Source organism: Amphibalanus amphitrite, unplaced genomic scaffold, assembly GCF_019059575.1.
Source record: "Amphibalanus amphitrite isolate SeventyFive unplaced genomic scaffold, NRLGWU_Aamphi_draft 001204F_arrow, whole genome shotgun sequence".
In the NCBI taxonomy this organism is placed as follows: Eukaryota; Metazoa; Arthropoda; class Thecostraca; order Balanomorpha; family Balanidae; genus Amphibalanus; species Amphibalanus amphitrite.
Genome location: NW_024882698.1, coordinates 126273 through 197093, shown reverse-complemented (window position 1 = coordinate 197093; position 70821 = coordinate 126273). Strand labels below are relative to the sequence as shown.

Genomic DNA, 70821 nt, shown 5'->3' with positions numbered 1-70821 from the left:
AGTGGATTTCGCCACCGCGGCCACTAGCTCCTGGATGACAAGAGCACCATCCTGCTGTCACTCCTGCCGTGATGGTGCCATTCGGGCGGAGGCGTCGGCGGGGCTGAAACGTGACCAGTGACCACCATCTGAGGCCCTTAGTTCGGAGTACCGCCTCATCCTCCAGGAACTGTCGGACACTCGACCAGTTGTAGTTGCCACCTGATAGCTGATATTGTCATTCGTGAAGAACGTATCGGTCTGGCCCTTCATAACATGCTTCTGGTGTGAGTGGCGTGCCGATGCTATGGCTAGTTTCGCTGGCCGCTCGTGCACAGGGGGCATCGCGTAATCCACGCTGGTCAATACTGACAGGACTGCGCCGCTCTTGAGCCGACGGCGCGGTCTCTGCATGCCGGTGCGAAATGACCGATCATCTTCGAAATCTTCCTTTCTGAAATGCAGCTCACACAGCGGAATAGTCCTGATCCCACTCAGCCCGGTCACGGTGACCCATGGCGCCAACCCACTGAGCCCGTAGAGGTGTTTCGGTGAGAAAAGCGAATAAGTGGCATGTGAGACATCTCCTGTTTTAATCTTTTGTTCCTCTTGGTTCGTTGGGTTGTAGCCAAACGGCAGTTTTTTACCGCTCATTCCCCTCCTCCATTGTTGATGTACTTATACGTTAAGGCTTTGCACCACAATTTTTTTTTTTCAAAAGAAAACACCACGCATTGTGCCCTCTAAATTATCAAATTAAAAGTGAAATACTTTAATTCTTTAAGCAAATGAAAGTAACATTGGTAGCTTCGATTTTAAATGCAAACGACAAAACACAAAAAATGACGATTTTTGCAATACACAACACACAAATTATCCACCCAGCAGCACGCGAGAATCCCATTTTGGCGCCGTCGCATAAAAACATTCGGCCTCTTACTGCAACTGCCAATATTCTGTTTCCAATCCAGTACTACTGTTATCTGTGATATAATATATTTTTAAGGCGAGCGTTAGTTCTTTGTGAGGAGCATTAAAAGGCATGAAAATTATTCGTTCAATAGCGGCGAAACACCTTCAATTAGGGGGGGGGGGGCACTGCCGACTTTTGTCCCATTCTTTCCATGCAACGCCCTTAGGGATAATGTTAAAATGCCAAAATCAAAGAAGCGCACGGTTCTCCGGTGCCCTCCCCCGTTCCGCCGCCGAGAGTGGAGACAGTAAATTTGTTACCCAATGCCCTTGGATGATTTTGACAGATTAGATCCTCCTTTCCGTGGCAGGTTTCAAGTGCCAATCGGCAGTCGGCAAATGCTGCTATTTTTACATGTTACCTACTATCTATTTTCAGTATAGATTGACTTCGTCTAACGATGTTACACCTTCCTGTCACAGCCAGGAGCGAGAGCCTGTGTCGTTATCCTAATTCGGTCGCCATGTTTTCTTGCTGTTGCCATGTCCGGTCGGGTACTCCGGCAGTTGCCGACTGGGCCGTGCTTACACCGGTGGCACCGGAACACTGTGCTACGGGCAGAAGGACGGAGGGGAGGGGCGAGGGTATACAGTCGGCTGACAGTACGTCGCCCTGCTGGTACAGAGTGTACCGTCGACGGCTCTGCGATCCCTGAAAAAATGTTTATAATGCTGAACTGTAGCTGGACATTTGATCACTAAGGTCTGTGTAGAATGTAGATACGATGTTTTATTGTGATTCAAGGAAAAGTACAGTGATTCAAATTTCCTGATCATGTCGATATCCATTCTCAGATCTCAATTCCCTGCTAAAACAGCATTTTATTGCATCGTTCATAAATATGCAAGGCTGAATGTCATGCATGACCTGTCTGAAGCAAATTCGAGGCGAATATCTAAAACAAAAACAAAGCTAAACAATGCAATACTTCGTGGCGTGCTTCTGTCGTAATATCGTCAGCTCCGCGGTTAGCTCCTTTCGAAACCTGAGCCGAAGACGGAACACCGGTAGTTTACTATCCATGTTCCAGTCCAAGTATGCCCCTTAATCCTAATCCTATGACACTCTCACGACTACTGCACATGATTTACCCTGACATGGACAGATGCCTAATCATGAGTGGTGTGGAACAGAATCCTGGTCCTCAGCATCATAACACTCTAACAATATCACATGTTAACATTAACAGCATCACCTGCCCAGGGAGATTAGACGAACTTGCACTTTTCACAGAAGAGAACAATGTTGACATTTTACTGCTCACAGAGACAAAGTTAGATGACCAAGTCCACGACAACCTCTACAAACTTCCTAATTATCAGGAGCCAATGACTAGACATAGGACGAGACATGGGGGAGGAGTAGCCGCTTACTTCAAGCCATCACTGAGTGCCAGACGTTTACCTGAATTAGAAATAGGTGAAGTTGAGTGGATCTGGTCGCTCGTCAGGCTACAGAAAGATACTGTAATTATCTGTTGCATATACCTCCCACCTATTCTAGCTAGTAATGTACTCTCTGATTTCCTTGGCATGCTTTCAGAGAGTGTTTCATCAGCCCAGATGTACAATCCATCATCAATATTCATATTAGGTGACTTCAATGCTGGGAATAATTACCTAAGTCATGAGTTCTCTACAAAACACAGTGATATATCTCAATTTGAAATAAGCCTGAAGGAGAACATTGAGTCCCTCAACCTGACACAGTTGATTTCACAACCAACACGTATTTCACAAAACACAGCAAACTTAAGAGATTTGATTATCACCTCAAACAGTGAGATGGTGAGAGATAGCGGGGTGCTCCCCCCATTTTCTGAAATTGATCATATTCCCATTTTCGTTTCTGTGAAATGTATGGTGGAAACAGTGAAAACTAAAGTAAGATATAAAGAGATATGGGACTATAAAAATATGAACACCGACAGGTTGTCACAAATTCTTACTCATACTGACTGGGAAGCAGTAGTCAGTAATGACATTGATGTAGCAGCAGTAAATTTTACAGAAACATTGTTAAGAGCTGCTGCAGAGACTATACCTACCAAAATTATTAAAGTGCGAGTGATTGACAAGCCTTGGGTCAACGCCTCTCTCAGGAGGGAGATCAGCATGGGCGGCGCCACCGGGGGGGACGGGGGGGACAGGTCCCCCGCTATCGAAAGTTAGGGGGGTACAGTACCCCCCTATCGGCGAGGCCCGTTCAATAGTTGATAATAATGCATTATAGAGCTATCCGTGGCATTTAATGCATCGTTGGTTAATCAAGGCAGGTTCTGAATAAAGATTGCTGTTGGAATGCATCGCAGGGGTCCTGGCCATCTGCAAAAGGTGTGGAGCTGTGATGTCTGTAGTTATAAGGTGATCGGCAGGGCCTCGGGGATCGTGCCCCCTTTTTGGGGCGCCAGGCAGGGTTATTACTTATTACCTCCCCACCCCACTGCCAGGCCCCATTGCCGATAAAACCAAGCTGAAATTCCATTGATTTCCGTTACTATATGAAAATTTTCCATTCCTAATGAGTCAAATTCAAGCATGGCAGTTCTACCACAGGAACCATTTGAAATCTATGCCATTTAACCCCAGCACTTGTGGGGAGAAGTGTTCGGATAGATCACAGGCAGGACCAAAAAAGCACGCAGTAGCCCAAGACCTTATAATTGGATATAGCATCGGCTCCCTCTCGTCAAGGGGTTCGATAGCACTCGTTTTTTTTCTGCAAAACTAAGTTCGGTCGGCGGCCGAACGGCTGGGGGTCTAATCGAGCCCCCCATCCCTCCCCTTCTTACGTCAGCGGCTGTGAAAATGCCATTACCAGCTGTTGAAACATGGCAGTTGCTTTTGCATGAGTGCACGAAAGGGTTTTAGGTCCGTGATACGTGAAAGGTTCTACATGAAAATTGAGATACACCAGCTTATCAAATTGTGCTCACTGTGGTGCGCTCGGTTTTACCTTGACTAGTCTTTGAATTCTGGGGTGAAACAGACCAGTCAAGAAACCTGTTCCATAAGGAGAGCCACTAATGCTTAAGAGATGTGGGATGAGGTTTCCAGAGACCTTCATTACCTCCCAAAGGGGGTGCCCCGCCATTTGCCAATCCCTGCTGTAGTTGTTACGATTGGAGGGTGAATATGAGAACGATGCAGGTCGTGCCAGCTCGATCATGACGAACACAATGGTGCCGACATCACAGCTCTACTGCCATTTTTGACGAAGTTAACCCGCGCCGTGCTGGTGGCCTGAACTTTCCGCCGAGTGCTGGGGGGGGGGCGTTTTCACGCCCCCCCGTCTAACTCGGCTCCTGGGCCACGTAGCGACACGCGGTAAGCGGCAATCGAAAGAGCGTCAAAAATAAAGACGAAAACACTTCGGTCATTTTTTGGGTCAGGTCAAAGGTCAGGTCACCAGAGGTCACCAAAGGTAAAATGTTGACTATTTCAACATTTTGGAAACTGCCAACGGCTATCTCGGGAACCGATAGAGCTACAGCGCCGCGGAAAAGCGCATTCGATAGCCCTTTTACAGACCTTTCTGAGTAATGTTCTCAGATTTGACCTCAGGTCAACGGTTTAGCCTCCAGAGGGCAAAAACTCCAAAAATAGCCGTTTTTACGAAAAACGTTTTTTCGTCAATAACTTTTGACTCATAAGCGCCATGACATTACTTTTGCCAGCATCGTGTTCCTCTCGTCGAGACGCGTCGAATGAACTATTCGTTGACCTTGAAAGGTCATTTTGAAAATTTGACCTCAGGTCAAGGTCATGACCTGACCGAAAAGGGTCATGTTGCATATCAGTCGATCCGTATCGTCGAGCTGAACACATCTGACGTGTTTTCACCGCTCTAGCACGTCTCTATCAAAAGTTATAGCCAAAAAACTGCTGGCGACCGTTCATGACCTGAGATGACCTCAGGGGCACACAGAGAGGTCACAGGTGCATTTTTCCTATTCAGTGTGTCATGTTTACCTATGAACCGATGTTTGAGAGCGTTTTGAACGATATTCGTCCAAAAGAGGCGCATTTCAATTTTCTCCCATTGACTTATAATGGAGAGGTCGCAAAATTGACCTGACCTTAGGTCACAGATATCAAAAATCCGAGATATACATTTTATACATACTGTTACTCATATCAATCGCTGAAAGTTTCAAAGTGATCGTTCAGTCGGTGTAGCTATAGCGAGCCTTTGAACTTTTTCTGAGGTAAGGTCACTTGACGTGACCTGGTGACCTGACCTTGAACGGCCTAGGTCTGAAATTTTCACAACATGTGCGGAAATGATGTAGGAACACGTGTACCAAAAACGGCGGCGCTGCGCGCCGCCGTTTTTGAGATATTCGCGAAAAACCTGAGGGGGGGGCGTAAAAACGCCCCCCCCCCCCAGCACGGCGCGGGTTAATCAACAAGGACCGGAATCCTACCCTGGGGCATTTCACCTGCAGAGGTCGCCGGACCTGAGACCCTTTCACTCAATTTTTTCAACGGTGCATGCGCTCGTTTTTCCCGCGAAGCTCTTGGCAAGTAAAATCCATCAGAAAGTGTGATCTAATAACGGTTGGTGACCTTCCATGACCTAGCATGGCCTTTTGAGTGACCACCGATGACATGACCACTGACGGCTAGCCATTAGCTGCACCCTGCCCGTTGCATATGGATCAGGTGGTGATGTCATGATTCTGAAATTATATTGCAGTTTTGGCGCACTTGTCAGAGCAGAAGACATTCCCACTTTTCCTCCATGACTATGTATATGATTGTGAAGCCCTGAAGCTGACCAGACGTAAGATCGAAAATTTGAAAGTACGAAATGTAAGAATAGCTGGCACTGCTACTTATGCCTAAGCAATTCGCAGCTTGTAGGAAACCAGCTTTGAGTTGGCAAGACTGCAAATTTTGATTTAGAGGGAAGGATGCTTGAAAAGGTGATCGATCTTTTTTTGCATACACGATCAGTATCTACTTTTGGGATTTTCGATTTTCGGTCCCCGTCCCCCCCTATCGAAAACCCGTGGCGCCGCCCCTGGAGATCAGGAAAAGAGATAGATTATTTAAACTAGCTCAAAAACACCAAACTGAACATCACTGGAACAGCTGGAAAAAGCAAAGAAATCTAACTACCAGTCTGAACAAAAGTCTCAAAGTGAGACATCTCCAACAACAATGTAATGAGCTATTAGAATCTCAAAAGAATCCCCACGAGTATCATCGCATTTTAAAGCACATGCTGGGAAATGCCAAAATAGACACCTTACCACCCTTAGTTGACAAAAATGGAGCCATATTAGAACATGACTCAGACAAAGCTGACCTATTAGGAGAGTTCTTTGCTAAACAGTCATTGCTGGAAGTCGATGAAATGACACCAGTGTCTGCCCCAGTTATTGAGCCTCCCATACTGGATAAATTTGTCATCACAGAGGACGAGGTACTTTCTGCCCTCAATGCCATTGACCCTAACAAATCAACAGGTAGTGACAATGTGCCAGCTAAACTTCTGAAGATGTGTGCTATAATCATCAAAACTCCACTGACCAAACTGTTTAACATGTCACTCACCCAAGGCGTCTTCCCATCATCATGGAAGATTGCGGACGTCTTACCAATTTACAAGAGGAAAGGATCCAAGTCAGACCCAGTAAATTATAGGCCTATTAGTTTATTACCATGTATTTCCAAGGTTTTTGAAAGAATAATTTTCAAGCATATTTATGATCATCTCACTGAAAATGCTCTGCTTACAGACAATCAAAGTGGCTATCGGCCACACCACAGTACGGTGCTTCAACTAATCCACTTTACCAATAGTCTGTACACTGCCTTAGACAAAGGTGACGATTTTACCGTGGTCTATCTGGATATCAGCAAATATTTCGACAAGATATGGCACGAAGGTCTTTTATTTAAGTGTAAAAACTATTGTGGTATTACAGGGGATCTCTTTAAGTGGCTCAAATCATACTTAGAAAATAGAGTTCAAAAAATCAAAGTTGGAGAAAGTTTTAGTCGTCCAAGAACCATCAACGCTGGATGCCCACAGGGCTCCGTGTTGGGGCCCCTTCTAGCACTCATCTATATAAACGACTTAGCAGATCGAACTCATAACAGCATGTTGTTCTTTGCTGATGACACCACATTATTCACACCACACACACACAATGCAACCAATGCTCAACATTCACTCTTACAAGATCTCACCACCATAGGGAAGTTCGGCAGCGACTGGAAAATCACCTTCAATGGTGCCAAAACTATACAGCAGACATTCACTTACCTACAAGACCACACACGATCCTCCCAAACTGACATTTGACGGTCAAGCGATCCCATGTGTGACTGCACATAAACACCTGGGATTAACCATATCAACAGACATGCATTTCCACCAACACGTTAACGACATCATATCCAAAGTGAATAGGGCTCTAGGACCTCTATACCCACTGTCACGAATCCTTCCTAGACACATTCTCAAAAACATTTATACTGTTTACATTCTCCCCATATTTGACTACTGTGACGTGATCTACGATGGACACTTGACTACTCATGACTCTCTACGACTTGAACGACTCCATAACAGAGCCGCTCGACTCATCACAGGAGCTCTTCTCAGAACACATACCAAAACTCTACTACAAGACTTGGGTTGGACCACACTCCAAGCACGAAGGGAGATCCACAAACTCACCACGCTCCATGCACTTATGAAGGACAGGCACACACTACCACCAAACACGATTGCACTTCTACCCGACACACGAGCACAAGACACAGGACGACCACTTCGCAATGCGGCATCACTCACGCTCCCTCCAAATCGAACTACATCCTATCAAAAATCCTTCATCCCATCCACCATAAGGATCTGGAATCGTCTGCCATCACACATCAGGTGTTTACATTCATCACGTTCCTTTAAGCGAGAGATACGAGAGCGCTTGGGCGAAGCCCCACAACCTTTGTATTACAATTTGGGATCGAGAACGGGAAGCATTTTGCTAACTAGATTGAGACTCGGAATGTCGCATCTTAACGCACATATGTTCGGAATTCAAAATCAGCTTGTAGATGGTCCGAATTGCTCCTGTGGCTATCATTGCGAGGACCAAAAACATTTTATTTTGCACTGTCCCCTTTATGCTAATGCTAGGATTAGAATGATTTTTGAAATGTCACAATTAATTCCTACTTTCTCACAATTACTTGACAAAGTACAACTTGACATACTTTTGAAGGGAACTCACATAGCAAGTAATCAAGCGAAGCAAGTGGCGCATATCATTCAGGGATTCATTTTTGAAACAAACGATTTGCTTAAAAAAAAAAGATGCCACGGGCAGTGGACAGCAGATGTGGTCTACTGTAGGACCAGGCGGGCTCCGCCGGCCTGTGGCGGAACCCTGAGTTGCCGAGCATAGGGCCCCCGCCCCTATGACCCATCCGGGCCAACCTGGGTACCGGTCCCAGGGACCGGTCGGCCGCCCGGGCGGGCGGGGCGCCGGCCTGTCGGGTCGGGTCGGCGCTCCGTGGTTAGGGGGCACCCCCGGGAAAGATGATTTTCCGGGGGTGCGGGCGGGAGCTCGCGGCCCGTCTGGAGCGCCGGGGAGGTATCCACCAGATCTCCCCGGCCCGGGGAGGTATCCCACAGCTCTCCCCGGGGCCGGGACGGCATATGCCATGGAACGGCACCGTCCCGGTCTGGCCAGACGGGCCGCCGTGCAAAGTTAGGGGGAGGCCGCAGGCTGGCGGAGCGCGTGTGGTCCAGCTATAGTGGTCGGGAGGTCCGTTGGGGCGGCGGGGTTGCGCGTGGGACCTGGTGTGTGTGTGTGTTTATTTCGGTGATGCTCTGTTTCGTTTTGTTTTGTTGAAGAGGTGCCTCGTAATAAGCTTATGCTTTTGCACCAATTCAACTTTATTTCTGTCCATTGTCCATGCCCATAATCATGAATAAACGACAAACAAACAAACAAACAAACCGGTCACCGCCCACCAACCATACGGCGGAAGGCACGGACCGAAATCACCCATCGTCCCAACGGTATCTCTCACCCTTGTTCCGGTTGGGACAGGCCGGATCGGGCCGGTACTACAGCAGCGGTCACCGCCCGCCGGGGCTGGTCCCGCGCCCCTGGCCAAACTCCTGTCCGGAAATGGCAGCACACTTACGGGGTGCGATCTGTGCAGTAGCTGACCCCTCCCCCCCCCTAGTCCCCACGGCGAGTCACGTCAGAAGTCATGGCATACGTCACTGGAGTCGGTCTGGCGAGACGGGCTGCAAATTCCAGACGGTCCACTCGTCTGGGCTCCTGCCAGACGTGCCCGGGGACGGAGGCGGTGCAATGGCGCCCACCCACCGCGACCAGCACCCCCGCCCCGCCTCTCATACCCCGCCCACCAGTCGTCCTTCTCCCCAGTCGCCCACGCCTCGCTAGAAACAGCATGAGTGATCGGTTTTAGCTTGATTTAGTGCAAATGAGGTCTACAGGTATGCGGAGCAGATAATAATGGTCATCAAGCATCCGGCCATCCAAGGCGCTGAGAGACAGGTGAACAGAAGAGGAAACTATAGGTGAGCGTCCCCATGGGGAAGACAACTGTGATTGACAGTCTCCAGGCGACAGACTTCTCAGGCGACAATCCCCTACAGACACACGGACGATGGTGCTGAGCGATAGATGTTGCGGCCCGGGCCAAATCGCCCGGACAGATGCATTCCTGTTACATAAGGAAGCGTGACAAGAGAGTAACGTCTGTTGAAGATGATGCAACAGTAAAAACAGAAGAGAAATACAAGCAAATTCTTATGTCGCCAATGTTGGTAGGTATCATTATTTATTCATGACATTCATGTGTATTTTGTTTCCCGTTCTGTCCATCTCCATAGCTATGACGAGGTGATCTGTAAGAGCGAGTCAGTCATTCTACACTGAATCGCTAAGTGGGATAAGGACACTTACGCGAACCTCAACGAGCAGGGATCAGATGTTAACACACGGATGTGCCACCAGAGAACGCTTCACTGAACGTCCTGCAATGGAATGCACCTTACGCTGAACATCGCGGAATGGAGCGCCCGATCCTTCGGACGTCCTGGAATACCCGGTGCTCATTGAGGACACGGCCTTCGCGCATTGCATCATCGTGCACGTCCGCCCAGTGGCAGTGCCGGCATAGGCGACAACCAGGCGCCTACCGCGGCGGCTGGTGTCAACTTCGGGCGACCGCCAACAGTCACCGGTATGGCTCACCAGCTGGCAGCTACCGTGCTGCAGGGTTTACATTTGTATGCGGCTGCCGAAGGCTCCAAGCGTGACCAGAACTGACTGCTATATCGTTTTCTGTCCAAACATGGCATGCATCGTGCTTCTGACAAACCTGTGGAGCACGCCCGACGCGAGTGACGTGAAACATGAGGCCGGCCTGCAGCTGTTTGGAGCTGTCGTCACGCGCGACCGGGCAAACTGCATGCAGTCATGTATCGCCAAAGTGGGGGCGGATAATTGACCGGAAATTCACATTATACCATAGCATTTTCTTTTGTTACTGTAATATGACGAAGATGCCCATATTTTGTGTGTATTTGATTCACATATGGTTAGAGATTGCTTTTCTAAAGAAAAAGGGTACCATTATAGCCTATAGGCGTTTTTAACAAAAAGCGTTGTGATGAAAAAAGACGAAAAATTAGGTCGTTTTTTATAAAAGATCCTGGCTGCATAAATCTACCTACTCCTTGAATATATATGTAGGTACGCCATGTTGCCTTCTGTATTTTTTATCTCATATCTTGTCTTCCCATCCACCCCCTCTCTCCCTCTCTTTCTTTCTCTCTCTCTCTCTCTCTCTCTCTCTCTCTCTCTCTCTCTCTCTCTCTCTCTCTCTCTCTCTCTCTCTCTCTCTCTCTCTCTCTCTCTCGGCTCTTGGTTAAAAGCTTTGAATGTGAAATGGAATTTATTACGATGTCTATCTGCAAATGATTTTGAAATACCAGCAACCATTTAGAAGAAAAAGGCTATTAAAAATACTCTGCATCTATGTAATCTGCTCAATGTTGATCACACCGTTTGTTTCGTCCATTCGTCTTTTGTTCTATGCCTAAGTGATAACCATTTTTCCTAGTTTTGGCTTTGAGGTATTCTGCTCCAAGTCGTCATAATTCCGAGGCCCGAGGGGCAGTGTATCTACTCGTAAGTACCGTTCGCGTAGCCGGTCAGTGAGGAGGGTCACTCGGTACGTTTGCAGCCCGCCCTGACCCCAATGTGACGTCAGCAGTTATGCAGCCTATCACAGAATAATTGCCGAGAGAGGGCGGCGATTGCCAGTCACTGACAAGGCTGTCAGTGACGTCACACAATGAAGCCAGTGACGTCACGACGGGCTGTTGGCCTCATGGAGAGAACCGGAACTGTATCTCTACCACTCCCTCTTTCTATCGAGTTTATTGAAAGGGAGGCAAAGTGAAGGTGAAAGTTGATGGATATCTCCTCGTGACGAGTCATCATTCGACAGCAAATGACTGAGGCAACGGTTCTGGCATCACATTCACCGGGAATCAAAGATGTTCTGTTGGGACTTTACAGTCAGCAAAATATGCCTTCCTTTTTCACAGTGTACAGTCAAATTTCTTTGAAGTTATATGCAGATTCTTTCAATATGCATTGTCCGGTAGTTGATAGTTGGCGGATCACAGTGCAAGGAAGCATATGCGCGAGCCACAGGTTTTCAGACCAATCGATGAACTGTGAACAGGTTACCTAAAGCCTTCCGATTTTTTTGTGGACAGGTCAAATAGGTACATTCTTTATCCAAACTTCCTAACATCACCATGGTCCATGGCAAATGCTTGTTGGTCTCATATGAATAGTTTAGTTATAACGGTTTCGTGCCTTGGAATGTGTTTGTTATGCTCTACCAGGGGGGTGACACCGTAATGCTGTGCCATAGGCCGATGTTGTAGCCAGCTGATGAGCAGGAATGACGTCATCGGCCCATGATAGCCCTGACCAATGTGATCCAACCCATTGCGACTTAAGGTGACCTCTGTGACTTGGCCTGACCCATCGTGACCCTGGGTGACCTCTGTGACCTGACCTGACCCAGGGTGACCTGACCTGACCCAGGGTGACCTGAGGTGACCTAAAGTGACCTTTGTGACCTGAAATGACCCAGCGTGACCTAATTTGACCTTTTTATCTGGAATTCACCCATATGGACCCCTTGACAGCTTCCGTCCCTTGACAGCTTGACAGTATTTTTGGTTCTAACTTCTATGCTGTCTAGCCACGAATGTGCATTGTGCATAGCTTGGCATTTATATCAACCTATGGCATGCTAATGATCGTGTACAAAACAGCTGGTTTTGTGTTTTGGTCACCTAGTTTCTGTCTACCCGTTTGCTACGGGCGGGCCCACGGCTTAGGTACAGCAGTCGGTACCGTCGGCACCGACTGCAAAATAGAGAAAGTTGGCTGCAATTTTTTGCTGTTGAAAGGTTGCAAGGATATTGAGTCAAACGGTTAAGAGGCCGCTGAACGTTTGTTGCATTCCAGTTGGATAAAATCGATCACGAGACAATTGACGCAAACCCCATTCAGTTTCGCTGCCGTGGGTGGGCGGAGTCGGCGGAGTATGGGCCGATGACGTCATCCTCCCGCCGGCCGTGATTCGCCCCGATTGGCCGATGTCCATACCTGGTTAGAGGGCCTTGTGCTCTACAAGTCAACTAATACAATGCACTAATAAATGTTGGAGTTGCGTACCCTAGGCTATGTTTTTTTTTTTTGAAACACAGGTAACATCTTCGTCTGAATCATTAAACGCATAACCTCACTTCATAATAACTGCAAATAATGCCAATAGGCAAGCCAAGAAACACTGCAACTTCAATTCAACTAAGTGTCTTATACACCAATGCCAGCATCGAGTAGCTTATTATCCCAACTGAAAATTGAATACACTGAACAACAAAATTTGACTTTTGTCATAGTACAGAAAGCAGAATACCCATTTATGTGGTAATTTGTGACGCTGAACACGAATCTGGCATCAGAAATGGCGTATCAGGCTAGGTTTTTGAGATCCAGTATGTCTGTGTATCTGCTCTGAATGGCTATTTTCAACATTTCACTCTTCCTTTATATGACATTGCCGGTGACTCCGAAGGAAAAAGCTCTGTGTCTGGGGCAATTTAGGGTGCAAAATACGAATCTGGCACTAGAAATGAGGTATCGTGTTAGGTTTTGGCATTACAGTATGTTTGCGTCCTTTTCTTAGGTGCATGTACTCAGCTTGTTATTCTGTCTTTATATTACATGGCTAGTTATCCAATTTACTTTCGACAATCAAAATATTGGTGATATTTTGGTTGAGAGGTTCCATCAGGACATCGCCGTGATGGAGAGCAGATATCAGGGCAAGTCTGGTCCCAATATGATGGGTGATTACTGCTGGACACTGCAGAGAGAGGAACGTCAGCAGGGGAGGAGACAAAGCAAGAATCAGAAGCGATTCTAACAAGAAGAGTTGCTGAGCGAGAGGAAGATGCCAAAGTGTTCGAAATGACCAAAAATCTTGCCTGTGTAGTGTGTGGTCGAGAGGTAGCACAGATGGATGACCATACCGTTGGTTGATTGCACTTTGCCGTGATTGTACAATATGTGATTACCTACATTGCGCTGTGATGTGTGATATACATTTCTGTTCCAACAAATTCAATAGTTTTGTGCTCATCTGTGTTGCCTGGCTGTGGTAAATATGGATTAAAAAGATATATAATCTAGATCTAAGGATATCTACAATAGGCCCACAACAATGCATAAAAAGTGAGAATTTAAGGCATCAGTATGTACCAGACAAAAAACTGAGCCCGATGGGGCTAAACGGTGACCGGATTTGGAATCAGCGGCCTCAAATTAGGTAGAAACGAATGCTCACCTCTCTGTACATTTTTGGTTGTTGATCAGTGATATCAGCGCGTTACGTTGGCGCCGCCCGGCCGAAATCCCTGGCGGAAATTCCGGATCCCAGGGCTTCCATGCTCCTTCTAAAGATAGGCTACCATAACGTCAGCGGTCATTGTTATTTGATCAGCCGAGATTATCAACTTAAAGCCGTCTCACGCGTCATCAGCGTTCGGTCCATTTAGCCCTCAAGCCGTGTGAATATATGTATTCGAGCCTGAAATGGTTCAAGGTTATATAGTTATTTTATTTTGAGCTCCACGAACTTTGCAGACCTTTAGTTCAAGTTAGGAAATTGAACAGGGAAGTTTCTGCGTTCATATTTCATGCAAAAGTCAAAACGTAACATATTTACATCTATGACTGCCACCAAAACGTCTTTGTTTCGATATCCGCAAAGGTCAAGGATTATATGGGACAATTGAATAAAACACACACCATTTTACTCGACTTGCACCCATGGAACTTCCCCATCCCGCGGCTATTTTTACATCATGGCTACTCACGCATTCGGAGAAAGCAGCTAAGAATAGAGTCGAACAGTTATGACTCGCAGTTGAGTCAGTGACGGTGACGGTATCCCATTGGCAGGTCGGTAACGTGAAGGAGGCGGGCACATTCCCGCAGCCACCAGCGGCGGTATACGGTTATTGGCTCATCAGTGCGCTGTCACGATATATACCGTGCACTTTAATGTGATCACGCGAGGATCTGCATGGCTAGGATGGTGAATGGTTTTCCGAAGCGTCCTACTTGCTACTTATCTACAATAAACACCCTAAATAAGAATTGTTAGCTAGGTGTTCCTAGTTCTGGCGACCCGTATTTCGAAGAGCATCGTTTTCAGATGACTACGGAGTACGGATCTCTTCTGATAAGAGAATTTTCCATGAGCGTATACCAGCAGTTCCCGAGGCTGTTAAAAACATGTGGATTGTAAAATTGCAACGAGAAACACAAAGCCACCTAAGGATTCTTAAACAGCAGTTAGCACTCACCAGCCTACCTTACTGTCGCTAACCGGGGCTGACCAGACATGGGGAACGTTGTTTAACCTAACCACCGGTACCTGCGTATCATCACTTCCCAGTGACTTTCCAGTGACACTTGTTGTGGTCAGTGACGCCGCCAAAGGACAACCGCCGCATCAGCGCCCCTGGTAACCGCACACATACGCAGACCAGCGCGCGCAGACTGCGCCACGGAGGCAGACCTTCAGCGCGGCGTGGTTCCGCTCACGCGTGACGCCAGGTCAGAGGTCAGCGCGTCCGACCTCGCTGGATCCACCACCTCGGCGCTGCCTGACGACCGGCGCGGCGTCCCCATGTGACTCATTCGCTGAGCACGCGCCGGGCCGCTCTTCAGTGACGAGAGGTGGCGTAACCGGCAGCACACACAGCCGAAAATGTGCCCAGTCACGTGGGGGACACGGCGGCGAGTCCCGCGATGACGGCCGGCCGGGTCGGGTCGACTGGTCGACTCGCGTCATCGCCGGCCAGTGCAGCGGCCGCGCCGCGTGTTACGTCAGGGGCGAATAGTAGTGACGTCAGATGACCTAGCACCGTGACGTCACATGACCTGGTATGGTGACGTCAGAGATGACCCAACGCTGGCTTCCGCTCCGTCTGAAGGCGATGTAGACTGCAGCCTGTCGACCTCGACCAACTGGGGATCGGGAGATCGCAGAATGAAAGAAAGGGGTTGAGAATGTCGTAAAGCTTCCTTTGCCTCGATATTGAAGGTATTGACAGCAGCATGACTGCGCTAGGCGCTTGCAGCTTTCAGGTTAACTATGATTTTATTGTTTACAAATGCAGTTTTTCTCGTCGACCATAAAAGGCACTTATAGCGGAGAACAGGTGCCTTGTTTATCCATCATAACATCCGATTAAGACATAGCCAAACAGCTTGTTTGGTCCGAATCGGTTCGATGTGTTAATTCGAAACTATAAACCAACCTGTATGCGGCTTGCGCATGTGCGTTCACCCAAGAGTCTCAATTTTTTTTTTTAAAGTCATCTTGAACCTTTGAAAAGCTAGATGCTGCTTATAAAAAGGACTTTCAATGATTTTTACGGAGAGGGCTTTTGGCGATTTTGCGTTAACCCTATTAGTGGCAGGGGGGGGGGTTGTTTTTATCCACCCCTCAGGTTTTTTCGGGAATATCTCCGAAACCGCTGAAGCTACGATGCTGAAATTTTCTGCCTTTTCCTAAAACTAAATTGGGCACATTCCCTGAAAATTTCAAGTTCATAACTTTACCAGGGGCGGCTCCAGAGCACTGCGAATTGGGGGGTCCTATTCGTGAAGCGAGTCATTTGGGCGAAGATCACGATGCTGCACCAGTTTTACGAACAAGGAATGAAAGGTATCATGTGATAACATATACAAAGTTATTGTGCATCCTCTTTTGACACGTTTTTGCTGTAATAGGCGGATCCAGGCGTCCAAAAAGGGTTTTTTACCTCCCAACATAGGTGCCCTGACACCGCCTATGCATGACCAATACAATTTTAGTCGTTCTCTCATAAGAAAATTGTAACATAACAAGACCATTGCCAAGCTTTTTAGAAACAGTACCAACTACCAACAAAAACCTTATTTACTATACTTTTTGTGTACCCCCAACCTCAATGATCTGTATCCGCCTATGATTTTTGAAAATGCATATTTTTAGGATCCATGTGAATTCCTGGTTCATTCTCTATCGATCGGCAAAAGTTGCGTTAAGATTGGTTCAGAAACCTGGCCGTGATAAACAGTCTTAAATGTATCTGCAATTTGCCCGTTTTTATCCCCCTCTACCCCCCTATTGACATTTTTTAATTTTATTTTTTAGAAATGTAGATCTCGTTGAGCGAAATCGAATGCCGTTTGAATTTTGAAAATCGGCCCGTTAGATCTCGAGATATCAAGGGGGGGGGGTCGTAAACAGCCCCCCCTGCCACTAATAGGGGTAGCCAGGAGCCTGCCACTAATAGGATTAAAACCAATGCCTATCATCTTTCCTAAGCACCTGAACGCGCTAACCGAGCATTGAAGTGCATGGAAATCCTCTCAGCATATAAAATACCATGGCTCTTACACAGGGCAGTGCAAAGATAATATGTAAAGTCAATGTAGGTATCTCTAATTGAAGTTTGAACACACAATAAACATATTTAAGCAAAGCATTGAAGGAAGTCTGCATCATATATCAGTTTGATCTCTACGATTTATTTATAGCCAAATGAAATGGATTACCCGATGCGAAATTGCAATTTTATTCATCTAGCACCAAGTCGCTCTATTATATCTCTTTCCACGGACAAGCGGTGCACCGCTGTGGTCATGTGCTCAATACAACATATTATGGGTCCGGAGTCCGGATTAGTATCCCGCGTGCCAAGAGTGGCCAGGCGGCAGGCGCTGGCACCACGTGCTCGGGAAGGGCAGGTGTGTTTGATCTCAGTCTCAATGGGCCAAATCTATTGAGAAGGACGGTTCCAGAAGCGTGCCGAGACACGCAAACTGTTGGTCATGGTGATCCGGCGCGGCGGGACCGGCCCTCTTTTCATTCATCCGGCCAATGGGTATCGAAACGCTGAGGTCAAATGGTCACTTCCTTGAGGTGAAAGCGAGGTTCGGCGAATCAGAGTGCTGCAATTACGTCATCAAGACGACGCCTCTTGACGAGCAGTGGGAGGATGCCAGAGGAGGATGGTTAGCCATTTCGGTTGATCTATGGACCAGCTCCAGACACGCTGGTCCTGATGGTGTAATGGCTGGGGGCGCACCGTCATCCAGCTCTGTGGTACAGCATGTGGACCCGGCGATTCTGCTGAATCACAGTGACGGTTTGGTCAGCCGGGCCCTGCCCTGGTTTCGGACGTCATCTTGTTTGTGTGCCAATGACCTACGCCCTACAGAAGCAGTCCAGCCGAGAAAAAGACGATGGATGAGGTTATGAGGAAGAAGATGTCTGGGATGCAACGTTCTTATAAAACACCCTTAGGGTACGTTGTGTGCATTTAGAACAGAAACACTGATAATGGTTTATTTTTGAGCGCCGATTGTTCATCAAAAATTCGTAGAAGACAACGTTATCCCAGATCTGCCCAGAACAAAAATGTTTTCAGATTTTTTTGTTACGCTGGTTTTGGGGTACTTTTGAATCACATTGCTTACCAGCATGTTTTATTTTATTTATACATACAACAACATCCACAAGCATCGTGGCTTTTCAGTTGAGGTGATTATGAGGTGATGCGTAAAATACTATGGCAAGGATACGGATAGGATACGGGACGTTGTGATAGGATTGTGCAGGACTGCGAGTGCAGCTGCTGCCCAGTTGGCGCTGCGCACATCTGCAGCCTGGCAAGAAGGATAAGTATGAGGATATCACCGGGGCCCTAAGAAATGAAAACTTGACGAAAGAAAAGCTGATGAGTACATGACTTCATGGATCGTGGTCGTGGTCGAGTTTCGTAGAAGTTCACTGATTTGTAAATCTTGCTTCCGTTCAAAAGTTCTCTCATTTCTCGATAGCGTCTTGGACACTGGTCTTGATCACATGTCGCTATTTATTTATCATAGCAGGATAAATCACCAAACGTGTCTTGATACTGCATTATGCATCATCATATCTGTTGGCACACAGATACGCTTTTTGCCCGTTTAAATGCACTTTCTAAGCTGGTTCGGTTCATGTGTTCGGTTCATTTGGTTCGGTTCATGTGTCATTTGTTGTTGGCTGTACTCGTTTTGTCGGAAATTGCCGTATCATATATGATACGCTGGGCATTTTCGCACTTTTATGGCACCTTAACGAGCCTTTGCATTTGCCTATAATTTTACTTGTGAAAACGTCTCAGAATTGCCAGCTTTGAGTTTATTTGTAATAATGACACCAAGGAAACAGTAAATCGTTATTGACCAGACCCATAGATACCTATAGGTGAGTAGGTCAACTAGTGCTTTCTGACATAATGCTTACTTTTGGGGCTGGAAGGTATCAAATACAAATTCCGTGGCCAGTTCTTCACTAATAGACAGTAACTTACCAATTAACGTCTGTCTTCAAGTCACTGGGACTTATCTTGGCAGAGAATCTAGACATTCCAGTGGTGGATGACCATGTTGATGGAGATGATGTCTTCGTAAAAACCACCGGAGGCGTCCTAAGACACGTACGAATACTCTGGTGATAATGAGGATGTCACAAGAAAACGTGATATCAACTGTCATCCTGCTCGGCAGCTGAATGCTCGGGCCGAGGTGCGAGGAAGAGAAACTTTCCGGGGCACTATTCCGACGGAAAACGTCTCGAAGACCTTCAGAGATGCGAGGTAAAGCGGAAACGTTGCTGGCCCAGCGTCAGAGCTCAGGAAGGTCTCGAAGCAAAGAGACGAAAGGCCTGAAATGGAAGCAAGGGCACTGCCCTGTGATCGTCTTCACCAGTATGCATCTTTCAGGCTTCGAGTCACACAATACCGCGATTCCTCTCTAAATGAGACATCCCTTCCTTTATACATGACGAAGTCCTCAAGCTCGTCCGGAAGGTCATGGTGTTTCACGCTTTTGACATCGTCGAAGTCTGACCTCGAGTTCTCTGACACTATAAACAAAAAGGACAAGATATCCTCCTTCGTGACACTGCACTCGACCTCAGACTTCAGGCACGTGCTCCATTTAGACTTATGGATGTGTTCCCTTTTGCCCACTTTTCATGTCGCTTCAAGGACCTTCTCGACTTCTGTTGCTGGGATGCGACAACGACGCTGCTTAACCTTGCATCTCTGAAGGTCTCCGAGACGTCTTCTTTCTCGGAATCGCGTTTCGGAAAGTTTATCCTTCCTTGTACATTGGCCCTAACACACAGCTGCCGAGCAGGATGCCGGTTGAGGTCACGTTCTTCCGTGACATCCTCATCATCACCAGAGTACTCGTCCGTGTCGTAGGACGCCTCCGATGGTTTTACCAAGACGTCACCTCCATCAACATCGTCATCCACCACTAGAATGTCTAGAATTTGCGCCGAGGTGACCGGAAAACACGCGGATTAGGGACAAGTAATTGTGTAGGCTAATGTGAGAAACTGCCCACCGTATCATATATGATACGAATATGTTGTTATCATTCCTGACACGCCAGCTTTGGCGCAAGAATGTATTCAACCACCTGGTGTGTGAGCTTGAACATTTGGTATTATGCTGCCACAAAATGGAGCAGTTTGGCAGAAAGCGCTAGTTAGCGTACTAACGTCGGCATTATTGGGTCTGGTAAATTACGACTTCTGTGGGCAGCTGTTTTTGTTTAATCATGCTACACGGAAAATATATGAAATATAGAAAAGGTTACCCACTCTAGAAATAGTACACACGACTGACAACACAACATCACAAAATAAAGTTTCGGCGTCTTTCGGATGGAAGTCGGTTGCCTAGCAACGGTCGAGCGACTCATCGTATCATAAATGATACGGTGGGCAGATCTGGGTTATGAATCAGATGAATCCACTGAATTTGAACTATACGAAAATATAGAAAAATATAGACAGGGAAAAAGGAAAGTGAACGTTTACTGTGCGCAAATTAAGTACAAATATTTGTTTGATAGTTGAACCGCTGTGGATACCTGGTCTTAACCATCTGACTTAGCACGTGTTTCCTCATTTTCTTTGTGAGGAGGCGCTTGGGAGGGAAGGACTGATAACTGCAGGGGGCATTGTCGGCGATACTTGATTATTACGGAGCGAGCGAAGCGAGCGTAGTCTTTCCTTAGATTAACGGAAATTTCTGAGTATGAGCGGCCGGCCGGCCGGCCGGCCGGCCGGCCGTGGTCACGCTTTTGCGAGGCTTATATCTCAGCAACCACTTGACCGATTTACATGCGGTAATTTTTGTAGGGTAGCTTCATTCCTTCTACCAAGTATTGGATTATTCCCGATGCATGTGGGTGACCCCTTATGCACGTGCCACGTGCAAAACGAAGAGGTGTCACTTTTGTAATAGTTGCAATATCTCGGTAACTACTGGGCCGATTGCGCTGAAAGTTGGCATGTAGGTAGGCACCCACTAGGCAATGCATATCAATGTGCCAGAGTTGGGGTGCTGCTGCACGTGCGCACGTGCAGGGGTCGATTCCAGATCTCGAGAACGGCTGGACCGATTGCGCTCAAATTTGGTACACGCTTACGGAGCAGTTAGTAGGGTGCCGTGCACAAGTCAGTTGGGACCCATTTTGCACGTGCGCACGTGCAGAGTGCCGCTTCCAGATCTCGAGAACGGCTGGGCCGATTGTGCTCAAATTTGGCATATCGCTAGAGACCGGTTAGTAGGGTGCCGTGCACAAGTCAGTTGGAGGTACCCCCTCGCAATTTCGCACGTGCAAGGCCCACCCTCTCGCTCGCTCCGTTAGTCGCCCCAAAAGGCGTTATACTGGTTATAAAATGTTTTCTTATGCCTAATCGAGGTTATCGATAAGAATACCCCGAGACGGGATCGCTTCTGAGTGCCGTATGGCATATCCATTACAACTACGCACAAGTCGTTGAATGACTTTTATAATTCCTGGATGACCCGCCCCTTGGTTCCAAGGTTCCCGATGATCACACTTTGTGGACGTGATGCCATGCGGGATAGTAAAACGCGTGTTATGGTTCGCATAACATCTTTATTTATTATTGTTTAGAAGTGAAGATGCCAGTCATGGAATATCCACTCACGCTGCACCACCCTCTGAGCTCATAAGCTTCCTGACAGTTAACCAGACATACATAGTTGGAACTTGACCCGGCACAGGGAACTGGTGTGTCAGGTGCTATGAACAGTGACTTGCTCTTTCGAGACATACTACAGTGGTATTATTTGGTTCTGCGCAATTTCCTGAGCTTGGATAGTTATATTGAAATGGGCCAAGAAAAATAAGACTGGTTGGATGCACATAAACATGATGCTGCTTTAACGGGTGCTACAGATCGGAAAGCATAGGTTTGTAGTGCATAAAATACCTGCATATTGCCTATCATTTTCTATTGGCGCTGGCTCTCTGCTAGAGCCAAAGTTTCTAGAGCCCTTCTCTGACTACGACATGCATGACCGTGGTCACAATAGCGAGGAATACAGTAAACGGGCATTATTAATTAACAAAAGTTGAAACCCGTTTTTGTGTTGTATTGCTATTGTTTTGCGTTATTTGACATTAACCCTATTAGTGGCAGGCTCCTGGCTACCCCTATTAGTGGCAGGGGGGGGGGGGCTGTTTACGACCCCCCCTTGATATCTCGAGATCTAACGGGCTCTAACGATTTTCAAAATTCAAACGGCATTCGATTTCGCTCAACGAGATCTACATTTCTAAAAATGTCAATAGGGGGGGTAGAGGGGGGTAAAAACGGGCAAATTGCAGATACATTTTAGACTGTTTATCACGGCCAGGTTTCTGAACCAATCTTAATGCAACTTTTGCCGATCGATAGAGAATGAACCAGGAATTCACATGGATCCTAAAAATATGCATTTTCAAAAATCATAGGCGGATACAGATCATTGAGATTGGGGGTACACAAAAAGTATAGTAGGATAAGGTTTTTGTTGGTACTGTTTCTAAAAAGGGTGGCAATGGTCTTGTTATGTTACAATTTTCTTACGAGAGAACGACTAAAATTGTATTGGTCATGCATAGGCGGTGTCAGGGCACCTATGTTGGGAGGTAAAAAATAACCCCCCTTTTTGGACGCCTGGATCCGCCTATTATAGCAAAAACGTGTCAAAAGAGGATGCACAATAACTTTGTATATGTTATCACATGATATAACCTTTCATTCACTGTTCGTAAAACTGGTGCAGCATCGTGATCTTCGCCCAAATGACTCGCTTCACGAATAGGACCCCCCAATTCCCAGTGCTCTGGAGCCGCCCCTGGTAAGGTTATGAACTTGAAATTTTCAGGGAATGTGCCCAATTTAGTTTTAGGAAAAGTCAGAAAATTTCAGCATCGTAGCTTCAGCGGTTTCGGAGATATTCCCGAAAAAACCTGAGGGGTGGATAAAAACAACCCCCCCTGCCACTAATAGGGTTGAATTATTCTAGTTCCCACAGTGTGGTAAAATATAAACTCTTAAGCTTAGGTACGGGTCAAATCTATGACTTCCTCGAAATCAAGTGCTAAATGGAGTATGAAGCTAAACTGCAGTAAACCTCACAGATTCACAACTCATCAATCTATGAAGGTCACATGTAATTATCAAGCTTCACTGATCACTGATCGACAACACAATATTTACGTCAAGATAGCTTTTCATAACAACATTTACGTCCGACCCAGAGCAGTGGATCAGTGAGTCGCTGTCGCCACTGGGCACTTCACAGCCAATCGACTCGTGTATACTAGCCAACGCCTGAAGATGCGAGCTGACGGTAGTGGTGGGTGTGTGCACACAACTGCAAAAGCCTCCAGTCATCGTCTACGTCTGGAAGATGACCTCACAGCGTCAGCATTAGCCGCTGTGTCGAGATATTTTTAGTTGGCGAAGTCTTTCAGGCTGCTGCGGCGCAGGCACGTTTTAGGACAGCAGTTGAGCGGTTTTACAAGTATACCTACTAGTCACCATTCATCAGTCATCTATCAAGGAATACATGACGCAGCCCCTTCTGAGTGAAAATGTGATGGAAATTGGAATTGATTCATCTGCAAGTGATCAGTGATCACGCAGAGGGAGTTCAAAGATATTTGAAAATATTTACCAGCATCGATTTTACCACTCATTTATTCCAGCTGCGACAAACGAACTAAAGTCTTATTTCTAGAGATCAACTTGGAAATTTGACCCACCCTTGGTTAAGATTAGGGCTTGACCAAAAAAGGTTATGCCGCACATCAGTAGATCCTTGCATATGCAATGACATTTATTAGAGACATCCCTTATCTTTGAAGTGGTGTCCCGGTTTAAGGAAACCTGAGGTTAACATTTTAACATAGGATGTAACATTTATATGTTATAAATTTATAACTCTGTCAAGTTTCATGCAAACATCTAGGCAAACCAGGTTAGGGTGATTGCATTTGGTTTGCATCATTGATTCGCCCTAAAAAGGCATGCAAATGTCGATAAAAGCATATAACATCTATTTACTGGCTTTACTGCATTTCAACCTTAATGTAAAAGCACCGTAAGTTCGACGTTTTCTTATATGCAACTTACCGTGGTCCACTCCAGTGCGTTAACACTGCACATTTCAGAGCCCATCCCGATCTTCTTGCGTCAGCTCCTTCACCATCTTATCGACAGCGCTTACCCAGTGTCTGTGGATGGCGTGAGCGCTCTAAGGAGACGTTTGTTTAATGTGTTCTTGTGGAGTTGAAACATCTTGAAAACTACTTTTCGTGGGCATCTCTCTGCTTTGCAACCAGTTTTTGGTGCTCAGCCCGTCCGCGGACTTCTACGCATTCATCCGCCGCGTGTACTGTACCCCCGATCATTGGGAGCATATATGCATCAACTGATTTGATTTTGACATATGACCTGTAAGCCTTCATTACTGCATTTTGTGCCTGCTTTCAGTCGTATCATCGATTAATAAATTCTTAAGCATGCGATTTGCTTTTTTGCGTCAAGTTTACATTTAGCATGTTTGCATTCAAATATAGGCATACCCTTCGACTTTCCGGCAATTTTTTTGCCAACTCCTATAAGCCCGTCATTATATCATATTCCGTAAACTTATAAGTGCCTAAGGTACAGTTTATATTCGATAAATATTCAGTTTTGAAAGTGTGAGCATTCTTTCGCACATCGGGCGATTCGAATACTCTAGTGAAATTCTTGTTACGCTTCCCGGGATTGTGTTCACATAAATACCCCACGGCGTCGCACCAACAGTAAATGTGACGAGCCGTTAGGCAAAAGATATGTTTGGTATCAAATTTATTGTTGGATTGTCAATCATTCATGCACTTTTCACACTGACAGTATACCAACCAATAAATAATAAAAAGCCTCGTACAAAAGACAAATGACACACTCGACTTATAAACACAAAAAAGTCATCACAATTGGAGTAGCATGGTGAAATAAATAACTAAGATGAGCACATACTACATAGATAAGCTGCAAATGCAAATGAGCTATATGAGTACCAGCATGTGTAACACGAACAAAGTTTGGGTCTGATAGTTTGTCAGAAGAGGGATGCTGGCTAACGATCTATACAAGCGAACTATACTAAACTACTACTAAATAGTTCGTCTCTAAATTACAAAGTTGGCAGCGTTTCAAGCTATAATAACTGAGAACCGAAGATACTTGAATACGATTATGACTAACGTTTTATGACTAACATTTCCATCGACATAGGAACATGCAAGTATTACACATACCCACATCCCACAACCGCGCACATGCGGGAACGGTAAGTAGGTATACAGTGATCCTGAGCACTAGTGATGGCCATAACTGCAGGCTGAGATCAGGACAGTAGGTAGGTATCACAGTTCACTGGGTCTTGCGTAAGGGTCCTCTGGTGAAGGCAGGACCCACCAGCCTCGCCAGCTGCACGGAGCAGCAGGCTGCCTCGGTCCCCACGGACGACCCTCTCAGACCCCGCCGCGCTGCCATCGGCACCAGCAGCACTCGATATGTGACGTGAGTGCCACCTCCTCTTCACGACAGCGCCGCTCTCCTCAGCGGAACAGCACTTCTGCGGTAACTATCCAGTACTGCAGCTGCTCAGGAAGACCCACTCCGTGGCGTCCCTCAGACTTGGTCCGTGCAAATCGACACTGAATTCCCAGCCGAACTGACGGGAAAATAAATAAACTCCCTGAACTGAGTGACTTCGAGGAACTGCCAATTTCTTCTTTGGTTCAACCAGAAGCTATGCGCACTCCCGATTCTAAGTCGCGTAGGCCGGTTTCAGCATCCCGTTTTGGGTTCTGCAGCTGATGACCTTCTCGACTTCCCTCTGCGAAAGAAAGAAAAGCGGACATCAGTTCATCTGTAAATACGTGGCGTGGCTGAAACAGTTTGCTCAGACGTGCTGATTTTGATTTTTTTTTTACTTCATCTTATTTACTGAAATAGACGGTTACCTTTTATCGTCTCTAAAATTCCGTTTTATGACATAAATGGCCATTTATATGAGCGTGTTATGTTTTTTTCATTTTACTCACCATAATGAGGTCGTAGATGAGTCCGAGCGCCTCGGCGTCGGGCTTGCACTGCTGGCCGGCGGCCTGCTGCGCCGCCGCCTTGCTGAGCACGTCCAGCAGGCTGAGCGGCGGCCGCGGCGCGCCGTCGGCGGCGGCGGCGGCCGCTGCCAGCAGCTGCTGCTGCTGTGCCGACACGTCGCGCTTGCCGTGAGTCCAGTCCTCGGAGAACTGGATCTGTGCCGACACGGCGGCCGGAGCCAGCAGACACGCGGCCACCACCAGCAGACAGAGATGGCTACTGCTCGACATCTGTAAGAGGGTGGGAGAAACGTCAGGTACGGCGCAAAAGTGGATTAGATTTTGAGCAATGGTACTCCTTTTGACAGCATTTCTGTTCTTATTGCATACATTCGTAGTTAGTTTTAATTGGTAGGTACTGAAGATTGATAGATTGAAATTGTAATCCATTTGCTACTTACATTGGTTTGAATTATTATCTTCTGATTGGATTTCTGAGCTTGTATCTGCACCCTGCGCTCGTTTTCGCACACAGTTCGTATTCACCGACACTAGCTGCTTGCTCTCAGGCTGTGATCTGCCGTCGGTCGGCTCGGTCGGCCGTATTTGTACGGCGGTCAGCCGGGGAGGCGGAGTCAGAGCTGGTGTGACGTCATATGGGCGGTCGCTGGGCGGTACTGGGAAAGATCCGGTGAGAGGTTGCCGAGCTTCAGGGTGGTCAGGGAAAGAATATGGATACAATAAATGCCGCTGTTCTTTCATTCAATTGCATAGGCACTTTTACTTTTCAACAGCATGAAAATGTTGAGAAAAGCAAAAGAAACTGTGCGGCATTAGCCTTTTTCACGACGGCCATCTGGTACACATTTGGTGCACATCTCGTGCAGATTAGGTGCAGATTTGGTCAAATTAGGTTCAATGTGTCTCTTAGTAGCTATCAGCTAGGGTTGCAGCATTTGCTTAGGTATGCCTGCTTTGTCACATTAGCCGTTTTCACGACGTGCTATCCGGCGAATGCACCTGATTTGACAAAATCTGCACGTGATTTCTTTTACAGCAAATATCTTCATTTTTTTGAATTTATTTCAGTGTTTTAATCAATGATGCTCTCTGATAATATGACAAAGCAGGCATATAGGCAATTAGTGCAACCCTGGCTGATAGATGCTAAGAGACACACTGAACCTGATTTGACCAAATCTGCACCTAATCTGTACCAGATGTGCACCAAATGTGTACCAGATGGCTGTCGTGAAAACGGCTATTATCAGAGAGTATCATCGATTAAAACACTGAAATAAATTCACAAAATAAAGATATTTGCTGTAAAAGAGATTAGGTGCGGATTTGGTCAAATTAGGTGCACTCGCCGGATAGCCTGTCGTGAAAACGGCTATTACAAGCACATCGTTGCTGAATTATGCGCCGTTTTATCAAAAAGTGTTAAAATAGGAAACTCAGCTCTAATTTTACCTAAAAACTTAGCAAGGTATTTTTATCATAATTTTAGGCGCATTTTTAGAAACAACTTAGCGCGTATCGCTACTTGTCCTAAAAGCCGAGTTTCGTTTACAGGAGACGTTCAAATATGTACTCCCCCTGGTCAGGCGATGGTGGCGTCGAGCATCTGCCCGGCACGAGTTAAAGTCGGTGTGTTGGATAGATTGGCTTGGTATTTCGCTATGCATTTGGCTTTTTAATTCAACCAATAGAGCATGTAATTTCGTGATCGGGTAGTGCAGCCTATATTCTTCATCCTGGGCTGCATTGGCTTTGCTCTCATCGATCCATTCAATTGCATATATGTGAGCTATTCTAGAAGCTTTTTAAGTAAATGTTTTAAATGTTGTTTATTAAGAAAGTTTGTCTCATTTGGTGGAGGTGATAATTGTTCAATATTTCGTACTATCAATAGTTAAACCCGCGCACCGACGTGGGAGGGTGGTTACCCCTCCCCCCCCGAGGTTTTTTTTCCAAATTTCGCGGAGCTAGCGCCGCGAAATTTGACACGAATCCTCCCTCATCAATTTTACACATGGTGTGCAGGTTTGAACCTCCTACCGTTCAAGGTCAGGTCACCAGTTCACGTTAAAACCCGCGAGTTGCTGGGGGGGGGGGGGCGTTAAACGCCCCCACTTTTTTCGCCGGGCCATAGCATGAAAACGGCGCGCTGCAGGCGCGCCAAATTTTGGGTACCTGTAGGGAATTGATTGAAGATTATTGTGACAAAGTTTCAAAAATATCAGTCGGAAAATTTTTGAGATATCGAGGTTTTAGTGACGTCATGATTTCTCAGTTTTCGACCAAAAACGGCATATGTTCAAAAAATCATATAAAATCACAGAATAGACATACAGACATGCCGTAAACGCCATTAGACTGCCAATACCATGATCAATCAAATGGCTATCTTCGATTATTGATTATCGTTCCGCATTTTCCATAATCTTGAACTGAATCTTGGCAATTTTTCGTGACTACTTCACGACCATGATACATGCATTTCTTAAATTGAACTTTTTGAGCCAAACACGTACACATATGATAAAATGAATGTCACCATCGTGTTCTACGCCCCAAATTACCTATAAAACATGTGTCACAGGCTGCGAATATCAGTTTTGATTTTCGGGGATATGTGCCTACCCGGTTGACCTGACCTTGACCCTGACCTATGCTTGACTGACCCCTACATGGAGCTGACACTCTTGTAGGACTTATATGATGGATTGTGCACCGTTTGGACAGAGTTTATGACGAGAGGCGCCCATTGCGAAGTCCTGAAGTCCATGCTACTGAAAGCCCGATTTCAGGTGTTTGACCTGACCTTGACCCGACCTGTGACCTCAAAATTCAACTTTAAAGTACTCATCTGAAGCGTCTCGTCGCGCTCTTTCGTTTGCCGCCTCGTGCGTTTCGCTGCGCCTATTGGTTCTCGAGTTATCGGCTGGGGGCGTTTAACGCCCCCCCCCCCCCAGCAAACGGTGGGTGGCGAAATACCCCAGCAACTGCCGGGTTAAATGACACACCCTAAAATCACTTCTTTGCAACTTTGTCACCGTGTCAGAGCTACAGTCGATGACAGAGGCCTTTAAAAGTCGTAGGATGTAATGAGGTCATTGCTAGCTACAATTTGTATGTCTCGGAGCTTTGATATCGATGACCTAAGGCCAGGTCAATTTCTTGACCTCCCAATATGAGTCAATGGGAGAAAATGAACCTTTTTTTACTAAAACGCGTTGGAATGGTTCAATGCCTTCATACACGAATATGATCAACCTTGACTGCCTTTTTTGCTCTTGGGCAACAGTAAGGTCATGTGACGTCATCAATGGTCACCAAAGTTTTTTTTTTTTTTTTGCTGACAACTCCTTACAGAAACGAGATACAGCCAGGCGGATGGTCTCATTGCGTTCAGCTCGTCAAGGCATATCGAATGAAATACATGATTAGTGATGACCTTGAGGTCACGTGACCTGAGGTCAGCCTTTGTTTCTGACCTTTCGAAGTCAACTTATATGTATATAATTCGATGCAGACTGACGAGAGGATTACGATTGCGCCATCACTTTGTTCCTAGCTTGGCCATTTCGAACGTTATTCGAGAAAAAAAGCTCTCTTCATTTCTAGCGCCGCCATTTTGACTTTTTTGGCCCCTGTGACGTCATATTTGACCTGACCTGAAAACTACCTCAGAAAAATTGTAGACCTTGTCCGTGCGTACCCCATGCCGTTTATCGCTTGTCGGTATCTTGCTTCGTTCTCGATATCTCAGGGGGGGGGGGGTCGGTCAACCGCCCCCCGTCGGTTCTAAGTTAGCGCACACCCCCGTCGGTGCGCGGGTTAACATGGGTATCCCAAACAAGACCCTTGCCTCTAACATTCGTTCCAAAGTTTTCAAAATAAGTTTAGAAACACGAATTTATTTATTAATTGTTAGAACACATACATTGAAACGGTTATTATCATGAGTATTTGGCTCGCCAACATGGCATACGACATGAAAACAGCAGTGCTTCTAATGGCAACGCTATTCATTGGAACACCGTAGTCCATACTAAACAATATATAACCGATCGCTAGCTGTCGATGGCCGACAATCACATTCACACATGGTAAAAAATGGGTAATAAATACCAATAAATACACAAATAAATACAAATAGCTTAAAACGCATGAGATGTTAATCTGATGGAAATAATAACAGTGCACGATGTCTGTACAACGTGTTGGAAGGCCTCTAATGTATAAGTGAGACGAGCTACGCTATAATGGTTGACATTAGCGCCTAGATATGAAGCATGAAAAGCTAAAAATGAGTGAATGTCCTGGTCACAAGCGTCATCAATAGCAACAATTGCACACAGCTGCCAGAAAAAAAAAACATGATTCCATTCAGGAGACATCGTCGGCAGCTTGATGTTGCTGAAGCACGGGAGGATGTAAACGAGAGGCGAGATAAAGACAATGGGTAGGTATCACAGTTCACTCGGTCCCGTAACAGTCCTATATGGACGACAGCAACCGCCAGCCTCTCCATGTGCACGGAGCAGCGGCCCCTTCTGGCTCCACGGACGAGCCACTCAGACCCGGCGAGGGTGGCACTCTGCTGTCGGCGCCAGCAGCTCTTGGTGCGTGACTTAAGTCGCCTCCGCTTCCAGACAGCATTGCCTTCCTCCACAGCGCTGCTGGCGACTGTTCAGGCTCCAGTGCTGCTGCTGCTCAGGATAATGCACGCTGCGACTTCCCTCAGACTTGGTCCGTGCAAAACGGCACTAGAAACCAGCCCACTTGACGGGACAATAAATAAACTCCCTAACAATGAGTGAGTTGAGGAACTGCCGTTTCTTCTTTGGTTCAACCAGAAGCTATGCGCGCTCCCGATTCTATGCCGCGTAGGCCGGTTTCAGCATCCCGTTTTGGGTTCTGCAGCTGATGACCTTCTCAACTTCCCTCTGCGAAAGAAAGAAAAGCGGACATCAGGTCAACTGTTCATGACTTGGATGAAACATTTAAACCAATTACACTAACACTGCATCACTTTTTACTGAGCATAGTTGACATTTAATCCCCTTTCCTTGGGCTACCTTGAATAAAATCGTACAAATCTTTGTAAGCACTGTAGACTTTACTCACCATGATGAGGTCGTAGATGAGTCCGAGCGCCTCGGCGTCGGGCTTGCACTGCTGGCCGGCGGCCTGCTGCGCCGCCGCCTTGCTGAGCACGTCCAGCAGGCTGAGCGGCGGCCGCGGCGCGCCGTCGGCGGCGGCGGCGGCCGCTGCCAGCAGCTGCTGCTGCTGTGCCGACACGTCGCGCTTGCCGTGAGTCCAGTCCTCGGAGAACTGGATCTGTGCCGACACGGCGGCCGGAGCCAGCAGACACGCGGCCACCACCAGCAGACAGAGATGGCTACTGTTCGACATCTGTAAGAGGGTGGGAGAAACGTCAGGTACGGCGCAAAAGTGGATTAGATTTTGAGCAATGGTACTCCTTTTGACAGCATTTCTGTTCTTATTGCATACATTCGTAGTTAGTTTTAATTGGTAGGTACTGAAGATTGATAGATGGAAAATGTAATCCATTTGCTACTTACATTGGTTTGAATTATTATCTTCTGATTGGGTTTCTGAGCTTGTATCTGCCCTGCGTTCGTTTTCGCACACAGTTCGTATTCACCGACACTGGCTGCTTGCTCTCAGGCTGTGATCTGCCGTCGGTCGGCTCGGTCGGCCGTATTTGTACGGCGGTCAGCCGGGGAGGCGGAGTCTGAGTTGGTGTGACGTCATATGGGCGGTCGCTGGGCGGTACTGGGAAAGATCCGGTGAGAGGTTGCCGAGCTTCAGGGTGGTCAGGGAAAGAATATGGATACAATAAATGCCGCTGTTCTTTCATTCAATTGCATAGGCACTTTTACTTTTCAACAGCATGAAAATGTTGAGAAAAGCAAAAGAAACTGTGCGGCATTAGCCTTTTTCACGACGGCCATCTGGTACACATTTGGTGCACATCTCGTGCAGATTAGGTGCAGATTTGGTCAAATTAGGTTCAATGTGTCTCTTAGTAGCTATCAGCTAGGGTTGCAGCATTTGCTTAGGTATGCCTGCTTTGTCACATTAGCCGTTTTCACGACGTGCTATCCGGCGAATGCACCTGATTTGACCAAATCTGCACGTCATTTCTTTTACAGCAAATATCTTCATTTTATGAATTTATTTCAGTGTTTTAATCAATGATGCTCTCTGATAATATGACAAAGCAGGCATATAGGCAATTAGTGCAACCCTGGCTGATAGATGCTAAGAGACACACTGAACCTGATTTGACCAAATCTGCACCTAATCTGTACCAGATGTGCACCAAATGTGTACCAGATGGCCGTCGTGAAAACGGCTATTATCAGAGAGTATCATCGATTAAAACACTGAAATAAATTCATGAAATAAAGATATTTGCTGTAAAAGAGATTAGGTGCGGATTTGGTCAAATTAGGTGCACTCGCCGGATAGCCTGTCGTGAAAACGGCTATTAGCTGAATTATGCGCCGTTTTATCAAAAAGTGTTAAAATAGGAAACTCAGCTCTAATTTTACCTAAAAACTTAGCAAAGTATTTTTATCATAATTTTAGGCGCATTTTTAGAAACAACTTAGCGCGTATCGCTACTTGTCCTAAAAGTCGAGTTTTACTTACAGGAGACATTCAAATACTCCCCCTGGTCAGGCGATGGTGGCGTCGAGCATCTGCCCGGCACGGCTTAAAGTCGGTGTGTTGGGTAGATTGGCTTGGTATTTCGCTATGCATTTGATTTTTAAATTCAACCAATATAGCATGTAATTTCGTGATCGGGTATACTGCAGCCTATATTCTTCATCCTGGGCTGCATTGGCTTTGCTCTCATCGATCCATTCAATTGCATATATGTGAGCTATTCTAGAAGCTTTTTAAGTAAATGTTTTAAATGTTGTTTATTAAGAAAGTTTGTCTCATTTGGTGGAGGTGATAATTGTTCAATATTTCATACTATCAATAGTTAAACCCGCGCACCGACGGGGGAGGGTGGTTACCCCCCCCCCCCCGAGGTTTTTTTCCAAATTTCGCGGAGCTAGCGCCGCGAAATTTGACATGAATCCTCCCTCATCAATTTTACACATGGTGTGCAGGTTTGAACCTCCTACCGTTCAAGGTCAGGTCACCAGTTCACGTTAAATGACACACCCTAAAATCACTTCTTTGCAACTTTGTCACCGTGTCAGAGCTACAGTAGATGACAGAGGCCTTTAAAAGTCGTAGGATGTAATGAGGTCATTGCTAGCTACAATTTGTATGTCTCGGAGCTTTGATATCGATGACCTAAGGCCAGGTCAATTTCTTGACCTCCCAATATGAGTCAATGGGAGAAAATGAACCTTTTTTTACTAAAACGCGTTGGAATGGTTCAATGCCTTCATACACGAATATGATCAACCTTGACTGCCTTTTTTGCTCTTGGGCAACAGTAAGGTCATGTGACGTCATCAATGGTCACCAAAGTTTTTTTTTTTTTTTGCTGACAACTCCTTACAGAAACGAGATACAGCCAGGCGGATGGTCTCATTGCGTTCAGCTCGTCAAGGCATATCGAATGAAATACATGATTAGTGATGACCTTGAGGTCACGTGACCTGAGGTCAGCCTTTGTTTCTGACCTTTCGAAGTCAACTTATATGTATATAATTCGATGCAGACTGACGAGAGGATTACGATTGCGCCATCACTTTGTTCCTAGCTTGGCCATTTCGAACGTTATTCGAGAAAAAAAGCTCTCTTCATTTCTAGCGCCGCCATTTTGACTTTTTTGGCCCCTGTGACATCATATTTGACCTGACCTGAAAACTACCTCAGAAAAATTGTAGACCTTGTCCGTGCGTACCCCATGCCGTTTATCGCTTGTCGGTATCTTGCTTCGTTCTCGATATCTCAGGGGGGGGGGGGGGTCGGTCAACCGCCCCCCGTCGGTTCTAAGTTAGCGCACACCCCCGTCGGTGCGCGGGTTAACATGGGTATCCCAAACAAGACCCTTGCCTCTAACATTCGTTCCAAAGTTTTCAAAATAAGTTTAGAAACACGAATTTATTTATTAATTGTTAGAACACATACATTGAAACGGTTATTATCATGAGTATTTGGCTCGCCAACATGGCATACGACATGAAAACAGCAGTGCTTCTAATGGCAACGCTATTCATTGGAACACCGTAGTCCATACTAAACAATATATAACCGATCGCTAGCTGTCGATGGCCGACAATCACATTCACACATGGTAAAAAATGGGTAATAAATACCAATAAATACACAAATAAATACAAATAGCTTAAAACGCATGAGATGTTAATCTGATGGAAATAATAACAGTGCACGATGTCTGTACAACGTGTTGGAAGGCCTCTAATGTATAAGTGAGACGAGCTACGCTATAATGGTTGACATTAGCGCCTAGATATGAAGCATGAAAAGCTAAAAATGAGTGAATGTCCTGGTCACAAGCGTCATCAATAGCAACAATTGCACACAGCTGCCAGAAAAAAAAAACATGATTCCATTCAGGAGACATCGTCGGCAGCTTGATGTTGCTGAAGCACGGGAGGATGTAAACGAGAGGCGAGATAAAGACAATGGGTAGGTATCACAGTTCACTCGGTCCCGTAACAGTCCTATATGGACGACAGCAACCGCCAGCCTCTCCATGTGCACGGAGCAGCGGCCCCTTCTGGCTCCACGGACGAGCCACTCAGACCCGGCGAGGGTGGCACTCTGCTGTCGGCGCCAGCAGCTCTTGGTGCGTGACTTAAGTCGCCTCCGCTTCCAGACAGCATTGCCTTCCTCCACAGCGCTGCTGGCGACTGTTCAGGCTCCAGTGCTGCTGCTGCTCAGGATAATGCACGCTGCGACTTCCCTCAGACTTGGTCCGTGCAAAACGGCACTAGAAACCGGCCCACTTGACGGGACAATAAATAAACTCCCTAACAATGAGTGAGTTGAGGAACTGCCGTTTCTTCTTTGGTTCAACCAGAAGCTATGCGCGCTCCCGATTCTATGCCGCGTAGGCCGGTTTCAGCATCCCGTTTTGGGTTCTGCAGCTGATGACCTTCTCAACTTCCCTCTGCGAAAGAAAGAAAAGCGGACATCAGGTCAACTGTTCATGACTTGGATGAAACATTTAAACCAATTACACTAACACTGCATCACTTTTTACTGAGCATAGTTGACATTTAATCCCCTTTCCTTGGGCTACCTTGAATAAAATCGTACAAATCTTTGTAAGCACTGTAGACTTTACTCACCATGATGAGGTCGTAGATGAGTCCGAGCGCCTCGGCGTCGGGCTTGCACTGCTGGCCGGCGGCCTGCTGCGCCGCCGCCTTGCTGAGCACGTCCAGCAGGCTGAGCGGCGGCCGCGGCGCGCCGTCGGCGGCGGCGGCGGCCGCTGCCAGCAGCTGCTGCTGCTGTGCCGACACGTCGCGCTTGCCGTGAGTCCAGTCCTCGGAGAACTGGATCTGTGCCGACACGGCGGCCGGAGCCAGCAGACACGCGGCCACCACCAGCAGACAGAGATGGCTACTGTTCGACATCTGTAAGAGGGTGGGAGAAACGTCAGGTACGGCGCAAAAGTGGATTAGATTTTGAGCAATGGTACTCCTTTTGACAGCATTTCTGTTCTTATTGCATACATTCGTAGTTAGTTTTAATTGGTAGGTACTGAAGATTGATAGATGGAAAATGTAATCCATTTGCTACTTACATTGGTTTGAATTATTATCTTCTGATTGGGTTTCTGAGCTTGTATCTGCCCTGCGTTCGTTTTCGCACACAGTTCGTATTCACCGACACTGGCTGCTTGCTCTCAGGCTGTGATCTGCCGTCGGTCGGCTCGGTCGGCCGTATTTGTACGGCGGCCAGCCGGGGAGGCGGAGTCTGAGTTGGTGTGACGTCATATGGGCGGTCGCTGGGCGGTACTGGGAAAGATCCGGTGAGAGGTTGCCGAGCTTCAGGGTGGTCAGGGAAAGAATATGGATACAATAAATGCCGCTGTTCTTTCATTCAATTGCATAGGCACTTTTACTTTTCAACAGCATGAAAATGTTGAGAAAAGCAAAAGAAACTGTGCGGCATTAGCCTTTTTCACGACGGCCATCTGGTACACATTTGGTGCACATCTCGTGCAGATTAGGTGCAGATTTGGTCAAATTAGGTTCAATGTGTCTCTTAGTAGCTATCAGCTAGGGTTGCAGCATTTGCTTAGGTATGCCTGCTTTGTCACATTAGCCGTTTTCACGACGTGCTATCCGGCGAATGCACCTGATTTGACCAAATCTGCACGTCATTTCTTTTACAGCAAATATCTTCATTTTATGAATTTATTTCAGTGTTTTAATCAATGATGCTCTCTGATAATATGACAAAGCAGGCATATAGGCAATTAGTGCAACCCTGGCTGATAGATGCTAAGAGACACACTGAACCTGATTTGACCAAATCTGCACCTAATCTGTACCAGATGTGCACCAAATGTGTACCAGATGGCCGTCGTGAAAACGGCTATTATCAGAGAGTATCATCGATTAAAACACTGAAATAAATTCATGAAATAAAGATATTTGCTGTAAAAGAGATTAGGTGCGGATTTGGTCAAATTAGGTGCACTCGCCGGATAGCCTGTCGTGAAAACGGCTATTACAAGCACATCGTTGCTGAATTATGCGCCGTTTTATCAAAAAGTGTTAAAATAGGAAACTCAGCTCTAATTTTACCTAAAAACTTAGCAAAGTATTTTTATCATAATTTTAGGCGCATTTTTAGAAACAACTTAGCGCGTATCGCTACTTGTCCTAAAAGTCGAGTTTTACTTACAGGAGACATTCAAATACTCCCCCTGGTCAGGCGATGGTGGCGTCGAGCATCTGCCCGGCACGGCTTAAAGTCGGTGTGTTGGGTAGATTGGCTTGGTATTTCGCTATGCATTTGATTTTTAAATTCAACCAATATAGCATGTAATTTCGTGATCGGGTATACTGCAGCCTATATTCTTCATCCTGGGCTGCATTGGCTTTGCTCTCATCGATCCATTCAATTGCATATATGTGAGCTATTCTAGAAGCTTTTTAAGTAAATGTTTTAAATGTTGTTTATTAAGAAAGTTTGTCTCATTTGGTGGAGGTGATAATTGTTCAATATTTCATACTATCAATAGTTAAACCCGCGCACCGACGGGGGAGGGTGGTTACCCCCCCCCCCCCCGAGGTTTTTTTCCAAATTTCGCGGAGCTAGCGCCGCGAAATTTGACATGAATCCTCCCTCATCAATTTTACACATGGTGTGCAGGTTTGAACCTCCTACCGTTCAAGGTCAGGTCACCAGTTCACGTTAAATGACACACCCTAAAATCACTTCTTTGCAACTTTGTCACCGTGTCAGAGCTACAGTAGATGACAGAGGCCTTTAAAAGTCGTAGGATGTAATGAGGTCATTGCTAGCTACAATTTGTATATCTCGGAGCTTTGATATCGATGACCTAAGGCCAGGTCAATTTCTTGACCTCCCAATATGAGTCAATGGGGGAAAATGAACCTTTTTTTTACTAAAACGCGTTGGAATGGTCCAATGACTTCATACACGAATATGATCAACCTTGACTGCCTTTTTTGCTCTTGGGCAACAGTAAGGTCATGTGACGTCATCAAGGGTCACCAAAGTTTTTTTTTTTTTTGCTGACAACTCCTTACAGAAACGAGATACAGCCAGGCGGATGGTCTCATTGCGTTCAGCTCGTCAAGGCATATCGAATGAAATACATGATTAGTGATGACCTTGAGGTCACGTGACCTGAGGTCAGCCTTTGTTTCTGACCTTTCGAAGTCAACTTATATGTATATAATTCGATGCAGACTGACGAGAGGATTACGATTGCGCCGTCATTTTGTTCTTAGCTTGGCCATTTCGAACGTTATTCGAGAAAAAAAGCTCTCTTCATTTCTAGCGCCGCCATTTTGACTTTTTTGGCCCCTGTGACCTCATATTTGACCTGACCTGAAAACTACCTCAGAAAAATTGTAGACCTTGTCCGTGCGTACCTCATGCCGTTTACCGCTTGTCGGTATCTTGCTTCGTTCTCGATATCTCAGGGGGGGGGGGGTCGGTCAACCGCCCCCCGTCGGTTCTAAGTTAGCGCACACCCCCGTCGGTGCGCGGGTTAACATGGGTATCCCAAACAAGACCCTTGCCTCTAACATTCGTTCCAAAGTTTTCAAAATAAGTTTAGAAACACGAATTTATTCATTAATTGTTAGAACACATACATTGAAACGGTTATTATCATGAGTATTTGGCTCGCCAACATGGCATACGACATGAAAACAGCAGTGCTTCTAATGGCAACGCTATTCATTGGAACACCGTAGTCCATACTAAACAATATATAACCGATCGCTAGCTGTCGATGGCCGACAATCACATTCACACATGGTAAAAAATGGGTAATAAATACCAATAAATACACAAATAAATACAAATAGCTTAAAACGCATGAGATGTTAATCTGATGGAAATAATAACAGTGCACGATGTCTGTACAACGTGTTGGAAGGCCTCTAATGTATAAGTGAGACGAGCTACGCTATAATGGTTGACATTAGCGCCTAGATATGAAGCATGAAAAGCTAAAAATGAGTGAATGTCCTGGTCACAAGCGTCATCAATAGCAACAATTGCACACAGCTGCCAGAAAAAAACATGATTCCATTCAGGAGACATCGTCGGCAGCTTGATGTTGCTGAAGCACGGGAGGATGTAAACGAGAGGCGAGATGAAGACAATGGGTAGGTATCACAGTTCACTCGGTCTCGTAACAGTCCTATATGGACGACAGCAGCCGCCAGCCTCTCCATGTGCACGGAGCAGCGGCCCCTTCTGGCTCCACGGACGAGCTGCACTCAGACCCGGCGAGGGTGTCACTCTGCTGTCGGCACCAGCAGCTCTGCTGTCGTCCATAGAGTGCGTCTAGCGGCTGGTAGGGACAATTATGAGACAGTGCTTGCGCGCTTTATACAAACTGAATTATCGCAAGGCTACTAAATCAAATTGTATTTGCGCGTTGGTATCTTCGGTCTTTGTTATTGTTTTGGCTGGCTGGCTGCCGACGGGTGTGCGTTTGTTATTTATTTTTGTTTTCGGCAGGAAGACATCTCATAATTTTGAAGAGATAACTTTTTGCTATTGACACGCTCAGAAGATTGATTGAAAATGTGACGAGATGAAAATATTCAAAGATCACTGAAGTGATCTGAAGAATCTGAGATACTGAAGTGAAAGTAGCAAGAGGTTGTTGTCCCAAGTATAAATTGAAATAGATAGCTATGGAAGTGCATCTATATAAATCATATCGCCAATGAATGAATACCAACTGAGTTTATTGGTGGTTTATTGGTTTCCCAAATTCCAGATGGATCATTGTAGACTGTGTTTGATTTGAATCAGAATGCTAACTTCCTGCTGGATTTACCATGTTCTGTTGTGTTCACATAATAATGCAGCATGTGTAACTGGTTAATCTTCAGTATAAAATGTTATTAATATTTGCAGCCATGTGTTTTGTCAGATTAATCAGAAATTAAAGTTTGACTTGCATGCTGAGTGGCGTGCTTTGGGCACCAAGTTTGATGTTGTGTCCATACTCATAATGATAACTTATTTCTATATTTAGTTATTAAAACGTCATCTAAAATGGAAGTGTAATATTATTATTCAATATCAATATTTAATGTCAATATTCTATGATTATAGCAAAAACATAGTGACCTACCTTCTGATGTTTGTGAGATGTACCTAATTGAATATCAATGTGAAGGGGCTAGCTTGTATTTCCTGGTCTAATGTGTGCCGTTGAAGGTCCTGCTTCAATCAATGATAGTGCCTGCTTACCTGTCATGCATTGAAAATGGTGCAGTTTTTCAATACATCTGTGAGAGCTGAAAGTTGTCTGTGAGAATGTGTCAGGGTGGATCAGAGTTTGTGCATTGCAACCAGAATTGGAATTGAGACTCTAGAAGACCATTATCAGCACTAGTGAATTCTAACACTGAATAATACTCCTTCCAGGCTCCAAAACTTGATTGTCATAATCTTTGTTATTTTTATGCCAAAACCAATGAATGAATTTCAGTTTTACATGTGGTGTGTGCAGCTTCCAGCCAGCAGGAAATTCATTTCAAAATGAGCTATGGTTTGACTTCATTCAGACCCCATAACACTTCCATAACATATCATGAGTCATGAAGAGAAAGCAACATTATTACGAAATATGAATGCTTTTATTCATCTTGCCAGGGCCCAAGCATGCACATATTTACTATCAATGCACATGACAGAACAGATAACATCAGCTGGTCAAACACATGATACCACACGTATCAGTAGTCTACTGTTCTTTGAAAATAAGCCTATCCATGAACACCTTGATAAACTGCTTCGCAAACCCAATAGGTACTTGCGGTTATGAGTTGACGAAGGTGCTTGCAGAATCATAACCAAACTACTGTAACAATAAAAATCACTGTTTTCTCTAGCTTTTTTTCCATTTCAACTCGGATCTTCGGTTACAATCATCTCTGGAATACCTGTTTATCACACATTTCAATCCATCTTCTGATGAAAACAAAAAATGAAATAACCAACGCTCACTCACTCGGCACTCCTCATCTCAATCTTTTAATATCTCAATCTCATCACATTTTCCACCAATCTTCTGAGTGTCAATATCAAAAAGGTAATCTCTTCGCAATTGTGAGTTGTCTCTTCCTGTCGAAAACAAAAATAAATAACAAACGCACACCTGTCGGCAGCCAGCCAGCCCAAACAATAACAAAGACCGAGGACACCAATGCGCAAATACAATTTGATTTAGTAGCCTTGCGATAATTCAGTTTGTATATAGCGCGCAACCACTGTCTCAAAATTGTCCCTACCAGCCGCTAGACGCACTCAGCGGGCGACTGTTCAGGCTCCAGTGCTGCTGCCGCTCAGGATACCGCACGCTGCGACTTCCCTCAGACTTGGTCCGTGCAAAACGGCACTAGAAACCGGGCCCACTTGACGGGACAATAAATACACTCCCTGACGATGAGTGAGTCGAGGAACTGCCGTTTCTTCTTTGGTTCAACCAGAAGCTATGCGCGCTCCCGATTCTATGCCGCGTAGGCCGGTTTCAGCATTCCGTTTTGGGTTCTGCAGCTGATGACCTTCTCGACTTCCCTCTGCGAAAGAAAGAAAAGCGGACATCAGTTCAACTGTTCATGACTTGGATGAAACATTTAAACCAATTACACTAACACTGCATCACTTTTTACTGAGCATAGTTGACATTTAATCCCCTTTTCTTGGGCTACCGTGAATAAAATCGTACAAATCTTTGTAAGCACTGTAGATTTTACTCACCATAATGAGGTCGTAGATGAGTCCGAGCGCCTCGGCGTCGGGCTTGCACTGCTGGCTGGCGGCCTGCTGCGCCGCCGCCTTGCTGAGCACGTCCAGCAGGCTGAGCGGCGGCCGCGGCGCGCCGTCGGCGGCGGCGGCGGCCGCTGCCAGCAGCTGCTGCTGCTGTGCCGACACGTCGCGCTTGCCGTGAGTCCAGTCCTCGGAGAACTGGATCTGTGCCGACACGGCGGCCGGAGCCAGCAGACACGCGGCCACCACCAGCAGACAGAGACGGCCACTGCTCGACATCTGTAAGAGGGTGGGAGAAACGTCAGGCACGGTGCAAAAGTGGATTAGATTTTGATGAATGGTACTCCTTTTGACAGCATTTCTGCTCTCATCGCATGCATTCGTAGTTAGTTTTAATTGGTAAGTACTGAAGATTGATAGATGGAAAATGTAATCCGTTTGCTACTTACATTGGATTGGCCTATTATCTTCTGATTGGATTTCTGAGCTTGTATCTGCACCCTGCGTTCGTTTTCGCACACAGTTCGTATTCACCGACACTGGCTGCTTGCTCTCAGGCTGTGATCTGCCGTTGGTCGGCTCGGTCGGCCGTATTTGTACGGCGGCCAGCCGGGGAGGCGGAGTCTGAGTTGGTGTGACGTCATCTGGGCGGTCGCTGGGCGGTACTGGGAAAGATCCGGTGAGAGGTTGCCGAGCTTCAGGGTGGTCTGGGAAAGAATATGGATACAATAAATACCGCTGTTCTTTGATTTAATTGCATAAACACTTTTACTTTTCAATATCATGAAAATGTTGAGACAAGCAAGAGAAAATGTGCGGCATGCACATCGGTCCCGAATTTTGCGCCGCTTTATTAAAGAGTGTTAAAGTAGGAATCTCAGCTCTAATTTTACCTAAAAACTTAGCAACGTATATTGATCATAATTCTAGACGCTTTTTCGCAACCACTTAGCGCGTATCGCTACGTGTCCTAAAAGCCGAGTTTTGCTTACAGGAGACGTTCAAATACTCCCCCTGGTCAGGCGATGGTGGCGTCGAGCATCTGCCCGGCACGGCTTAAAGTCGGTGTGTTGGGTAGATTGGCTTGGTATTTCGCTATGCATTTGTTTTTTGTTTTTTTAATTCAACCAATAGCCTGTAGTCTCGTGACCGGGTAGTGCAGCCTATTATCCATCCTGGGCTGCATTGACTTTGCTCTCATCGATCCGTTCAATTGCAAATATGTGAGCTCTTCTAGTAGCCTTTTAAATAAATGTTTCAAATGTTCTTTTTTTTAGAGAGTTTGCCCCATTTGGTGGAGGTGATAATTATTCAATATTTCGTACTATCAATAGTTCAACCCGCGCACCGACGGGGGAGGGTGGTTACCCCCCTGATGTTTTTCCAAATTTCGCGGCGCTAACGCCGCGAAATTTGGCATGAATCTTTCCTCATCAATTTTACACTTGGTGTGCAGGTTTGAATTTCCTCCCTTTCAAGGTCAGGTCACCAGGTCACTTCGAATGACATAACCTCAAATCACCTTTTTGCAACTTTGTCACCGTGTCAGAGCTACAGTCGATGACAGAGGCCTTTGAAACTCGTAGGATGTAATGAGGTCATTGCCAGCTACAATTTGTATATCTCAAAATGTTGATACCGATTACCTAAGGTCAGGTCAATTTTTTGACCTCCCATTATGAGTCAATGGGGGAAAATGAACGCCGATCCTCTCGTCTGAATACCTCTCGTCTTTTCCCACTAAAACGCGTTGGAATGGCCCAATACACCATGCATGACTTCATACACGATCAGCCTGGACTGTTTTTTTTTTTTGCTCTTGGGCAACTGTCTGTAAGGTCATGTGACGTCAAGAGTCACCAAAGTTTTTTTTTTGTAATAACTCCTTACAGAAACGAGATACAGCCACGCGGATGGTTTCATTGTGTTCAGCTCGTCAAGGCACATCGAATGATATGCATGATGACCCTGAGGTCACGTGACCTGAGGTCAACCTTTGATCCTGACCTTTCGAGGTCAACTTATTATAATTCGATGCGGACTGACGAGAGGATCACGACTAGAGATGTCAATCGGATACCAACTTTTTGGTATACCGATACCAAACCGATGCCAACTTGGTATTTGGTATTTCAATCGTAATGTGTTTGGTATTTTGTTGGTATCATAAACCCTCACTAATGTATAAGAGGCTAAGAAATCGGTAAAAAGTTGGCATTTCCCTAATTTTCCCAAGTTGGTTTGGTTTCGGTATTTTCTCGTGGTTTTGGTTGGTATTTGGTTTGGTATCGGTATTCCGATTTTCCGTAACTGACATCACTAATCACGACTGCGCCATCGGTTTGTTCCTAGCTTGGCCATTTCGAAAGTTATTCGAGAAAAACTCTCCTCATTTCTAGCGCCGCCATTTGGACTTTTTTACCCCTGTGACGTCATCTTTGACCTGACCTGAAAATGACCTTAGTAAAAATTGTAGACCTTGTCCGTGCATACCCCATGCTGTTTACCGCTTGTAGCTATCTTGCTTCGTTCTCGAGATCTCAGGGGGGGGGGGGGCGGTCAACCGCCCCCTTCGGTTCTAAGTTGGCGCACTCGTCGGTGCACGGGTTAACACGGGTATCCCAAACAAGACCCTTGCCTCTTACTTCCTTTCCAAAGTTTTCAAAATAAGTTTAGAAACACGAATGTATTATTTGTTAGCACACATACATTGAAACGGTTATTACCATGAGTATTTGGCTCGCCAACATGGCATACGACATAAAAACAGCAGTGCTTATAATGGCAACGCTATTCATTGGAACACCGTAGTCCATACTAAACAATATATAACCGATCGCTAGCTGTCGATGGCCGACAATCACATTCACACATGGTAAAAAATGGGTAATATATACCAATAAATACACAAATAAATACAAATAGCTTAAAACGCATGAGATGTTAATCTGATGGCAATAATAACAGTGCACGATGTCTGTATAACGTGTTGGAAGGTCTCTAATGTATAGGTGAGACGAGCTACACTATAATGGTAATTGACATTAGCGCCTAGATATGAAGCATGAAAAGCTAAAAATGAGTGAATGTCCTGGTCACAAGCGTCATCAATAGCAACAATTGCACACAGCTGCCAGAAAAAAACATGATTCCATTCAGGAGACATCGTCGGCAGCTTGATGTTGCTGAAGCACGGGAGGATGTAAACGAAAGGTGAGATGAAGACAATGGGTAGGTATCACAGTTCACTCGGTCCCGTAACAGTCCTATATGGACGACAGCAGCCGCCAGCCTCTCCATGTGCACGGAGCAGCGGCCCCTTCTGGCTCCACGGACGAGCCACTCAGACCCGGCGAGGGTGTCACTCTGCTGTCGGCACCAGCGTGACTTAAGTCGCCTCCGCTTCCAGACAGCATTGCCTTCCTCCACAGCGCTGCTGGCGACTGTTCAGGCTCCAGTGCTGCTGCTGCTCAGGATAACGCACGCTGCGACTTCCCTCAGACTTGGTCCGTGCAAAACGGCACTAGAAACCGGGCCCACTTGACGGGACAATAAATAAACTCCCTAACAATGAGTGAGTTGAGGAACTGCCGTTTCTTCTTTGGTTCAACCAGAAGCTATGCGCGCTCCCGATTCTATGCCGCGTAGGCCGGTTTCAGCATCCCGTTTTGGGTTCTGCAGCTGATGACCTTCTCAACTTCCCTCTGCGAAAGAAAGAAAAGCGGACATCAGTTCAACTGTTCATGACTTGGATGAAACATTTAAACCAATTACACTAACACTGCATCACTTTTTACTGAGCATAGTTGACATTTAATCCCCTTTCCTTGGGCTACCTTGAATAAAATCGTACAAATCTTTGTAAGCACTGTAGACTTTACTCACCATGATGAGGTCGTAGATGAGTCCGAGCGCCTCGGCGTCGGGCTTGCACTGCTGGCCGGCGGCCTGCTGCGCCGCCGCCTTGCTGAGCACGTCCAGCAGGCTGAGCGGCGGCCGCGGCGCGCCGTCGGCGGCGGCGGCGGCCGCTGCCAGCAGCTGCTGCTGCTGTGCCGACACGTCGCGCTTGCCGTGAGTCCAGTCCTCGGAGAACTGGATCTGTGCCGACACGGCGGCCGGAGCCAGCAGACACGCGGCCACCACCAGCAGACAGAGACGGCCACTGCTCGACATCTGTAAGAGGGTGGGAGAAACGTCAGGCACGGCGCTACTGGCAATAATTTGAGCATCTAAGTTTGGCACATTTTGAGCCTCGGCACTCTTTTTTTTAAGCCTTTCGTTTTTAGTTTATGAATGCATAAATTCTGAAGTGTTTTCGTTTGTCTGAAGTAAGTTGAATGGAAAATGTAATCCGTTTGCTACTTACATTGGTTTGAGCTATTATCTTCTGATTGGATTTCTGAGCTTGTATCTGCCCTGGGTTCGTTTTCGCACACAGTTCGTATTCACCGACACTGGCTGCTTGCTCTCAGGCTGTGATCTGCCGTCAGTCGGCTCGGTCGGCCGTATTTGTACGGGCCGTCAGCCGGGGAGGCGGAGTCTGAGTTGGTGTGACGTCATATGGGCGGTCGCTGGGCGGTACTGGGAAAGATCCGGTGAGAGGTTGCCGAGCTTCAGGGTGGTCTGGGAAAGAATATGGATACAATAAATGCCGCTGTTCTTTCATTCAATTGCGTAGGCACTTTTACTTTTCAGCATCATTAAAATGTCGAGACAAGCAAAAGAAACTGTGCGGCATTAGCCGTTTTCACGACGGCCATCTGGTACACATTTGGTGCACATCTCGTGCAGATTAGGTGCAATTTGGTCAAATCAGGTTCAGTGTGTCTCTTAGGAGCTATCAGCTAGGGTTGTAGTATTTGCTTATATGCCTGCTTTGTCATATTATCAGAGAGTATCATCGATTAAAACATTGAAATAAATTCATAAAATAAACATGTTTGATGTAAAAGAGATTAGGTGCAGATTTGGTCAAATCAGGTGCATTCGCCGGATAGCCCGTCGTAAAAACGGCTATTACATACAAGCACATCGTTGCCGAATTATGCGCCGCTTTATTAAAAAGTGTTAAAAATATGTAAGCTGTTCTAGTAGCCTTTTATTTTAACCCTATTAGTGGCGGGGGGGGGGGGGTTGTTTTCATCCACCTCTCAGGTTTTTCGGGAAGGGCCGGGGGTCGTAAACAGCCACCCTGCCACTAATAGGGGTAGCCAGGAGCCTGCCACTAATAGGGTTAAGTAAATGTTTTAAATGTTCTTAATTTAGAAAGTTTGCCTCATTTGGTGGACGTGACATGGACGTGACAACTGTTCAATAAATCGTACTATTGATTACGAGCGAGCGACCGCAGCGGGCGAAGCGAAGTCTTTTCAATATAACCGAAAAATCTCAGTATGAGCCGCCCGGCCCGGCCCGGCCCGGCCTGGCCCGGCCCGGCCTGTAACGCTTTTGAGAGGCTTATTACGAGCGAGCGAGCGAAGCGAGTCTTTTCAATATAACGGAAAAATCTCAGTATGAGCGGCCCGGCCCGGCCCGGCCCGGCCTGTAACGCTTTTGAGAGGCTTATATCTCAGCAACCGCTGGACCGATTGGCCTGCGGTCTTTTTTGCTGGGTAGCCCCATCCCTTCTACCCCGTAATTGACTACTTTTGACACATCTCAGTGACCGTCGTGGCACTTGCCACGTGAAAAGTCAAGGGTGTTCAAGCAGTTTTGCAAAAATAGTGATTTTGAGAGGCTCATATCTCAGCAGCCGCTTGGGCGATTGTCTTGCGGTAATTTTTGTAGGGTAGCTGCATCTCTTCTACCAAAGGTCGGATACTCTTGATCTATGTGAGTGACCCCCACTGCATGTGCAAAATACAACAATAAGAGGGGCCAAATTTGTTCCCATTTCAATAACTCGGTAATTACTGGGGCGATTTCGCTGAAACTTGGCATACAGGTAGGCACCCACCAGGCAATGCATTCCCATGTGTTGCGGTTAAGGTGCTACTGCACGTGCGCACGTGCAGGGGGCGCTTCCAGATCTCGAGAACGGCTGGGCCGATTGCGCTCAAATTTGGTACACGGTTGGGGACCAGTTAGTAGGGTGCCGTGCAAAAGTCAGTTTGGACCCCGTTTGCACGTGCGCACGTGCAGAATGCCGCTTCCAGATCTCAGGAACGGCTGGGCCGATTGCGTTCAAATTTGGCACACGGCTATCGACCGGTTAGAAGGGTGCTTTGCGCAAGTCCGTTGGAAGTACCCTCTTGCCCTTGCGCACGTGCAGGGCTCACTATCTCGCTCGCTCGTCCTTCGCCCAAAAGGCGTTTTACTGGTAGTTAAAAATGTGTGTCGCAAACAACAACCTTGCCTCTACCTTCGGCTTCCTTCCAAAGTTTTTGAAATAAGTTTAAAAAGACGAATCTATTAATTGTTAGAACACATATATTGAAACGGTTATTACCATGAGTATTTGGCTCGCCAACATGGCATACGACATAAAAACAGCAGTGCTTATAATGGCAACGCTATTCATTGGAACACCGTAGTCCATACTAAACAATATATGTATAACCGATCGCTAGCTGTCAAAAGCCGACAATCACATTCACACATGGTAAAAAATGGGTAATAAACACCAATAAATACACAAATAAATACAAATAGCTTAAAACGTATGAGATGTTAATCTGATGGTAATAATATCAGTGCACGATGTCTGTAAGTGCAACGTGTTGGAAGGTCTCTAATGTATAGGTGAAACGAGCTACACTATGATGGTTGACATTAGCGCCTAGATATGAAGCATGAAAAGCTAAAAATGAGTGAATGTCCTGGTCACAAGCGTCATCAATAGCAACAATTGCACACAGCTGCCAGAAAAAAGAACATGATTCCATTCAGGAGACATCGTCGGCAGCTTGATGTTGCTGAAGCACGGGAGGATGTAAACGAGAGGCGAGATAAAGACAATGGGTAGGTATCACAGTTCACTCGGTCCCGTAACAGTCCTATATGGACGACAGCAGCCGCCAGCCTCTCCATGTGCACGGAGCAGCGGCCCCTTCTGGCTCCACGGACGAGCCACTCAGACCCGGCAAGGGCGTCACTCTGCTGTCGGCGCCAGCAGCTCTTGGTGCGTGACTAAAGTCGCCTCGGCTTCCAGACAGCATTGCCTTCCTCCACAGCGCAGCGGGCGACTGTTCAGGCTCCAGTGCTGCTGCCGCTCAGGATAACGCACGCTGCGACTTCCCTCAGACTTGGTCCGTGCAAAACGGCACTAGAAACCGGGCCCACTTGACGGGACAATAAATAAACTCCCTGACGATGAGTGAGTTGAGGAACTGCCGTTTCTTCTTTGGTTCAACCAGAAGCTATGCGCGCTCCCGATTCTATGCCGCGTAGGCCGGTTTCAGCATCCCGTTTTGGGTTCTGCAGCTGATGACCTTCTCGACTTCCCTCTGCGAAAGAAAGAAAAGCGGACATCAGTTCAACTGTTCATGACTTGGATGAAACATTTAAACCAATTACACTAACACTGCATCACTTTTTACTGAGCATAGTTGACATTTAATCCGATTTCCTTGGGCTACCTTGAATAAAATCGTACAAATCTTTGTAAGCACTGTAGACTTTACTCACCATGATGAGGTCGTAGATGAGTCCGAGCGCCTCGGCGTCGGGCTTGCACTGCTGGCCGGCGGCCTGCTGCGCCGCCGCCTTGCTGAGCACGTCCAGCAGGCTGAGCGGCGGCCGCGGCGCGCCGTCGGCGGCGGCGGCGGCCGCTGCCAGCAGCTGCTGCTGCTGTGCCGACACGTCGCGCTTGCCGTGAGTCCAGTCCTCGGAGAACTGGATCTGTGCCGACACGGCGGCCGGAGCCAGCAGACACGCGGCCACCACCAGCAGACAGAGACGGCCACTGCTCGACATCTGTAAGAGGGTGGGAGAAACGTCAGACACGGTGCAAAAGTGGATTAGATTTTGATGAATGGTACTCCTTTTGACAGCATTTCTGCTCTCATCGCATACATTCGTAGTTAGTTTTAATTGGTAAGTACTGAAGATTGATAGATGGAAAATGTAATCCATTTGCTACTTACATTGGTTTGAATTATTATCTTCTGATTGGATTTCTGAGCTTGTATCTGCCCAGCGCTCGTTTTCGCACACAGTTCGTATTCACCGACACTAGCTGCTTGCTCTCAGGCTGTGATCTGCCGTTGGTCGGCTCGGTCGGCCGTATTTGTACGGCGGCCAGCTGGGGAGGCGGAGTCTGAGTTGGTGTGACGTCATATGGGCGGACGTCGGGCAGCCCGCCGCTCGGCGCCTGGTTGGGTGTATCTGCACGGTCCATGTAAGGGGCACGCCGGGTGGTCCATTGGCGAGCAGGTAAGCGGTCGCGCGGCCGTCGCGTGCCAGCCAAGGCCGGCGTCGCGCCGCGCCGGCCGAGATCCCTGGAACAGCGGCGGCGGTGGGCGGTGGGCGGCTGCCGTGGACGGTGGCTGACTGTCGCCCTCGTCTCATCAGACCTGCATCGGGACGGTTCGGGCGCTGAGTCACGCATGGAGCGCGGCGCCGCGGGATGAGCGGCCGGGTCCGGCGGCGCCTCCCGCGACCCTGTCGGGGCTGACATCTCCCGGCGCCGGGCCTCGGACAGGCCGACCCGCCGACCGGCCGGGAAATTCTCTCCCTCCCGGATCCGGCTCACTTCTGACCCGTTTTACTGCAGCCAGATCGGATGCTGAGCTCCTGAGGAATCTCATCGGAAAATTCCGCATACATCCTCTTCAGAGCTTCTGCAGTAGCCGTGTTCAATCTTCACCGTTCACGGTAGTCGCGATGGTTGATGGAAATAAGTCAATCTGATAACCAAGTCGAAGATCACAGGTAGTGCTGGTGAGCTCCTTAGTGAGCGAGAAAAGCTTCTGTGTCCGGAATAAGGTGAATCGGGGCGGTAGCCAGGCTAGCGACTGTGGGCTATGCGGTAGAGCATAACTTCAGGCGCGTAACTACTAATGCCATCTATGGGCAGTGAGAATATTATCGAGAATCTTTTTTTTTCTCCTGCCGGCCAGGAAAATAAGTGTACACACAATTACAGCTAACTGAAAACGTATATTAGAAACAGATCACATAATTGTTGCTGGCCTATTTAGCCATACGCGCACTGCTGGGGGACGGGGCAAACTCCCGCTGGATGGTCGTAGAAAGACGGGGAAAACTGCAATCGAAGGCTTTTAACAAGACGGACCTTGGAACCAAGAATTGTTTGCTTTAGTATGTCAAAGGCCAGGGCACGGCCAGGTCAAGCTCACAACATGCAAGCTTTTTACATTATCAGTTTTGGGGCGCAGTTGCCGAAGAATGGACTGAGATTGGTCACCCAAAACGTTCTGTTAGGCTACCAAGACAAGATGTGTTGCATTCGATTACTGGAGGATCTCGGAAGGCGGTTTTGGACGCTGCGGGGTTATGCTAAAAAAAATTCAACCAACTCATTGGACTTCGATTTCTTACGCACTGCTGTGTAATTAAAAACAAACATTTCCCAATAAAAGTTGTTTAGGTTTGTTTTAAACCGCAAATTTTTGTTGATTTCGGGCGCTGCACCTCCTTTGATCCACCAGTGCATACGATGCCATACGAAATTCAAGTTCAAGGTCAAGTCAGGTCACCAAAACCGAAATATAGAATAGGGCATGTGCGACACATGATTTATTGGTAACCTTAACCCGCGCACCGACCGGGCGGATAACCGCCCCCCCCCCCCCCCCGTCGGTGCGCGGGTTAACATACAGTTCAATGGACGTAGGTACTCAATAAGTGATATGGACCATATTTGGATGAATTTCAGGTCGAAGCAAATTTGGTTGCTCTAGGCCAATATTTAGGGGGGTTTTGGGGGTAGGAATATAAAAATTTCGCTAAAAACAGGTCAAAAGTTTTTCGCTCATATCTTTTGATCTAATTGAGATAGAGCAAAAAAAGCACCAGTGAACTCAGCAAGTCAAGGCACGTCGCATGACATAGCTTTTTGCTTGCTTAAGTGTACTTAAAAAGTTAAGCACATCTTAAGTGAAACTTATATCTTAAGAATGGTTGAAATGCTTAATGTTACATATCATTTGTCTCGGCTCTTCAAGAGGAACAGAATGGTGCCATTTGGAAAGCTTTATCTTTATTATGTGACAAGGTATTGGCACAAACGTCATTTGACCTCAGTTGACCTCATTTGACCTGAACCATGGATAAGAACACCAAACAAAGAAGCACCATGTGACATAATGTTGAGTACTGAGGTTTCAAAGCACAAAAGTGATAGAACGAAGCGGATATCTCCAGTATTTTCCGAATTGAATATTTTCCCATAGGCTTAACATTAAGACGTAATGACCTCTAACTGACCTCAGGTCAGTGACATAAAAAACGAACTATATGTTATACAACCTGGTGAACTAAGCACATCCTGAAAGTTTGAAGGAAATCAGTTCAAAACTGTGCGTTGGGCAGGTGCATAAAGAAAATTGAAATTTGACCATGACCTTGTACCGGTTTTTTCTGACCTGGTGACCTGACCCAAAGTCACCCGGACCTGAAATTTTCAGGTCATATGTAAAAAGGCTGCCCCATGGGCTGTTCCAAATTTTACGCAGCTGCGCGCCGCCGTTTTTTACGCTATCTTCGAAAAACCTTAGGGGGAGTCGCATCGACCCCACCCTGCCAGGGCGAGGGTTAAGAGGCAGATAAGATGACCATTGACCATGTTACCAACCGCCTGCCTGTTTACCTTAGAGAAAGTATGCATCGAACAGTTCCAGTTTTTCGAATAGCTTTTACTTTGCTGACTAATTCTGAACGGAATTTGCTCGCATGACTCAGAACTGATGACATCGAACAGCGAGCGTCATAGCGTCACCCTGCAAACTGCCATCGTTGCGCATCCACATACCAATCAGGTTTTCCTTATTTGTGTTGCAGGCAAGCAAACGGGCTTAGGTGTGCTGTTGGACCTGCATATGAAACCACTGCCTTGGTCAGTCATCATTTCTCTGGATCGGTGTGACGGCGTATCGCTGGCCAAGATCAATCCAATCCATTGCATCGGTCGACCATAAATGTCAGTTGGTGCTCCATGGATGGAAGAGGCCGCTGTCAAACGACAAATGATGTACTGACCAGCGGTTATCCTTGATCCTGCTAACTGTTCTAGCTGAACGAATAATGCGGTTTCAGCCCACCTCGTGTTTCTTCGGAGCGTCAGTGTTTACTGGTAATCAAAGGAAAGTATCTGAATTATTGGAAGTACAATCTATCAGCATCATCAACGTGTATTTTTACCAGATTTATCTTTAACGAACGAGACTTCAAACATTATTATGTAATGGACGAAGTTAAATAGACAATGAATATAATTACGCTTCGTAATTATAATAGCCTTCCACATTTTAGCATCATAAATTTTCAATACCATGTAAGACTGCTTAGGGATAACGGAAAATTCCAAGTGAATACAAATGTATGTTCCAATGAATAAACTCCTGGAAAATGCGTTAAAGCCTTGCCCTTTATGTGCAATTAGGCGCTCCAAGCGGATAAGCTCATCTGTTTTCATGGTTGATTTTAGTGGACCGAGCAAGCCAAAGCCCAACCACCTTAACTAAGGGATTTTTTATTTATTGCACTTAACAACCATGTCAGAAACAATCATTCATTTATAAAAGTACAGGTACTTTTAGATAGCCTGGAGATATTTGGTACCAAATAGCCGTTTTCACGACGGCCATCTGGTACACATTTGGTGCACATTTGGGGCAGATTAGGTGCAGATTTAGTCAAATTCGGTCCAGTGTGTTTCTTGGTAGGTATCATTTAGGGTTACACTAATTGCTTATATGCCTGCCTTTGTTTGCAGATAGGGACACTCTAGAGGCTCTTCAGGACATTTTGTACAAGCATGTATGACTGTTAAGGCCTGGCTACACTATGCGTTTTCTGCGTGCGTTTTTTGCGAGTTTGCGTGATTTGCGGAATATCGTTCTAGAAAGAAACGACATTACGTTTTTGTTACATGTTTTTCATATAAACTTTTAATTAACATAAACGTTTAATTATTTTTTTATATAAATATTAAAGAAGTTTAATTAATAATAACCTTTTTTCTAGCACGATATTATGCAAAACCCGCAAACACGCAAAAAACGCACGCAGAAAACGTATAGTGTAGCCAGGCCTTGAGTTGTGGAGTATGCTGAGTGGGAAAAAGGCGATGCGTGAATTGTGTGTGGCCTATCAATCATCTTTAGCCTAAGGACATTTGAAGAAACTTGTTAAAGTTCCAAGATGGACGAGAACCCACCACCTGTGCATGGAGCTAAAGAATAAGATGCTTACATTTCCAATGCTGATAGCGAGCAGGCAGCTTTTTTTCTGGAAGAGAGCTACATCTAGTCAAAATAGCATAATAAGATCTGAATAGGGCCATAGGCGTGAAAGGGCTGGTTGCACGCAACCATAGGAAAATCCGAACTGACTATGAGCTGCTGGAACTAAATATAAATGATATCAGTCGAAAAGATGTTAGCAATATATATGTTCAGTGCCCATCTAGAAAGAGTGTGGTACAAGCCCGTCTCATGCAGGTCTGAATTCGCTGATGTCAAACTGCCAAGATTGTCTAATAACTTGTGCATGGGTGTGATGTGTGCAGAGTGTATGTTGATGTGTATGTTGGCGATATTATTATGTTGACTGAATTTTTCATGTATATGTACCGACTTGGTGCGAAATAAATAAATGTTATGTTGTTATTTGTCATATTAGCAGAGATTATCGTCGATTAAAACACTGAAATAAATTCCTAAAATAAAGATATTTGCTGTAAAAGAGATGAGGTGCAGATTTGGTCAAATTAGGTGCACTCGCCGGCTAGCCCGTCGTGAAAGCGGCTAATGTGTACCAAATGCCTAGAAGCATTTGGTATTCTGCTGCATCGTCATTTGTGAGCAAAAAGAAAAAAATGCACGTCAGAAACAGAAACGTTCGCAGTGCACTAGCGCCAAATTTTTACATTTCTCATTATACATTTGGATTTAAATCTATTGTGCACACTGTCAAACAACACCTTATTGATTATTTTTCGTCAGTTGTCAAATTTAGTAAAGCTGTAGAAAATTAAGCAAAACAATGCCTTTGACGCTTTGAGGTTTGCTACTACGTACTGCCTCTCTAGTCCGTTTACCCAGTTGTTGGTTGCTCGGTGAAGAATCCCAGTGTTTCCCTTCTCCGTTAGGTAAACACAACTCTACGTAGTTCCCTCGACTCGGTTGTGAATTTCACGATGGCTTGTCGATTTTACTTTCACTTGGACTAACCAAGTGGGTAACTATTGCACATGCGATTGCAGCACAATGCACAAACATTTGTGGCATTCATCTGCTCAAAAGCCCCAATGCCCTTGTACGGCTACTTAAATTTGCATATGGGAAATACAAGCATGTCTGATTCATCTATTCTAACAATCTGCTGTTCCATTCCGAGGGGTAAGCTTCTAACTTCAAGTGTCGATGATGGCGTGCTTTACTTGTCTTTGCGTGACTCTTCCTAGACTGGGTTATGATCTCCAGTTGTCACCCCAGAAGCATAATGACGGGCATACAAACACACCTATCCACAGAATGTATGCACTCAGTGCACAGACGCGTCCTCACACGCGCCGACCGTGGTCAGGAAGCCGTCCTTATCCGCAGGTCACGTGGTTCCACCGCAGTAAGGCGGGCGTGGGATCGCGGTCGGGTTTCCCCGGCCATGGGCTGACCTATGTCACGCCGTCGAGACATTGTTTCCGCCGTATAAGCTGGTCACACTGAATCTGTACCCCATGGTCTATCATGGTCATCATGGCTTATATAATTATGTGGTGGTGGAAGGCAGGCGCTCAAGTAACTTACTACACAACGTGTTACTGATAAGCGACTCGTAAGGCACACCTCTTCTTGACCCGCAATGTCTAGCTTGCAGCAGCTACTGTCTTGAACTCTCTTATACAGCTTAAGTTTTGTTTGTTTTCGTTCTTGAGTTTCACATCACCAGATCGTGATATTCTAGTTAAATAGAGTAAACATTATCCAGTTCTCCAGGTAGTGAGTATAATAATCATCCAGGTAAATACGAATATACAGTGCAATATATCTAATTCCACGTTTCTCCAAGGCCGAGCCCCGATTAGCCGGTAGCCGGACACCACTCAGCACAACCTGGTCGGTTTTCGCAGGAACTGCGGACAGCTCTGGCTCCTCCCACACGTGGAAAGCTCGCCGCGGGTCTCGGTGGTAGGCACGACGTGGACCAGCCCGGCTCTGAGAGATGGTATCACACGGCAGCCAGGCGCCGGCAGCGGCAGGACGGAGCGGCGGCAGCAGCCGGGCTTGGTCGCCTAGTGATGTCACCGGGCGCGTGGATCCTGACAGGGCGACGCCGTGACCCCGGAGATGCTCAACTGTCCGCGCCAGTTCCAAGACCGTCGGCTGATTGGGGAGGGGGCGGCCCCAGCAGTTCTAGGGAAGGGTAATGGACGCAGTCGGCGCAACTGCTGTATGGAGCGCGTTCCCGGAGCTGACAGGAGACAAAAAATAACGCTACTCCTCACAGCTGCTTCAGACGTCGTGCAATGGTAAACACCCGATGAAAACTTTGTCTCGAGAGAGGAGGTATCTGTCACAGGGATTATTGACGTTTCAATTTTGTCAAGCTTTATCTGAATGTTTTTCAGTCACTCTACGAAACGTCACTGCAAGCACTTTCCTTTATTTTACATTTGTTATTTTGTATGTGTTTTCTCAGAAATTGAGTCTCTGAAAGCCCGCTATGAACAGAACTATAGGATGAAAATGACTACGTAGACACATTTAATTACATTAACAACAATAATAGCAATATTCAACAGAAGATACTACCTCAAAAATGAATGAAAACCAAATACATTCGCGAGGTGTAAAAACCCGCTCAACGTGTCAAGGATCGCAGATGGTCTTTTAAAATCCAATTACGGATAAGAAGTTAGTTAAACGATGAGTTTCATTTCGCATATCAATATTGCTCAACTCTAAAGCAGACAGACACGCACTCCCACGCATAAGAACAGTACCTATCGGCGGAGCAACTTCAATTAAGGGGGGGGGGGGCACTGCCGACTTTTGATCCCATTCTTTCCATGCAATGCCCATAGGGCTAATGTTAAAATGCCAAAATCAAAGGGGGGCACGGTGCCCGATGCCCTCCCCGTTCCGCCGCCTATGCATAAGAAGCAAGCAGATGATTTGATCTTTGCTTGATAAGTTTGACGCATTACATACATGTCCAACACTTCTTCATACTCAAATCCCTTCTGCAAGATAGTTGTGTGATCGGAAGATTTTTGCTCACCCGGTGAAACAAATAGCAAGTCCAGTGTTAGATAACCGTGCTAACTTTGAGGTCGGACAAGTCGAAAATAGGGACCGCCATCATAAGTCTCCCTGTCAGCGATGTCGATGAATTCGTTCATTTGATGTTGATGCCAGCAAATAGGATTTGCCAAGCGGCTACATTGTAATGCTAGCGGACGTCGTTGTGAAACCACGGTATAAAAATAAATGAATGAGCATTAAATATTGTCTGCAAGAATACCGTTGCTTTGCATCGTGATCTGCTTGGAGATACTCAAGTTAGGAAATATCGGAACATATGTGATAGCGCGTCTTTTGGTAGTGTGTGCAATCCTAAGCTTATCTCGGCATGTGAGGCTCGTGACACTTTCGTTTGTGATACTCCTTATCCGGCACTATCTGACACGCAGAGTTTTGGCTGCGTTTTGGTGAGGCGTGTCCATTATAATCTTGTCATGTCTATGTACAGCTGTTGAGCACGGTGACACCGACGGCATGTTGATGATGTTGATGTCTGCAACGAGACGGCCATCCTGAGACTTCCTGTCTGGCGTCCTGCATTTCCTGAGTAAAATGCACTCGTTCACCTCTTCTTTCAAGCCACCACACCTTTCATTATGTAAGGTCCAAGTTCCCAAGTTTCCGTGTTCAGATGTCTGTGGTGTGTTCTTTATAGTCGTGTGTGTGCGTTGAATGTTGTAAGCATTTTACAATGCCTAACTAAGTTATTGTAAGCCTTGCATGGGGTTGGCTAGCGACAAAATCCCTCGGAAGTAGCTGCCTCGCCGGCCTGCGCTCCGTTTCTTATGTTAATATGTCCGACTTTTCAGGCGTATGTCAGGTTATGTATTTTTAGATGGCGCCTGTTCAACCCACGAGACGCTGGGGGCATAAAGCTGCCCCCCTTTACCTTTTGAAGAATATCTCCGAAACCTGTTTAGCTACGACCGTGAAACTTGGCATAGCTTTAAATGAATACATAGGCAATGTTTGAGGAAAATTTGGTGGTTGTAGCATTTAAGATGACGTCACAGTGACGTCTTAAAGTTTTGTCATTTTCCGATATGGACCGTTTCTGATGTCGCTGAGCATGAAACTCAACTGTAAATGATCTAGACAGCACCTGCTGTTATCCATAATATCTAAGTACACTTCCAACTAATGCCTGACCAATAATCGGCCCTTTATATTCGGTCTCCTATATCGGATATATTATATCGTGAGGAAACTAAGAGTCGCAAGTCTATAATTTGACCTCTGACGTCACTGTGACGTCATTTCAATTGGGATTAACACCAAATTTAGACACAACCTCGGCTAGGTATTTAGGAAGTGCAAAGCTTCGCTTCTCTTTCTCTTCACGTTGCGACGATATCGTCACATAAGTAAAGGGGGGCAACTATATGCCCCCAGCGGCCGGTGGGTGGCGCGGAGGCCCAGTGCAGCGGCCGCCGGGTTAGTGCTTTTGTTGTACTGAATCAGTTACTCAACTTATCGGAGCAAAGTCAAAGTTATTATATAACTGAAGCGCTGGCTGAACTGTGAGTGACATATCCATATACGGTGTGCCCGAACCTTGTGTGAACGTGGTCTAAAATGATTATGATCTTTGAAGCGATAAGCGTATCTTTCCGTTACATCAGTACAGGCATAAGGACAGCTTCACGAGGGCAACTCTCCTCAATCACACTTTTTTAAGAATAATCCGTGTGTACAGTCCAGCCGGTCTTCTTCCAATACGCTTCTCATGTAGAAGTATATTATGCTGACCCAAAAATTGGGTTTCGTGCGGTTTACGCTCCTCTTAATCAGCATTTTACCCTGCTCGCTTAACGAGGTTTAAAACACGCTGGATATATGCCTGAGATATCGACACACTAGCGGTGTCCAGGTGGGACCGGAGAGCGTCCATCGAGCGAGCTGGTGTCCGGAGCGGAGCGGCTCCGCAGGTGCCGGCCGGAAAACCCGTCCGATACCATCTCGGCACCGAGCTCCGACCTCTCGGCGCTGCCGCCGTGTTTTCACGGCAGAGTCACGCGGCGACGGCCGGCATTCTCAGCAAGGCCCCGGCTCCATTGAAATCGGGCTGAGTTTTACACTCGGCTAAGACGGAGGCCCGTTGCCCAATGAGATCCCGATTGATAATTATAATGGACACATGTACCCATGTGCGAGTGCAAGAAGGAATGTTGATCGGTGGGTTCTACGTACGTTCATCCTTCGATGGAATGCAGCGTCGTCGTAGTTGTTTCTTTTGTCTCTCACATCAGCGGAAATAAGGGCCTTCAAGCCAGGTGTTCTAACGGATATGATTTCCTACTTTTATTCCAGCGTAGCTATTAGTTGGAACGTACGTGTCATACGTGAATTTTGTAGCTGTAGCTACATATCATCTAGCCTTTAAGGATCATTTGTTTTGCATTTTTTATCAGCGCTCGCTGAGAAATGTCATTTCTGTTTAGTAGCATTCCATTCCATTGGCCTGTATAATATAGCTAGCATTCCGTTGTTCTGCGGGTACAATTTTTTCTTAACAATGCTTAAATATGCACTTGTGTGTAGTAGTGCAGATATTGCTATGACTACGAGGAAAATAAAGGAAAAGACACGTAATGCGTTTATTTTGAGAAATATGAGTCATATAACTCACATGATAGTTATTTTTGAATAAAGGATCTTTTGGATAAAGGCCGCCTTTGTTTTGACCACGCTAAGCACATGCCATGCCTGTTTTGACATTAGCTGAATCTTTACAAGCATCTGTTTTGAAACACAACTTTTTGAACTTGAGACATGCATTTCGGACATATGAAAAAAATAGAGAAAAAAAACTATTGAAAATGTGGATGAAGGAGAAGCGATAGCGCCTTGATAACATATAAAGGCGATTTTTATTTTATATGTGTTGTAGTTCAAACGTTATTCTATGCATTTTCAGCTAATATGCAATGATCAGTTTTGCATCATATCAAGCCAATCATAAACTGGCAAATACGTCGAAGTAGTTAGCACACGGCTATCGATTAGAAACTTGTTTAATGCACTGCTTCATGGAACAGGCTCCAGTCTCCAGCTTTTGAGATATCGATGAAGCGGTTCGTTAAGTAGGTATCTAATGCCTCAGACAGCTCAGCCTGCTCAGCCATAAACGGACCCAACCATCAGTGAATGCTTGGCATTCTTCGGAACAAAGTGCTAATGGGTAAGGAGTACTTGTTTGCATTTGTACCGTTAGGGTCATTATTAACTCCAGGATGCATTATTATTTCTAATAAGCTTATGCGATTTGTGGACAAGCAATTGAAATGCTTAACATGCTTTGTATATCCGTGAGTCGCATTCTATTAGGATTAGGTACACCTTCGAAATCAGAAAAAAAATCGGCCAATTAACCAGCGCATGACTGGGGGAGGGGGGTTCTACAGAGCCCCCCTCCCGTTTTTTTTGGCATATCTTCTACATCGTGTGACGGATCAACACAAAACTTGCGGTACCCTCAGCGGCATCAATTTGACACCTTGTGTTAAAATTTCAGGTTTCTAGCTACCATAGGTTGACCGGAAATGACGTCAGAGTGACGTCATGTCGACCGATTTTGATGCAAAATATTGAATTACGACAAACGCTCTCAAGAGTCAAGAGCTTAATTGTTTTAAAGTGCTTTGCATCGGTGGACTACAAATACACGTAGCTATCAAACTGCGATCTCGAGTTTTCTAAATATTGAAAATTTTGAAATATATGTTTTTACAATTACAAAAAATATGTTTTTTGATTTTTTTCAAAACGTTTTTGATTTTTCGCAAAAACCGGAGTATATGTGATAGAACACACACAGGTGAACTACTCTGGCAAGTTTTAGCCCAATATTTTCAAAAATAACCAAGTTATTTGCATTATTGTCAACATTTTACAATAACACATTTTTTTCAAATTTAAGTACGCTTTTGACATCGTACAGCAATATAAATGGCTCCATCGTGTTCCTGAGCTCAGACTGCATCTGATAGGCACCTTTTTTTGCTGAAAAAATCATTTTCAAAGTTTGACCTTTTCTGACCTGAAAGTGGCCTGATTTCCGGTAAATTCAGCTAACAACGACCTCTAATGACGCAGACGACATTATTTTTGAAATCTACGAGTAAAATGGACCATAAAACATGCGTCACGTGACCGATACATGATATACAATTTTCGTGACCTAGGATGACCTGGCCTTGATCTGAAAAATTCGAAGTAAAAGTTCGGTACCCTCAGGGTGTCTAAGGCATATATCAAGGAGTGCGTTAACCAAAAATGGGCCTGATCGGACCTGTCAGCTGGCGGCTAGAGCCTAAATTATGAACAAACAAAAATGCCGATAACTTTTACTTTGACCTGACCTGTGACGTCATCGATGACCTTGAGGTCAATGAAAATAGGTTTCCTTCGATAGTTTTTCCAGGGCTATCAGATGCCGTTTGAATTTTGACGATCGGCGTAGCAGTTTCGGAGATAGGAGGGGGGGTTCTGGAGAGGCCCCCCCCCCCAGTCACTCGCGTTATGGAAAATGCACCAGTCATGCGCGGGTTAATTCGCTAAAAAGGGCTGGTATTTGTTGTGTCGTTTACCAAACGGCCAACGTAGGTCCCAACAAATATCTCACATCCAGCGATAAGTATAAAAACGTGGTTTCATAGCTTTTCTTGAGCTCACCAATGGGGTACAGTGCGCTCAGGGTCTTCATCAGAACCAGATGGTCGCTCCTTACACCTCTTGGCTCTCACTGGACAAGTGGACAAAATGCAAGGAATGATAGATCACTGGTCGACGCGCCGTGGTATGAAAGCCATCCGCCGTGCAGTGCTCGCCGTAAAGCTGGCTAGATCTAATGGATCTAGCCAGAGTTGCAAATAAAAGCCATCATGGGCACCAGGCATAGTGTTCTAAGAAATGGTTCTCTCGGATCTTCCAAAAAAGGTTTTGGTCGAAAAATTTCAGAAATTTTGATTGAAAAAAATTGTCTTAAATTTTTATTTTCATTTTTTCTTTCAAACTATCGGAATCCATATAACAGGGCTAAACCACTGTGCCAAAGTTCAGCAAAATATCTCTGTATTTGACCCTCAAATCTAATACCTATTTTATCCCTTAGTATTGTGTCCAATAACGACGCAATTATTTCAAATACTATTTCTGGAACCAATAGCAATCGTATAGAAAAACGAATGGGACCGTTGGATTGCTTAGATCAATCTGCATCTGTTCGACAACTTTTTTATGAAATTATGCAACTTCAAAATTTGACATTTTTTAGCCTGGCATTGACTTCATTCTTAACCCGCGCCCTGGTGGGGTCTGTTTATAACGCGACCTGGTGGGGGGGGGGGGCTATTTTTTGCCCTCCCCTCGTATCTCCGAAACTACTGGACGGATCCGCAAAATTCAAACGCCGTTCGAAAGGACTGTCAAATTTGTCGAAGGAAACCAAATTTCATTGACCTCGGGGTCACCGATGACGTCACAGGTCAGGTCAAAGATGAAATGTTTCACCGTTCACGGGTCTTCTAGGGAATGCGCTATAACACCGAGGAAACGCATTTTGTCGAGAATCAGCGGTAGGGCGTCAGTTGCCTAGTAGATATGTTGCTATTAGAGGTCACTGGCAATACCAGGTCAGGTCACAGGTCAGGTCACCAAGGGTCACAGGTCAGGTCACATGAGCCCAACTTTACTAGGGTTGTGTGATACATGTTTTTTGGCCAATTTTTCATTTCCAACTCAATGGTGTTGGTTATAAGACTATCAGGTACGGCTTAGGTCACTTTCTGGTGAAGTTCAGGTCAAGGTCAGGTCAAGGTTAGGCCAAAAAAGGTCAAATTTTAAAGTTGATAGTTTTGCATAAAATGGGTATTGATTCGATGCAGCATGTTACGGGGAGTCTAATGGTGGTCTTTGTTTTGCGTTACGGGGTCTAGAATTGCTAAAAATTGAGTTTGAAAATTTGACGTCATCAATTTTTAACAGTTTTTTCGCTATAACTTCGCCAAAAAAGAGGTATCAATCTCAAATTTGGTATGTGGATGGAAGGCGGTAAGGACTATCACATATATTCCGGTTTTTGCGAAATTCACAAAACTCTTTGGATTTTTCGATTATTATATCCAAAAAATCTATTTTTTTATTTTTGGGGGTCAAAATCCAAAACTTTCAACAATCCGAGATAGCAGTTTTGTAGCCCTGTCCAATTTACAGCTTTTATGTCTTTATCATTTTTCTGTATTTGCAAAGCTATAGGCCTGACAGCTCTTCCCGCGAAACCCTTTTTTGGATCGAAAACGGCAGAACATGACGTCACTCTGACGTCATTGCCGGCCAACCTATCATAGCCTTTGGAAAAATCTTTGGTCACAATGTGTAAAATTGATGTCCGGGAGGGTACTGAAAGTTTGGTGACGATCGGCGCAGTGGTTCTGGAGATATATCGAAAAGTCTGGAGGGGGGGCAAAAAATAGCCCCCCCCCCACCAGGTCGCGGGTTAATTGCGAAAAATGGTCTCAAACGTCAAAGGCGATGCAACCATTGAGTTTTATGGCCAAACCTGGTTAGAAACCATGTGTCACAACTGAAACTCACATCAGCCGTTTGCGTTGTTTTTGAAATCAGTGACCTTTTTGAACTGACGTCTTTGACCCCCCCCCCCCCCCCCCAGTCAATAGTGTTCGGCTCAAGGCTTAGTCAAGCGCGGGGTAACTTGACCTGGTGACCTAACCTTATGTGACCTGGGGTCGAAAATTTCACACACAATGCGAAATTGATGCATCATAAGCTATACCAAGTTTCAAAACGCCCCTCCCCCTCTACCCCCACCTGGGCGAAGGTTAAGCACGTGACGAGAACCCTTGGCCCACCAAGCCTCGAGGGCCCGCTGAGGTACTGAAGGAACCCTCCAGAACAGGGCTGCGGAGTCGGAGTCGGAGTTAGAGTCGGAGTCGGTCGGAGTCACTGTTCTGTCCTGATCCGGAGTCAGAATCGATTTTAGAAGCCGGAGCCGGAGTCTGAGTCGATTTACCGAAATCCATCGACTTTGCAGCTCCGCTGCAGGCCTGCGAAGTCTGAGTTGGAGTCGGTCGTAGTCGACAGTTCTGCCCGTCACGGAGTGGGAGTTGGATTTAGTTTTTGGAAACCGGAGTCGGAGTCGCCGAAAATACATCGACTCTGCAGCCTTGCTGTAAAGTTCTTGACAGATATAAGCCTCTGAGTGCGTGAAAAATTCATCTGAGGTACGAAGAGGCCCTTGGGAGCGTGGTCGGCTCTGTGAGCTTAGCCAACGAGAGCAGCTTGAACTAACTGGAAGACCATGAGCGTCCAACTGGGCTTTTGAGCCACTGATGTTTGATGGGTACCTACCCTGAGAAGTGAGCCCTACTAGACTGAAGCTTAGGAACCTTTTAGTGAAAATGTGCCTCGATAAATGAGCTGCGAAACAAGTCTAGGCCAAAAATTGTTGCAGACTGGCTGTTTTGTGCCGCGGGATTTTCGCGTGCAGACATTCTCAAGTAAACGAGAAGTCGTTTTTTTTTTGTAAAATCTCTGTTGCGCAATTGGATGAGCTTCATTTTAAAACCTTGCTTCTGTGAAAAAATATCGGCAGACAGGAAACCGGAATTTGAAATTTCCCAGAGATACGTCACATTCAAAATTTATGACTTCATCGCCATGTGCCACTTGATGCACGGTCTGGGCACTCCAGCCTGGCGCCAGAGATGACGTAAGTCAAGTGACGTCACAAGCGATCTCCAGATCCGTCCTTAAACTAAGCGCTGAGCTGGCCAGTGGCCGACCGCCAGCCACTGACTGGCCACCGCTGACCCCAATGACTCACGTGACTAGTCGTGCATTAGTTCGTCCCTCGACAAGTCTTTCACACTTGACACCCGTACGTGCTTGAGGTCATGTGATCAGGTGTTGCGAATTGCGATGACCAGAAAGTGTTGCTTCTAGGGTTATACATTAGCTGATTTTGATTCCATGCACGTGCCTTTTTGCGCAGGACAATAATTAATGATAATTGATCACTGACCAGAGTGCACTGCTTCAGCCTGCGATGGCAAAAAATGGCGCTTGTGAGTTGTGAAATTAAATGTTATTCCCTTTCGCTTTTTGTTGTATCTCGAGCGGCGCGTGTGTGTGCGATAGTGGACGCTGCAGACAGAGATCCGGCGCGGTCGTGACCTCTGTCTGTTTCAGCGCGTAAGGTGTCCTATACTGCCTCAGAGGGTCGTGAGTCGGTGCCCAGATGTGGGCGGTGCCCAGATGTGTCTGGATGTCGTTGACGGCATGCCGGACACGCACCAGACAGCCTTGCCTGGCAGTGGACCAATTGGTCTCTGATCGTATCTGACTCCTGGCCCACAGATAGTCACCGTGTGCAAACAGTGCGAGTGTCAGCGTGCAGCTGCTGGTAACCAACACAACTTAGCAATAACGATTTCACACTTACGTAATACCGGCTGGTAAGCTCCGTAGATATATTTAGTGTTGAACTTGCGGTGCGTGAGTCCGGGTTCGAGACGTTTCGACGCACAATATTTGAGATGTCCGGCCGGATGGCCTGCGGTTGGTGGAGGGTCAGTGCCAGTCTGCGTGAGGCCCTAAAGCTAGCCTCTAAATTCTACCAACTCTTCGGAATTTCCCACTCATCATCGGAAGGTAGGGATTAGGGTCGGCAAAAACCCGCATTGAAGGTTCTGGGTTCGGTAATAGGTCCGTTCAAATCGTTGAATTATAGTGTTGTATTTTTTTTTATATTTAGGTCTAGTAAAACAACTTTCTAAAAGTTAAACTTATTTAAAAGTAATGTGCAGCGTGAGAACAAATTATGTGATTATTAGACTTAAAATGCAGACTGGGCGTCAGTGAGCAGCACAATGAACGCTGCATTTGATTAATTGTTTATAGTCGTTAAATGCATGACATATGTATAATTAGCGCGCTTTTGGAGAAACACCACTCCAATGCTACAGTGCAATGTTCTGGGACGCATAACTGATTGCAGAAATAAACTAATTAAGGAGATATACAGCCAGCAAGCAACCATGATGCAATCAGTGTTGCGTGCGAGATAAGAAAAGCCATATAAGCATAACTTGATGTGATTTATCGAATAATCATGACACCATTTGTTTATTCTTATAAGAGATTCGAAGTAAGATAAAACAGCAAGCAAAAGATAAATAACAGCAAACAGTGCCATTCATTGACTAAGCGTGACGTCTCAGGTAGCTGGTATAAACGGGCAATCTAGAAGCAGCTTGCATTCACGTGCACCGCCATGCCCAAAACGTGTTCGGCGCCTGAGAAGTCCGGCATGTCCGTGCCGGATTTTATAGTGGATGTAGTCGCAGGAACGCCGAGACGCAGAACGGCCCCTTTCATCTGTCGGTCCAGTTACTCGGCATTCGCAGAGTTTTCTGCCGACCGCTGGCTTTGAGGTTAGGGCTGCCGCTAATACAGTTACAGAGTATATCAGACACCACACAGCATGCATGCATGGCGGCTTAGAATAGTAGACATACGTGAAGCGACATTTGCGCCGCATCGCTACATAATGCGCGCTCCTCAATCGGCGCCTCATGAGAGGCCACCCGGGTTCCTGGGCGCGCGAAAAAGGAGGCACGACACGATGCCTTTTAAATCTATGGCGAATCTCATATAGATGCCTTGTGAACGTTAAGTTCTAGGCAGTTATATTATTTCCTTATCGAGTCTTAATGCATATTTTATTTGTAAAATGATCATGTATTATGTTTATTTGATGATGGTAGTTAAGTAACTAGTTACTAGGTAGGTAGGTAAGTTACTAGGTATTGATGTTGCTGGGTTATTGCGGCCCGTTTTTCCTATTTTACTTACTTTTTGAAATTATTATTCTGTCACACTTGTGTCAAAGGTTCATCCCCTATAGCATTCAGCCCATATTAATAGCATCGAGCCCATAATGGCTTATGCTAAAATAAGGGCAAGTATGAGGTAGGTATCGGGAACATCATCATACGGTGGGCTTTGGCCGAGAAAGCAGGATACCTTCCAAATGTGCCGGGCAGCCCGTTGATGCCACTACATCGATTCGCTGGTCATTTCCATTCACAATTGGTGAAATATGTCCCTCTGAGATCACAACCACTATAACTTCAGAGGTGTGAACACTGGCGAACATGGGCTAACGTCAGCTCTTCCGCTGTGGGCGGCATCACTGCAGTGGCTACACGCAGCGGCAGCCACTAGTAATGAGCAGCTCAGAGTGTCGGATGACCTCAGCCGTGTCGCCAGGGCCGACCAGCTCACCGCGCTGCGTACTTTCCACCTCTCCAGCGTGTTCCTCGCACGGAGAGAGGATGTCGCCGCCACCAGGGCCATAAACGGCCAGTCTCCCCATTGCTGGTATGTCGGTGACACAATCATGCAAATGGTGCGTCAGTCGGTGAGGGGCCCGGTGGCGAGGGACGGTCACTTGTCAGCGAGGTGCGAGATTCCGGCTGGTCTGTGGCCGCCCACCGCGTCGGCGCGGCGGTGTACTTACATACCATTGGAGGGTCCTGTGGTCGCGTGCCGGCAACTTGAAACCATTCATCTGTCAGCCCGTCATCCGCTGTTAGGCACTGGCTGTCAGTCATAAACCACCCATCAGCGGCTGTGACAGCGTTTCAGTCGCCAACTGTCAGTCTGTCAGCCTCCGATTTTGGCTGCCACCTGTTCACAGCCGGAGAAATGGAACCATGCTGGGTCAAACTTCTACTCTGTCCTGGCGATGTCCCATGGGACAAAACTGCTGCATAACTAGAGGTTGTGGGGCTGATCTTCATCCTCTCACGAGGTGAACATTGGCTCTTCCAACAGGTTACACCAGAAAGCAATGAGCCATTGAGAATTTGATTTGCGATTAACGACGTGACCTATGTGCAAACAGATTAGCAATCGTGCCCGGTGGCTCATGGCAAATTTAGATGTCTCTCTCGACCAGTTTTCAGTTCCCTCTTCCTATAAAAGCTCTTGCAGTGGTTAAGATTGAGGTTAACGAGATTTTCCTGTTTCCGCGTTGTCGATGGGACCATGCGCAAGGTTTTTACTGAAGCCGTACCGTTTTGCGTGTTTTGAAAGACAAACATACGGTCGGCATTCTTATACTGACTTAATACGCATTAAAGCATCAGCGGGATCTACAGCCTTCCACTGGCTTATGTCGCTTAATTTCTTTCTGAGGGATTTCCAGGTGATAGGCAGATATGCTTAAAGCTGCGATTAAGAGTTTTGAAGGATGCTAGCAGCTGAGAACTTGTGAAAACAGGCTGCACGGGCCCGTAAGACCGTTATCAAGACTAAGTAGGGAAGCACCCATTAGATCCTGGCAGTAGGTATCGCGACTGGCGGGTCTTAGCGGTGCTTTAGCTTATCCTCAAAATAAGATTACTCGGTACTGCGCTTCAGCAACAAAATAAGAGTCAACCTTCACCTCAACGTGTCTACACATTGAGTGGGAAAATTTGTCTAGCGAATTATGTAACATATTGCTCTTTTATTGCTTCTTCAAGTTTTAACAAATATTCAGCAGATCATTCAAGCTAATCAGACTTCAGAAATACCCACATGGCGATTGCATCGCTGCAACGCATTTTTATGTACGCTATTGTCTTTCTTTGCGTCTCAACTCTCAAAGGCGAAGGAAACACATTAAATTTACTTTTCATGCGAATAGGATGCGCCAAATGTGGTGGCGTGTTTTGTTTTCACACAAGAAGTCGACTTGGGCCAAGAAAATGAAATGGCAGTCCCTTCGTATAGAGAGGAAATTGAGGGAAATCCGGTAAAATTGCAACAGTTGATGCATCTGCTGGAAATATCTTGAATACTGGATATTTGGAGAGCGTGTGAATAAATGTGCTGTAAGGTAGCAACTCCTCAAGAAACATTATGCAAATCTACCAATAGGCACCAATATGGGCACTTAGACAGGCTGAAATGGTAGGATAAATTTGCCGCGCCAGCCCATGCATGCCCGTCGTGACTTACCCATCTGCAAGCAGAACATATCACGGTTGGAAATAATGATAATAGGTAGGGCTGAACTCTCCGAACGAGTAACGTGGAATATAACGTGGCTGGGTGTTCCCATGGTTTCCACAACAGATGAAAAATAGTATTGCTCGATTCGGAAAAGCATGTTGGCTGTGGGAAAGACGCGCAAGTAATTTCCTCGTAATGTCAATATTTCATGAGCCTTTCTATAGACGTCCCCACACTGGCACTGGGAACGGGGACGGAAACTGCACTCTACTCTCGCATACATGGGGCCTCGGGCGGCAATATTGTCGGTGACGCAAGCAGTGCTTCCATAGCCCCGGGGCAGAACGGGTCCAAGACAGAGACATTCTCCACCGGCCAACCCTCGACGGTCACTTTTGCGGGCCGCACTCTCGACCACATTAGTGACACGCGGCTCGGCAGGAGTCTATAGTTTCAATTTCAACATTAGTTGAACTATAGTTTCTATTTCAACTATAGTTGAAATTCGGGAACAGGCGAATAAGATGTGCCTAATGTTATGTGAACCTCTCACAGAGAAAGTGCCTACATGGCAGCTGACAAAATAGTTATAACTATTGAAACGTGCAGTTGCCAATCGGTATGTAAAAATGTTGTGGTTTATAAAATGACGTAATGAACACTGGGATACCAATGTCGTTAATGTCTTTCGATCCACCCGCACGCCATTGTTTTCATGTTTTTTTTTGCCGTTGCCGGAATGTGGGATACCCCACTGACGAAGGCGTCCTGCGTCCTCCGGTGTGAAAATTACCCAAGGTCGTTGGCCATCGAATCCGGTAATGCCGCCGGGTCAACAGCGGCAGTTACCGTAAAGGCCGAGTTAATCCGTACCTACTGCCGGACGTCTAGCCCCCAGACGGCCGAGGAGGGGAGAGGCAGCGTTGACGGGTCCCGCTGACAGGTGCTGTCACCAACGCGGTGGCCGTCAGCTCAGCGCTGTGACGGGCCGAGAGACCGGGTATCACGTGCAGGCTGTCTTTAGAAATTGGCGCTTATCCATACATGGCGTCGCAAGGTTCCAGGCTGCTTGGCAAGTTGTCAGGGCTTCCCAAGCATCTTACAAAGTATGCGGATAAAAATAGTCATGGAATTTCTATTTCGAACCCGTCTTATGCATTCGTCAGTCGGATAAGAAGATAAATTCATTACCGCCTCGCTTGCTTCATCCCATGCCGCTATTTCGAAGTGCATGAAGCAAGCAAACGTTCGAGGAACGCCCCATCGCGAGTAACTGTGCGGATAGATGATCCGTGGTTATGTCATCAAGCCATCATGCCTTCACAGAAAGAAGCCGCTTCTTGTACCCACCGTACAGAGAAAACACATTCGCAGAGACGCCTAACGGTGCGTAAACGACCTGTATTCTCGTCCAGGGAAACGTTGCTAAGCTGTTTTCTAGCAGCGCACAGGACGTCGTTCGGCAGTCTGCACATTGCAAAAGAAATGCTTTTATATCAGACGCTGCTTTTGGCGAGGGAGCTATTGTGGTAATTATTTTTCTTCAATATATTCCTGGATGGGAACAAATTGAAAATGTGATGTGGGAATTTCACACGAGTCCGTTCACTCAGATAGATGCAGAATATTTTTAGCACGAGTGTAGCTGATCCGAATTCAGGATCTGTTTAGCTTTTGAACCTGCAAACCATTTGACCTTCTCGGTAACTTTAAAAAATATTGGATTAACCGTCTATCGGCTGCTCTATCTGCCATTCCTCGTCCCTCCTCTTTCAGCACCACTATATTTGGTTATGGGCGCTGGACGTGTCGCGCCGGCCGTTCTCACG

The 70821-nt window shown here is 46.2% G+C and overlaps 6 protein-coding genes across 6 annotated transcripts; all 6 read right to left on the bottom strand.

Annotated features, from left to right (window-relative positions):
- Positions 1 to 24838: 24838 nt before the first annotated feature.
- Positions 24839 to 26607, bottom strand: LOC122371089. Its single transcript, XM_043347178.1, has 3 exons — positions 26528 to 26607; positions 26070 to 26357; positions 24839 to 25861 (listed from the first exon to the last, which is right to left on the bottom strand). The coding sequence occupies exons 2-3, from the start codon at positions 26355 to 26357 to the stop codon at positions 25793 to 25795; spliced, it is 357 nt and encodes a 118-aa protein (XP_043203113.1). The 5' UTR covers positions 26528 to 26607; the 3' UTR covers positions 24839 to 25792.
- Positions 26608 to 30461: 3854 nt separating this feature from the next.
- On the bottom strand, positions 30462 to 31808 carry LOC122371088. Its single transcript, XM_043347177.1, has 3 exons — positions 31661 to 31808; positions 31203 to 31490; positions 30462 to 31021 (listed from the first exon to the last, which is right to left on the bottom strand). Exons 2-3 carry the CDS (start codon positions 31488 to 31490, stop codon positions 30953 to 30955), a joined length of 357 nt encoding a protein of 118 aa, XP_043203112.1. The 5' UTR covers positions 31661 to 31808; the 3' UTR covers positions 30462 to 30952.
- Positions 31809 to 34648: 2840 nt separating this feature from the next.
- On the bottom strand, positions 34649 to 36163 carry LOC122371095. The gene is made up of 3 exons (XM_043347185.1): positions 35848 to 36163; positions 35390 to 35677; positions 34649 to 35208 (listed from the first exon to the last, which is right to left on the bottom strand). Exons 2-3 carry the CDS (start codon positions 35675 to 35677, stop codon positions 35140 to 35142), a joined length of 357 nt encoding a protein of 118 aa, XP_043203120.1. The 5' UTR covers positions 35848 to 36163; the 3' UTR covers positions 34649 to 35139.
- Positions 36164 to 40401: 4238 nt separating this feature from the next.
- LOC122371093 lies at positions 40402 to 42081 on the bottom strand. Its single transcript, XM_043347182.1, has 3 exons — positions 41993 to 42081; positions 41535 to 41822; positions 40402 to 41353 (listed from the first exon to the last, which is right to left on the bottom strand). The coding sequence occupies exons 2-3, from the start codon at positions 41820 to 41822 to the stop codon at positions 41285 to 41287; spliced, it is 357 nt and encodes a 118-aa protein (XP_043203117.1). The 5' UTR covers positions 41993 to 42081; the 3' UTR covers positions 40402 to 41284.
- Positions 42082 to 44214: 2133 nt separating this feature from the next.
- Positions 44215 to 46005, bottom strand: LOC122371092. The gene is made up of 3 exons (XM_043347181.1): positions 45910 to 46005; positions 45429 to 45716; positions 44215 to 45247 (listed from the first exon to the last, which is right to left on the bottom strand). Exons 2-3 carry the CDS (start codon positions 45714 to 45716, stop codon positions 45179 to 45181), a joined length of 357 nt encoding a protein of 118 aa, XP_043203116.1. The 5' UTR covers positions 45910 to 46005; the 3' UTR covers positions 44215 to 45178.
- A 1947-nt stretch (positions 46006 to 47952) lies between these two features.
- LOC122371096 lies at positions 47953 to 49723 on the bottom strand. Its single transcript, XM_043347186.1, has 3 exons — positions 49628 to 49723; positions 49170 to 49457; positions 47953 to 48988 (listed from the first exon to the last, which is right to left on the bottom strand). Exons 2-3 carry the CDS (start codon positions 49455 to 49457, stop codon positions 48920 to 48922), a joined length of 357 nt encoding a protein of 118 aa, XP_043203121.1. The 5' UTR covers positions 49628 to 49723; the 3' UTR covers positions 47953 to 48919.
- Between the last annotated feature and the right edge of the window lie 21098 nt (positions 49724 to 70821).

Bases quoted from the DNA above. Each gene is read 5' to 3' on its own strand.
- LOC122371089 (XM_043347178.1), bottom strand. From the start codon at position 26,357: ATGTCGAGCAGTAGCCATCTCTGTCTGCTGGTGGTGGCCGCGTGTCTG. The intron at 25,862-26,069 runs GTGAGTAAAATG...TTTCTTTCGCAG, and splicing joins TCATCTACGACCTCATTATG to AGGGAAGTCGAGAAGGTCAT.
- LOC122371088 (XM_043347177.1), bottom strand. From the start codon at position 31,490: ATGTCGAACAGTAGCCATCTCTGTCTGCTGGTGGTGGCCGCGTGTCTG. The intron at 31,022-31,202 runs GTGAGTAAAGTC...TTTCTTTCGCAG, and splicing joins TCATCTACGACCTCATCATG to AGGGAAGTTGAGAAGGTCAT.
- LOC122371095 (XM_043347185.1), bottom strand. From the start codon at position 35,677: ATGTCGAACAGTAGCCATCTCTGTCTGCTGGTGGTGGCCGCGTGTCTG. The intron at 35,209-35,389 runs GTGAGTAAAGTC...TTTCTTTCGCAG, and splicing joins TCATCTACGACCTCATCATG to AGGGAAGTTGAGAAGGTCAT.
- LOC122371093 (XM_043347182.1), bottom strand. From the start codon at position 41,822: ATGTCGAGCAGTGGCCGTCTCTGTCTGCTGGTGGTGGCCGCGTGTCTG. The intron at 41,354-41,534 runs GTGAGTAAAATC...TTTCTTTCGCAG, and splicing joins TCATCTACGACCTCATTATG to AGGGAAGTCGAGAAGGTCAT.
- LOC122371092 (XM_043347181.1), bottom strand. From the start codon at position 45,716: ATGTCGAGCAGTGGCCGTCTCTGTCTGCTGGTGGTGGCCGCGTGTCTG. The intron at 45,248-45,428 runs GTGAGTAAAGTC...TTTCTTTCGCAG, and splicing joins TCATCTACGACCTCATCATG to AGGGAAGTTGAGAAGGTCAT.
- LOC122371096 (XM_043347186.1), bottom strand. From the start codon at position 49,457: ATGTCGAGCAGTGGCCGTCTCTGTCTGCTGGTGGTGGCCGCGTGTCTG. The intron at 48,989-49,169 runs GTGAGTAAAGTC...TTTCTTTCGCAG, and splicing joins TCATCTACGACCTCATCATG to AGGGAAGTCGAGAAGGTCAT.